Source organism: Cetorhinus maximus, chromosome 3 (genome assembly GCF_964194155.1).
Source record: "Cetorhinus maximus chromosome 3, sCetMax3.hap1.1, whole genome shotgun sequence".
Lineage (NCBI taxonomy): Eukaryota > Metazoa > Chordata > Chondrichthyes > Lamniformes > Cetorhinidae > Cetorhinus > Cetorhinus maximus.
In genome coordinates, this window is record NC_135881.1 from 45,933,160 (window position 1) to 46,005,248 (window position 72,089).

Here is a 72,089-nt window from a genome sequence, read left to right on the forward strand (position 1 = left end):
ACTCTCTCCTCCATCCTCACACCTTTTTTGATCCCCTTTTTTCAAATATTTATTTTTTATATATATATTTCTTTCACACCTATTTCTGTTCATTTTTAAATTTTATTTCCATTCATTGTTTTATCCCCACCTTTTAGCCTATTTGGATCTTTGCTCCCACGCCATCCGCTCCCCCCACCCCACCCCCACAAGGGCCACCTGTCACCAGCTCATCCTGCTTTCTACTCTTAATGTCACCATTAGCACCTCCTTTAGCCAGTATCACCACTATCACCTTCGACCTTTTGTTTATGACATCTTTTGCAATCTCTCCTTGGGAGGAGGCAAACAAAGGTGTTGGGGTGAAGTTGGGAGGGGGGGGAATGAAGGTGTCGGGGGGGTGATGTTGGGAGGGGAGAACAGTGTCGGGTGAGTGAGGTTGGAAGGGGGGAATAAAGGTGTCTGGGACATGAGGTTGGGAGGGGGGAGGGAGTATGGGGAAGGAGGATGTAATAGGAGAATATGGAAACTAGGGAGGTAGGTGTAAGGGGGAGGAAGGTGTAAAGGAAGGAGTTCGGAGCGGGAAAGAATACAGAGGGGGAAAGGACTTCGGGTGGAGGAAAGAGTTTGAAGAGGAAGGAGTTCCGAGGGCAGAAGGAGTAAAAGTGGAGGAAGGAGTAAGGAGGGTAGGAGGAGTAAGGGTGGAGGAAGGAGTATGGAGCGGAGAAGGAGTAAGGGTGAAGGAAGAAATGAGGGGGGAAGGAGTAAGGTTGGAGGAAAGAGTAAGGACGGGAGAAGGAGTAAGGAGGGGGGAAGGAGTAAGGGTGGAGGAAAGAGTGAGGAGGAAAGAAAGAGTAAGGAAGGAAGAAAGAGTAAGGGTGAAGGGGGAGGAGTGAGGGTAGGAAGGAGTAAAGGGGGAGGAAGGAATAGGAAAAGTGGAAAGAGTTCAGGGAGAGAAAGAAGTCCAAAGGGAGGAAGGAGTAAGGGCGGAAGATGTCCAGGTGAACGTGCAAGGGAGGAGTCTAAGGAGTTGATGACTGCCTCCTGGGGAGCGAAATGAGGGTGGGCATGGTAGGAGGGAATAGTGAGAATGAGAGAGGGCAGAGTGAGCCAGTAGGGTGGGAGGGTGTGGGTGCGATGGTATAGGTAGGAAAGACAGCGAAGGTCGTTGGTGGGGACTGGGAGGCAGACACAGACCCTGGGGGTGGGGATGAGGAGGTCGGAGAGGCCAATGGGGGTGGGATTTTCGGGAGGGTAGAGAACATGTACGTTCACCTGTACATCCTAGAAAGAGGAAGGATTCTGATTGGTAGCTGACAGTGGGGAGGTTGAAGGTGATGCCGGGGGGTCGACAGTGATGGGGGAAAGGACATGGGTGATTAGGGGAGTGAAAGGAAATGTGTGTTGGGCAGGAGCAGGTGCTGCATGGGAGTGTGATCAGTGGGTGGGCTGAGATGCAGGTCAGCTCAGATTGACAACTGAAAGAGAACCCCAGCAGGCAGCATTGAAAATGTCCAGGACATTGAGATGAGTGTGATGGAGGATGGATCCGCATGTGCAGGAGATGCTTGCACGAGGCTCCGAAAGACCCTGGCGCGCGCACGCTTCTCCCTTCAGAACCATACATGCAGCTGAACTGCTAGTGGGGGGTAGAGATACAGTGGGAGGACACGCGAAGCCTGTCAATGAAGCGGCAAGACACCATTACACATTATTCAGTGAAAGAGAATATATTTTTCAGATTATAAAGTGACAAAATGTGTTCACCTGTGCAATCAATTGTTATCAGAATTTCTTAACTTTTCCAGGCCTAATACTTCTAGGTGCTGCTCTGACATCCACAGCAAGGGTGTGCAATTATTGGCTCTGATGACTCCAGCATGGGTCCTCTGGAGAGCCAAGGTCTTGGGTGCCCCGGCTTGCTTTAGTTGACCTACTGTGGGCCAGCTGCTCCCTCTGCGGTGACAGAAGGCAAGGTTGAGGGGTCACAGGCAAAGGGGACTTGGAGGGAGAGGACAACCTCTGAGATTCCTGAGGAGATGATCCAGGGCTGTCCAGCTGCCTTTCCTCCTCCCTTCGGTGCCCGAGAGCCTCAGCCTGACTCCTTGAGGGGAAGGAGCACCTGGAGGGACATCCTTCTTGAGTTGCCGCTGCAGGAAATCACCCATGGTTACTTTAGTGGAGCGCAGGTCTTCATGCATCTCCACATTCTGCTGAACCAGGATCACCATGGCGCCCACCATCCTTCCCATTGGGACCTCTATTCACGCACACGTGGGCAACACTTCATCAGAGAGCAGACGGATGCACTCCTCTGACTCACATGCCACTCTGTTGAGGGATTCCAACAGCTCTGCGTGATGTTTCCCCTGCCTTCTGCTGACTCTCCAGGATGAGTTGGAAGGTTGAATCCAGAGGCTCATCATGACTCAGACCTCACACATGCCTCTTCGCCAGCAGCCCTCTGAGTTCCGGGGAGCTTGGCTGAACCTGCCTCCTCCTGCTGTGGACACGTGTCCGTGCAGTGGCCACCAGATTGTGAACCCGAGCCTGCCCTAGACCTAGGTCCCACCAAGGTGTGTGTCTCTGTGCTGTTGGAGGGTGTGGGTAAGCGCTGTAACGGATCTTCCAAGTTGCTTATTTCCAGCTCTTCAATGGAAGAGGTGTCCTCTTGGCTGGAGGTGAGAACATGGATGGAGCTAAGCATCTGTCTGGTTGAGAGTGTCGGTCGCTTGGCCAAACCGAGGTAGAGATAATGAATGGCAGCAGTCAAAAGCAGGAGAGAGAGCATTCACATTTGCATTGAGTAGAATGATGTGGTGCAGGATCCTCACGTGGGTGTTCGCCGCCGACCTCACTGTTGCCGCAGGCACAGTCCATGCCCTCACCAGTCAGCACGATGGCACACTTCTCAAAGTGTGTGAGGGGCCTAATGTGGGTCTGGGATCTCTCCCTGCTACTTTCAGCCAGCTTCTCGTGCATGAAAACAGATGGAGAGGATATGAGCAGGAGACATGACACTGTATGGAATGTTTGTGTGGTGAGTGGAACCAGGGATGAGATGAGGACGCGAGCTCGAGAGGATATGAGTGTGATAGAGATATGAGGGTGTGTGTGAGATTTAGTGGTGTTGTCCCTTGAGGTGTGAGATCCCTGTTGTTGTGTGATGGGTTTCTAAGTCTGTGAGTTGAGAGTGATGAGAAGTGTGACTTAACCTGTTGGAACGGATGAGACCATTCATCCATTTTTGGCACTGGGTGGATGTCCTCTTTTGCAGGGTGTTGGCGCTGACCACCGCTGCCACCCCCTCCCATGCTGCTTTTGTCACCTTGCTTGCTGGCCTTCACCCAGAGCGAGCGTGGAGGACATCACAGCAGGCATCCATGACGTCCAGAAGGTGTTCCAGGGATGTGTCACTGAATTGGAGGGCTGCAATCTTCTTGCTTTTCAGGGCCATGTCTTCCGTGCAACAGTCCTGGGCTGGAAGCACTGAAATGTGTGCACACGGCTGCACTTCAAATATGGCGCCTGGCGTGAGGAAGCAGCGAGGTAATGGTGTGGCAGGCAAATCGGAGGCCACCCACTAGCGAAATGGCGTGTTTCCCTGGAATGCATGATTGATGAGGCGGGATTGGGACGATACTGCTTGAAAACCCGCCACTGCGACCGGTGGGTAAAATGTTCTTTCTCCCGCCCACTACTGTACTTAGTGAAAATCTGGGGTGATTCTGCCCTGCGTCGTGATCTTCTGAATCAAGATCATTTCTCACTATTGTACTGATCTCATCCTTCATTGACAAAGCTATCCCACCTCCTTTTACTTTCTTCCTGCCCTTCCAAAATGTCAAATATCCTTGGATATTCAGGTCCCAGTCTTGGACACGTTTCAACCAAGTTTCTGTAATATAATGCTATTTTACTTCTATTGGTTGCTCATGTTCACCTGTTATCCATGTTGCTCTACTATCTCCTATCCATGAGCTTTAAATTTGCTGACAAGTCTGTTGTGCGGCACATTACCCGATGCCTTCTGGAAATCCATGTATACCACATCAACAACATTACTCTTGTGAACCCTCTCTGTTACCTCTTCAAAAAAAACTCCAGCAAGTTTTAACCATAACAAATCCATGCTGGCTTTTCTTAATTAATCTACATTTGCCCAAGTGACTATTAATTTTATCCTGAATAATTATTTCAAGAAGCTTCACCACCACCGATGTTAAACTGATTGACCTGTGGTTGCTGGGCTTATCTTTACACCCTTTTTTTTAACAGTTATGTAACGCTCACAATTCTACAGTCCTCTGGCACCACCCTGAAGTCTAAGGAAAACTGGAAAATTATGGCCAGTGCCTTCACAATTTCCATTCTCACTCCCCTTGGTATCTTTGCATGCATCTCATCCAGTCCTGGTATCTTATCAACTTTAAGTACAGACAGGATACCTCCTTCTTATGAATTTTAAATCCTTCAAGTGTCCAAATAACCCCGTATTTCACCATAATCTGCACAGCATCTTCTTCCCTGGTGAAGAGAGATGCAAACTATTCATGTAATACCTCAACCATTGCCCTGCCACCATTCTTCTTTCTTGGATCCTAATCAGCCCCACCCCTCCCTTTCGTATCCTTTTACTATTTATGGGCCGGATTTTCGTTCCTGAGGCAGATAGATCAAGTCGGGAAATTTCCCAGCTCGGCACACCGACCTTAGGAAAATGTGCCCTGTCTGGTGCGGCTTTCACTCCTGGGAGGCGGAGCAGAGATAGAATCGGGCCCACCACCCCCGGAAGCAGATAGGAGCCTTGCCACAGGGGCTGCCGAATGTCAAGGTGGGCTGTTTAAAAGGCCAGCCTTAGTTATCCAGGACTTTGGCGTCCATGCTATATCCAAAATGGCGCCAGGGCCCCAAAGCTGGAAGTCCCACCCCAACATCTAGCATGAACCATTTTTACAGGGGGAGTGTTGGGAGGGGGAATGGGGGCAGGACAAATTTTGCACATATGCATTTCATGGAAGCAGCAACACATTTAAAAGTGCAGAAGTGATTTTCATCATTGCCATTTCCTGAACCCAACTCATGTGACTCATGACTTTGTACAATGTCGTAAGGAAGGTGGAAGGTCTTTGGAGAGGTCAGGTACCTTTTTGCAGAGGCCACAGGGAGGAGACAAGGCCAAGAGTTGGAGGCAGCGCAGGAGGACAAGGACAACAAAGTTTTATCCCGAGGTAATGATATAACAGCTGCGGAAGTCATATCTGGGTATGGCAGTAAACCAGTGCAGAAGAAGGCTCAGATCAACCCAGAAATTGGTTACCATGATATGTGTCATGGTGCCATCAGATCTGACACCATAGTCTGCAGATCTGTTTGCCCTGCCAGTGGCACTTAAGGTCACAGGGGCTCTAAATTGTTACCCTGCCAGCCCGTTCCAAGGGTTAGTTGCAGATCTCTGCGGCATATCACAATCAGGTGCATCAAGACAGTTACAGATGACCTCTTTGCTTGGGTGGGAGAACACATAAACTTCCCTGGATGTGGTGTCACGGATACAGAAGGCCAGGGTTTACAGAATTAGCAGTCTTCCCTCAAATACAGGGGCTATCGACTGCTCTCAATATTACCCAAGGGCACCAAGTCATCAACCAGACCCCTTCATAATCAGGAATTCCTTGAATGTGCAGCTGGTGTGTGACCATGCACAGTATCCTGGAAGCTGCCACAAATCCTTTAAACTGAGGAATTCTCAGCTTTCTCAGACACTGACACATGTCCGTGGTTAACTTCTAGGGGACAAGAGGTACCCCTTAAAAAGAGGGCTGATGACCCTCAGCCGCACATGGAGCCCGAAAGACACCGCAGCAACAGCCAGTTGCTGACTAGCAACACAATAAAGCAGCTTTTGACATATTGAAGATGCACTTTAGGTACCGTGATAGTTCTGGAGGAGCACTATTCCCCTGCAACAGTGTCCAGAATAGTTGTTGTGTGCTGTATGCTCCACAATTTGGCACAGCAGAGGGGCCTACAACCAGAAAGGTTATAGTTATGATATCTGAGGAGGAGGATGAAGAGGAGGAGGAGGCCCCTGTCCAGGTTCATGGAGATGACACAGAGGAAAAGGAAGAGGGCAGGCCCATGTCTCCATGACAGATTCTTCACAGGATGGGGTCATTGCCAGAAGCCGGCTAATTCAGAACAGATCCTCCTAGGCTCTTGAAATGTCACCAAGTACATCAGCCTGTTGCCAGTGAGCAGCTTCCACCCATTAAACCTTTAACACGGAAGCCACACTTCTTCAGGGAAATGCCATCCCCAACAAAAGAGAAAGCCAACAGCACATACTGAAAGTCAGTGCCATCAACATGGCTGAAACCATGATTATCATTTTGCACGTATACACCTTGAGAAGTCCTTCTCAACCTGGACCATGCACAGGTTGGTGCTGTTCTTGCATACACTGCTAGTGAAGTTGCATGTTTCTCTCCATGAGATTGGCCATTCCCTCATGTTTGGAGCAGTAGAGCCCCGAGAGAAGGTAGAGCTCATCACACTCATGTACACACAGTGAATGAGCTTGCTTTGCCTCAGGGAACTCTGCCAGATGTTCACACATCTGCTGCTGAAGTTCCAAATACTGTGCTCCATAAGATGGCTTCTGAAGCCCTACCTTCAGCCTCATCATACTCTCTCTTTGCTTTGCTTGTTTGATTTTTCAATTCCCCTCTGAAACTTCTATATTCAGCCTGGTTCTCAGTTGTATTATCCACCTGATATTTGTCATAAGCACATGTTTTCTTCATCTTAGTTCCTTTATTTTTTGTCACTCAGGGAGCTCTGAATTTGTTTGTCTTAGCTTTCCCCTTCATAGGAATATACCTTGACTGTGCCCAAACTATCTCTTCTTTAAAGGCAGTCCATTGTTCAGTTACAGTTTCATTTGTGGTACAAACCTGAAAGCATGTGAGGAAGGAAGTTGCTAGGCTATACAAGTTTATCAAGATAAGCTTGCTAACTTTTAGCATAGTTTTACAATGTTGCCTTATAATGCACCTTCCTTCTATTTCATGCAGAACTTGGTGCACCGTTGCAGAGGAAGAATATACTGCATTTGCTAACTACTCATCTTTTGAAAACATACGAGTTAGGAGCAGAAGTAGGCCACTCAGCCCCTCGAGCCTGCTCTGCCATTCAATAAGGTCATGGCTACCCCTACCCCTGATAACTTTTCACCCCCTTGTTCATCAAGAATCTTTCTATCTTTCCCTTAAGAACACTCAAAGACTTTGCTTCCACTGGCTTTTGTGGAAGGGAGTTCCAAAGACCCACTACCCTCTGAGAGAAAAAAATTCTCCCATTCTCTGTCTCATTTTTAAACAGTGACCCCTAATTCTAGATTCTCCCACAAGAGGAAACATCCTCTCCACATCCACCCTGTCAAGACCCCTCATGATCTTATGTGTTTCAATCAAGTCGCCTCTTACGCTTCTAAACTCCAGCGGATACAAGCCTAGCCTTTCCAATCTTTCCTCATAAGACAACCTGCCCATTCCTGGTATGAGTTTAGTAAACCTCTGAACTGCTTCGAATGCAATTACATTCTTCCTTAAATAAGGAGATCAATACTGTACACACTACTCCAGATGCGGTCTCACCAGTGTTCTGTACAACTGAAGCATAACCTCCCTACTTTTATATTCAATTCCCCTCGCAATAAACAATAACATTCTATTAGCTTTCCTAATTACTTGCTGTACCTTCATACTAGCCTTTTGTGAGAATAGGCTCATCTTATCCCAGGGAAATGGCAACATCTTCTCTGCATCTACCCCATCAAACCCCTTCATATCCTTAATGACTTTCACCAGGTTATCCCTCAGGGGCTTCTTTTTATCTACCAGAGAAAACAGCCCCAAACTTTTCAGTATTTCTGTATGGTTATAATGTCTGATATCATCTTTGTATTTTTTTTTTGGCAGCTTCTCAAGTGCCTTTTATAAATTCTTTCATGAGCAGTGGGCATCATTGGCTGGGCCAGCATTTATTGCCCTTCCCTAATTGCCCTTGAGAAGATGGTAGTGAGCTTCCTCCTTGAACCGCTACAGTCCATGTGGTGTAGGTACACCCACAGTGTTGTTAGGGAGGGAGTTCTAGGATTTTGACCTAGTGACAGCGAAAGACTGACAATGTAATTCTAAATCAGGATGGTGTGTGCTTGGAGAGGAACCTGCAGGAGGTGGTGTTCCCATGCATCTGCTGTCCTTGCCTTTCTAGGTAGTGGAGTCGCGGATTTGGAATTATAGTATGGAGATCAGGATTTTTGTCTTCTAAAGGAGATGGAAATCAACTTGCAAAACACAAAGCTTGTATTTTTTTGTAGGAGAAACAATTTTCCTGTGCCCTCCTGACCCCATACCATATTCGTGGGTCAGAAAAGCCTTGTGTACAAAACATGCGTGCACCCCAGATGAAGTCAGGGTCACCATAATAAAAGGTAGAGGAAAATGGTTTTTCGAACGTATGCCATTTTCCTCTCCTGCGTCTTTTACAAACCTTTAAATAACATGACTCCTCATTTGAGGCGTGACCACTTCAGCCAGGCCACGAAAACTGGAGTGAATTTGATTGAAGCAACTTTCTTATAGCATTTTTCTCAACTTTTAAAACTGCAAAGCCCGCCTACAAGCCAAGGGATTCTCCAGCTGGGAGTGGGTAGTGCTTGGAGGAGACTCTACAGGCCATACCCAGCACAGCTGCAGTTCTGCCATCCACAGATCTCCACTGTAGCCTCAGAGTCCAATGGTCAGGTACCACCTTCCAAATCTTCATTTTGTGATGGCTACAGCACCAGGTCAACTTTAGTGCATAGAGGCACAGGTACAGCAGCAGCAGCCTGAAATGCCTCATTCTCCACATGCACAGGTCCAAGGGCAGGAGAAACCAGGACGACAAGTGCCCCCAAGAAGAAGGTGCCGAATGATGATGTTGTACCCAGCTGAAAAGATGTACAGGAATCTACCCAGCAATGTGGAAAATTGTCTAGGTATGTTCTGTACACAGAAAGCAGGACAAATCCACCCAGCCAATTAGTGCCCCATCAGTATTTTCTTGATCATCAGTAAAGTGACGGAAGGGGCATTCAACAGTGCTATCAAGCAGCACTTGCTTACCAATAACCTGTTGACTGGCGCTCAGTTTGGGTTCCGCCAGGATCACTCAGATCTTGACCTCATAGCCCTGGTTCAAACATGAACAAAAGAGCTGAACTCCAGGGTGAGGTGAGAGTGACTGCCCTTGACATTAAGGCAGCATTTGACCGAGTGTGGCGTCAAGGAACCCTAGCAAAGCTGAAGTCAATGGAAATGGGGAGAAAATTCTCCATTGGTTGGAGTCAAACCTAGCACAAAGGAAGATGGTTGTGGTTGTTGGAGGTCAATCATCTCAGTCCCTGTACATTACTGCAGGAGTTCCTCGGAATAGTGTCCTAGGCCCAACCATCTTCAGCTGCTTCATCAATGACCATCATAAGGTCAGAAGCGAGGATGTTCGCTGATGATTGCACAATGTTCAGCACCATTCATGATTCCTCACATACTGAAGCAGTCCATGTCCAAATGGAGCAAGAACTGGACAATATCCAGGCTTGGGCTGACAAGTAGCAAGTAACATTCGCTCCACACAAGTGCCAGACAATGACCATCTCCAACAAGAGAGAATCTGACCATCACCTCTTGACATTCAATGGCATTGCCATCGCTGAATCCCCAACTATCAACATCCTGGGGAATACCATTGACCAGAAACTGAACTAGCCAAATAAATACAGTGGCTGCAAGAACAGGTCAGACGCTAGGAATCCTGCAGCGAGTAACTCACCTCCTGACTCCCCAAAGCCTGTCCACCATCTAAAAGGCACAAGTCATGAGTGTGAATGGAATACTTTCCACTTGCTTACATGGATGCAGCTCCAACAACACTCACGAAACTTGACACCATCCAGGACAAAGCAGCCCGCTCGATTGGCACGCCATCCATCAACATTCACTCACTCCACCACCAACACATAGTGGCAGGAGTTGTGCAATCATCAGCAGTTGTATCATCTACAAGATGCACCGCAGGGACTCACCAAGGCTCCTTAGACAGCACCTTCCAAACCCATGTCTGCTACCACCTAGAAGTCAAGGGCAGCAGAAACATGGGAACACCACCACATGCAATTTCCCCTCCAAGCTACTCACCATCCTGACTTGGAAATATATCGCCAAACCTTCACTATCACTGGGTCAAAATCCTGGAACTCGCTAACAGCACTGTGGGTGTACCTGCACCACATGGACTACAGCACTTCAAGATTGCAGCTCACCAGCACCTTCTCAATGGCAATTAGGGATGGCAATAAATGCTGCCCTAGTCAGTAATGCCCACAACCCATGAATCAATAAAAAAGTAGGGTAACTTATCTGAACATGACTGAGAGGCAATGTAGGAGGAAACTGTGTCTGTCCCGAGAGGTGGTGGCTGAGTTTTGCATCATTCTGCAAGATGACTTGCAGCCAAGGAGCTACTAAAATCATCAGGGCTGGTGCAACCAATAGGCATTTGGGGCGGGGCGGGAAAAACTATTAAATGAATTACTCATGAAACTACATAAGTAAACAACCAGGCTTCAGAAGAGACAAGGTCTAAATCAACTGATATCCATCCACATATATTGACACACATATAGATTTCCATGGGGTTGAATTTTACATTGATCAGGCGGGCGTGAAATCGTGTGACATGACGTCAGTGAGCGTCCCGACGTTATCCGACGCTCATGTGATATTTCGGTAGGCACACGTGCACAAAAGTCAGAAGCGTACCTGCCGACAATTAAGAGGGCAATTAAGCCAACAGTACAATTGTCTGTCATTTTACGTAGTCCATCCAACCTTATGGTTGGCGGACTGGCGAATCGGCCAGGCGGCCTTTGCATTTTTCAACAAACCTCATCCACAGGCAGAATGAGATTTCCGTGACGAGTTAAATATAAATAAATTTCTGTGGACAGCATTTTCATAAGGTAAATTTTCAGGTGACCAAGACACTTTTTTCCTGTTTTTGAAATCTTTATTTTTGCTGTTTCTGGTCTTCAGCTCCCTGAGGCAGCTTCCTGCCTTCGGAGAATTTTCTGTCAGTGCGGGCCCGTGCCCGCATTGACGTCATTGCCTGCCCTCTTCCCGCCCCCACCCCGGCAGCGCTGAGCTTTTCAGCGTGCATTTCGCACTGGCTGTCTGTTAATTGGCCAGCCAGCATGAAATCGTGGTCGGGAGATGATCGCGATCAGTGGTCTGTTTCCCTGCTGATCCTGAGCCCACCAATAGCACCCGCCTGCCGAGCTGAAAATTCAGGATCGTACATTTATATTGCAGTCTTTCCCAAAATTTCATATTACATTTCTTATTCTGTTTATGCAACAGTTTTGCAAATTTGTTCATCTACATGACTATTCCAAAACTGCAAACCAGTAAATAATATCAACAAACGCAATTTAATCTAGCCCACTGTATTGTAATGATTATTAAATGTGTAAAGTGCACATAAAATCATCTAGTAACTGTTGCAGGAACTCATAATATTACATCATGTGAACCATATTATACATTAAAATGTGCATATCTTCTGGTATATATCCTGTGAAAAGTGTCGTACAATGAGAATCTATAATCGGTATCATATTCTCCTTTTTCACATAAATCTGTAATTTTAAATGCAGAATTTTTTATTCACAATGCACAATATCCATTTTCGAAAGTTAATTGGTGGGATCACAAGGCCGAAGGTTCACCTAGATCACCTAATGCTTTTACACTGGTCCTGAGAGGCATACACTCCTAATGACCTTGAAGGTGACCATGACCCTCAATTTTCTCACTAATGAGTCGTACAAGGCTCCACAGTCGACCTCTGGAATTTCACAGTCAGCAGCATACAGTTGCATCCACCAAGTCACCGATGCCCTTCTTACTAGGTTAAGGCAGTTCATCTCATTCGAGACAGATGCTGCATCACAGACATAAAGGGTGACAAAACTTTCCTCAGCTGCAGGCCTCCCACAGGTGCAGGTTGTGGTCGACTGCACCAACGTGGTGATAAGGGCACACATGCAAAATTTAGAGAGGTGCATTAATTGAAAGGGGTACAACTCTTTAAATGTCTAACTCCTCTGTGACTACCACAAGTGGTTTCTGCATGTGTGTATCCTCTACACTGCTAGTTGCCACGATTTGTTCATCCTAAGGGAATCTGGGCTGCCACAAATGTTCCAACCGATCCCTCAGGTGTATGGATGGATACTTGGAGATAAGGGTAGCCTATGAAAATGTGGCTTCTCGCACCCCCTGGCCAACCACAGACCCAACTGCGGAGATGGTACAAGGTGGGGCACCTTCACACAAGAGCACTAGTGGAACAGGCCGTTGGCCTACCAAAGATGAGGTGCCTCGACACTCATGGAGGACGTTAAAGTATGCATCTCACAAAATATCCAAACTCATTGTAGTCTGCTGCATGTACCACAACTTGGTGCTAAGAAGGGGTTTGCACTGGACCTGGAGGAGGCCAGGGAAAGGAGCCCCTCCTCAGATGAGGAACAGCAGGAGGAGGAGAAAGTATTCCATGCAGAGAGGGGGAGTGAAGATGAAGGTCAAGAAGACGGACCCCAGGAATTAGGGAGGTGACATCACTATGAATGCTAAGAGGTGTCCATGCCAGACACCATCGTGACCAGAGACCTTCTGATAGTAACAGCATTTACATATACGAATTAGGAGCAGGACAAGGCCACTCGGCCCCTCGTGCCTGCTCCACCATTCAATAAGATCATGGCTGATCTGAATGTAACCTCAACCACATATTCCTGCCTGCCCCCAATAACCTTTCACCCCTGAGTTAATCAAGAATCTATCTAGCTCTGCCTTAAAAATATTCAAAGACTCTGCTTCCACCGCCGTTTGAGGAAGAGAGTTCCAAGGACTCACAACCCTCTGAGAGAAAAAATTTCTCCTCATCTCTGTCTTAAATGGGCGACCCCTTATTTTGAAACAGTGACCCCAAATTTTAGATTCTCCCACAAGAGGAAATACTCTTTCCACACTCACACTCTCAAGTCCCCTCAGGATCTTATATGTATCAATCAAGTCGCCTCTTACTCTTCTAAACTCCAGTGGATACAAGCCTAGCCTGTCCAACCTTCCCGCCCATTTCTAATATTAGTCTAGTAATCCTTCTCTGAACTGCTTCTAACGCATTTACATCTTTCTTTAAATAAGGAGGCTAGTACTGTACACAATACTCCAGATGTTTTCTCACCAATTGCCCAGTACAACTGAAGCATAACCTCCCTACTTTTGTATTCAATTCCCCTCACAATAAATGATAAGATTCTATTAGCTTTCCTAATTACCTGCTGTACCTGCATACTAATCTTTTGTGATTCATGCATCAAGACACCTAGATCCCTCTGAATCTTAGAGCTCTGCAATCTCTCACCATTTAAATAATAGGCTTCCTTTTTATTCTTCCTGCAAAAATGAACAATTTTACATTTGCCCACATTGTACTCCATTTGTCAGATCACTTAACCCATCTATGTCACTTTGTAGCCTCCTTACATCCTCTTCACAATTTACTTTCCTACCTTTCTTTATGTCATCAGCAAATTTAGCCACCATTCCTTTGGTCCCTTCATCCAAGTAATTTATATAAATTGTAAAAAGTTGAGGCCCCAGCACTGATCCCTGTGGCACACCGCTCATCACATCCTGCATTCCATGGTCACACACCCTGGTGGGTACCATCAGGATGTTGGCGACATGGGGAACAAGGCATCTTAACCCCCCTCCAGGTGCACCATGTCCTGCAGGAATCAGGGCAGGGCACTTGGACACGCACAGGAAGGATGAGCGTCAGCCAGACACCCCTGGGGCCTCCCCTCAGGACACCAAGGGTGTACAGCCGCTCATAGCCCCCTCTGCCTGTGACCCCATCCACTCCAGCTTTTCAGGCTGTCGAGGACGCATCTGCTCCTGAGCAGGTGACCCTTACCAGGCCAAAGCCCTCCAGGCCTTGGGCCACGAGAAGACATCAGGACGTAGCAGTTAGCAAGCTGCCTCCACCTCTGCTGCAGATGTCGGGGCTACGCCCAGGCGTAGTGCTAGAGTTAGAAAAGTTAAGAGAAACTGATATCACTTTGGGTCTCGGGTGTGCTGGACATGTAAATAAATTGCGCTTATGTGAATACATTTGATGGTTATATAAATGTTCCTGTCAGCTGAGGGCATTGTGATTTTGTACTTTGGAATCCTCTTATTTCGAGGTTTAGCCTTCCTCCCACTCAGTGATAATGTCCCACTGTGTGATTCACATTCCTGTGATGTCAACCTCAGTTGAACTAGTATCCGCACCCCTTGTGTGACGTCAGGGAAATGTGTTTAAATCTTTACTGGAAGCATGTGATGTAAGCATTTCTAACCCTTCTTCCCCAAAGAACACCATTAAGCAAGGGCAGCTCATTACTTTGATACTCTAGCAGCAATTGTGTCTCTTCAGTTATAGTGGCAGAAGAAACAACATGCATGGGAGGAAGAGATCCCTAGGCATGTCCACATCTCAGTCACAGCAGTGTTTGCTTCATTAGATTGTGGCAAAGGCTTCAAGTCTTCTTTCGCATCACTCTTGTTCCTAAGTGGGTTCTCAGTTCCCAGAGTGACATGTTCCCACCAACCAAAGCAAAGATCATGGCCTGGCGATTCATGAGGCAAGTGTGAATGCGGGACTCATTCTCGTTGCAAGTGAGTGGACATCCCCTGAATTGAAAGAAAATGGCATTAAGGGCTAGGAGAGATGTGGCCAGACTCCCTCACTTGACTTTACTCTTCCTAGAACCTGTCAGCAATTAACGTATCACTGGCACATCTCCCACGTATTCCTTGCTCCATGGCGTGATCGTGCTCATACTGACCCTCAGCAGCCTCCTCAGATTCTTGGGCTTCCGGATCTTCATCCTCTCATCCTCCTCCAGGTCATCCTCTGACAGGGGGTCACCTCATTGCATAGCCAGACTGAGAAGGGTGCAACACACTGCGATATTGCAGGAAACCCTGACGGGAGTATATTGGAGTGAGCCACCTGAGCAGTCCAAGCATCTGAAACGCGTCTTCAGAAGCCCTATGGTCTGGCCTATAAGGAAGCATGTGGAGCTATGAGCAACATTGTACCTCTCCTCGGAACAACTCAGAGGGCAACGCACTGATGTCATCAGCCAGCATTTCAGTGGGCACCCCTTATCCCCAAGCAGCCATCCCTGCTCCCCTCGAAAATCTCAGGCACCTGGGAGCAACTCAGGATATAGGAGTCATGGCAACTCCCAGGGTACCGTGCAAAAACATGCAGTATGGGCTTCCGGTAATCACACACTAGTTGTACGTTGATGAAATGATAGCACTTGCGGTTTCTAAACATTAGCGCCTGCTGCCGTGGAGCCCATACAGTCGATTGCATCCTGCACTCTTGGGAAGCCTGAGATGGCGATGAAGCTGGTGAAGATCGCAGCCTGGCTATTTTTGTCCAAAGCAAACCTGGCATAATGATGGGCCTTCCTGTAAAGGGCATCTGCGACCTCCTTTATGCATTGATGTGTTGCGGACCGAGGGATGCCATACAGGTTGCCTGTTGATCCTTGGAAAGAACCAGAGGCCAAGAAATTGATTGCAACAGTCACCTTCAAACCCACTGGCAGGGGGAACCCTCCAACTCCATGTGGTGTCAAGTCTTCACAAAGAATATGGCATATGTGATGTACCAGATCTCAGGACAAGCGCAGAGATGCATGGCATTGCCTCTCACTCATTTGTAAATAGGAGACTCTTAGACAATAAACCATAGATCTGGTGAGTCACCCCCATTGTCTGGGTCTCTCCTCCTGACCCTCCTGTTCATCCTCTGGTTCTGCCTGACCATGTTCCTCCTCCTGGAGCTGTGCATGGAGTCACCTCTCCCTCCTTCGCCTCCTCCATTGCATTAGGACCCTGACAAAGGCAGCATTGAGCCCTGGATCCATATCTGCTTTTGCCATCTCTCTGAAAGGAAACATTGAAGACATTAACGATTCAAGAGGCTCAGAAGATGACATATTTGGAGACTGTAAGGGTCCATAGTTTTTCCTGCCCTACTTGCATGGTGGCTGATGCTGCCTTGTCCCTGAGACACTAGCACAACATCGAGGTGACCAAGATGGCATCATGGATGTAACATCTTGAGCCCTGCATGGGATGCTAAAGTTTAAATGAGACTAGTGACTCAACCTAGCTCTGTGCTCCAGTCTCTGATATGGCATATTAATGACCAATCAGTTGCTCATGTTCAATGAGTGGATGCCCTTTGGCCTTCATTGATGGAATGCCATATATGATACAGTTGTACCTCCTTCACTACTGCCTGCATTCCCAAATTCTACATTCCTATGTGTTATCCTTGAGGTGCAGTGACTGTGATATGTAGCCGCTGAGTTCTGATAGCCCTTTAACAGTGCTAATGAAACCATTGGCTTAAGTGGCTTTCATCGCAAGGAGGTATTCCTCCTTTCTTTCTAAGCAGATTCCTGCGGCAACAAGGGGTTAGAGGGTGACCCCGGAAAGGCCCCTATCGTGTTCATCCTTCCGCCTGACTGCCATTCCACAGCCTTCCCTCCCCATTGCCCCCATCGTGTTTGCCCTTCCCTGTCACTGCCATTCCACCGCCTTCCCTCTCCATTGCCCCGTCATGTTTGTCAACCTGACCCACGCCTCACAGCCCGCCCCCGGTTGAAGTGCTAGTCTCTGAAAGTGGAGGCCTGCATGAGTACCACAGCACAGTGGTGTGCCTCGGGACAATGAAAGCAAAGAGAAGGAACAGTCCAGCCCTACAGTCCCAGGAGGGTCGTGTTCATTGCAACAAGATGGGCACAGCGCACTGGCAGGTATGTTCCACTCACCTCGAAGTTACCAGCAAACTAAGTTCTGACTTGTGCATGCCACCCTTTTTCAAATGAATTTGAGGCCGACGTAATTTCCTGCTGGCGTGACAGAAGATTGGAAGGCATGGCAAGATATCTGGCAAGCAGCTGTTTTAATGAGCATTCATGACATGCTAATGAATGCGTTCAAGCCACTAGTTGGCAGGATAACCGACCCACCATCAACACACCGTCCGAAGAAATGCGACTTGTTTTACGACGGCAGATTTGCGACTTTTTGCCTGCCACTGGATTCTCCACTCCGGCCCGCCACAAAATCCACCGTGGGCAGGATGGGAAAATTCCAGCCAATTGGTCAAATGGCCTCCTTCTGCACTGTAACAATTCTGTGATTCTTTACACATGTCTATTATCTTACTCTACACAACTTATCCAAACACCACAGTGATCCAATTAGTGTTCCAACCCACGAGGTGTCCTCTGCTCTCAGACACATCTTAGTGCTCCCCTCATTACCTCGGAAGAGGTAAAGGCAGGCTGCACACTTCCCTGGCTATATGGGTGTGGGGATCATGGCAGTCGGCCTCGTTGTGTAGGAACCCGTTGGAGTCCTCCCTGCAACTGCAGTACCTGCATCTCTGCAGGAGCAGCCCTATTTGCTTGGGCCCAGCTAGCAGATGGTGCATCTGGCTGAGGGGCCAGGGAATCTAAGGACAGTGAGATTCCCTCAAAACGCATGAATCCGTTCAACCCCTGTTCTGATGCTCAGCCATTGGTGTGCTGTCCCGTTGGTTGGATAGGGTGTGGTGCCAGGCCACATCTGCCATCCCCAATATGCTACACTTAAGGTAGTTCTGTTCAGTGTCTGTTGCTCCTCTCCCACCTCTTGCATGCACTGCACGTGCTGCCGCACGGAGCTCACCACGTGGTTGGCCATTTTCTCATGGCTGCTCATCATACGCTCCCCAACCCGAGTCATAGCCAAGACAGACTCCTCCATTCAGAATGCATGAGCTCACAATGCCTCAGGGAACTCAGCTGGATAGTCACATATCTGCTACTGCGGGTCCAATTATTCAGTCCCAAAGGGAGAGTCCTGAGGGTCTGCCTCACTGCCCCACAGAGCATCCCAACGATTGCCCTCCCCTTGCTGTATGAACTGTGCAAAGGCATCTCTGCCTCTGACATCTCTTTCTGCACACTGGTGCTGTACTCTTCACTCTATTTCCACTCTTAAACCTACCAGAATGTTCCTTTGTTCTAGTCCCTTCTGCCTCAGAAGGTGATGACGGTGCACCCTGAGACTCATGTGCCTCATCCTCATGACCAAGGTCAGACTCCTCTCTGGGGTGTGGACTGGGATCTGTGAGAGAAACACAAGACAGCTATGAGATGGTCATGTACAGCACCCCCAATCTCATTGACCTTCCAAAGTAATGCTTAAACTATGTTTTTGCTGCCTTTCTATAGCAAATCTGGCTGAGATAGACAGATTTTTAATCAGTAAGGGAATCAAGGACTATGGGGAAAAGGCAGGAAAGTGAAGTTGAGGATTATCAGATCAGCCATTCTCATTGAATGGCAGAGCAGACCCAATGGGCCGAATGGCCTACTTCTGCTCCTACGTCTTATGGTCTCCCAGGCTGCAAACCTTCACAACTTGGAGTAACCAATCACCATTAGTGCAGAAGATGCCATCTCGAAGGCCCATCCCTCCCCTCCCCCATCAGCCCTCACTGCCACCTGTGCTATTCCATCAGCTCCGGGGCAGGCTTTTTATGTTGGCGTGCGGTCGCACGCCCAAACCAATTGGACACAAAATCGTGCGAGATGACGTTGGGCGAGCGTCCCAACATCATCACGCACTCACGCGATATTTCGGTCGGCGGGCACGCACAAATTTCAGAAGCGTGTCCACCAACAATTAAGAATACATTTAAAGTTGTTAAAGCTCCAATTGTCCTCGATTTTTCAGGGTCCGTCCAACCTTACAGTTGGCAGATGGACAAATTTGCCAGGCGGAGTTTGCATTTTTGAAACCTCATGCAAGGGTGGGATGAGGTTTCTGTTATTAAATGACAGAAAAATAAAATTCAATGGACAGATTTTTTAACACATAGATGTTCAGGTGACTGATTGTGATGCTTGGACATTTTTTACTAATTTTTAAAGCTTTATTTAATTGTTTTGAAAGTTTTCAGCTTACATCAGCACCAGCCCTCCTCCCGCCCCCCCCCCCACCCACCCCGGCAGTGCTGAACATTTCAGTGCACGCTTAACGCTGGCTGGCATTTAATAAGCCAGCCAGCGTGAAATCCATGTCAGGGGCCGATCACGGTTGGCGGTCTGTTCCCCGGCTGATCCTGGACCCGCTGATTGTGCCCGTCTGCCGACCTAAAAGTTCAGGCCCAGGCCATACACACCTGGGAAAGGGAACTCACCGACATCCACACGCTCAGATGATGGCATCCACGCAGTGGCCATTGCCCGCTCCTCCACAGCTTTGATCTCTTTCAGATTTTGGGTCCACCCCCCCACCCCCACATCCCCTTGGTGTTGCGGACCCTCTGAAAGGAGAAGAGAGAAAGGGTGATATGTTGGCTCATCCAGGGTTGGAACTTGGAAATGCCTCTGAGATGTCTCAAATGTCTCTTCCTCAATGGTCTGCATTCACATGTACATTACACCCTTCACCCTGGCCATGGACACATGAATCTACAGCACTGCTGAGCATCCCGAGGTCCCGAGGCCAGCAATGATGCATACACCAAGGACAGCATGCACAACAGGAACATCTCACACATCTGACCGTAGCGCAGAAAGTCACTGAAGCGCTTATGGCACTGGAACTAGCTTTGCTGATGATGGCCAGAGGCACTGATCACCTCAGCTATCTTGAACCAGGCTGCTTTAGTGGTACTGGGAGGTAGCCTGGCCCCTTGGGGAACAAGACATCCTTGTGGGCCTCCAGCTGCAGCAGCAGTATCTGGAGAACCTGGACGCAGCTCCCTCCCAGGACTTTTGGCTACTCTGGGCGTCGGTCATACTGAAATAAGGGAAGAGGAGGCACATGACTCAGCATGTGTGGTTGTCATGCCTTTCCTTGACTTGAACTTCATGCAATTAAATGGTCAGGGGAAGGTGCTGACCTGTGTGTGGCATGGGAGGAAATGGCTGGCACAGATTTGGTGGCCTAAGCATTGCGTTACAAGTGACAAGGGTGGCAAGCCAAGTCCCAGGTCACAAATGCAGTGAGGGCCTGAGGAGTTCAAGGAGTATCCATGGCTTGCTTTGTGGTTCTTCTAAGGATAGGCCTGTAAGTGCTCAGTTTACTGCGTCCTCCAAAGGGGAATGCATTGAGATGGGTGTTGTGGGCGTAAGAGGGTCTGAGTTGGTTGGGGTGAACTGTGCTGCTGTAGCAACTTGTAGAGTTGTGTGAACTGCTGCATTATGTTTCTTAAAAAGTCAGAGACTTTCAGGAATGAGCATCAAAAGACTGGTGCAGCAGGGTTCTCAAAGGTAGAGTGACAACATAGGCTTAGAACAGTGAACACATCCATATGTATTGGTTTAACTAAGCGTATGCAATTAATGGGCCAGCTCACAGAGGGAAACAATGTTTCAGCTAACATCAAACTACACGGTACTTAAAGTGCAAGAACACGGATCACCTTCATTGGTGTGACAGGGCTGTCTCCAGACAGAATTTTGATTTTGGCGTTGTTTGCTCCCCTTTTATTTGGTAGAGGACAGGAAGAAACCTGCCTCCACCCCCAACCTTTTCCATCCCTGAACACAAGCGTTAACCCAATCACAACTTGAAAACTGCACATAAAGCCCACCCCTTGCTTGAAAACACGAAAACCCAGTCATGAGTCAGGTGTGCATTTTGGAAGCCAGAAAAATGCCCGACTCGCATTTCGTGAGCCCAAGAGGAACATCTGGTCCTAGAGCTGTGCACAATACTCCAAGTGCGGTCTACCCAAGGTTCTATACAAGTTCAGCATAACCTACCAGCTTTTCAAGTCCATCCCTCTGGAAGTGAAGCACAGTGCTTTGTTTGCTTTTTTATTGGCATTATTAACCTTTGTCACTAATTCTAATGATTTATAGATTCATACTTTAGATCTCTTTGCTCTTTTATCCAATTCAGACACTTATTTCCCAAGGAATATGTGGCCTCCTTATTTTTCCTCCTAAAATACACCACCAAACACATGTATATTGAAATTCATTGCCAATCACGTGACATTCTGCAAGTTGATTTATGTCTTGCTTTTTTGTCGCAGTCTCCCTCAGTATTCATCATATCCCTCAATTTTGTATCATCCACAAATTTTGATATAGTACTTCTGATTCCCGAGTCCAGATCATTTATGTAAATTGTGAACAACAGTGGCCTTGACATCAGTTTGGGGAACACTACTTCTCACCTTTTGCCAGTCTGAGTGACTACCTTTAACCCCTACTCTCTATTTGCTGCTTTGTTACCAACCTGCTCTCGATTTTGCTGCTTCACACCTAATTCCCTGCAATGAGTATGCTATGTAGCAATTTATTGAAGATCTTTTAAAAACCTGGATATGGTACATCCACTGCATACCCCTTATCTTCTCTTCCTGTTACTTCTTCAAATAATTCAATAAGATCACTCAATCATGAGCTTCTATTTTGACATCCATGCTACTACTCTTTATTGTATTTTCTTTTTTTTCCGGATACTTAACCTGTACAAACAGCAGCATAAGAATGGATCCTGATGAACTGTCAAAAATGCTAAAATACATCTGGCCTGCCTCCCCAATTCTTACTCCCAAAACATGCCACACATAGAGAGTTCTATCTTGTTGTGCAGTGTCCCTTGGGGAAGAGCGACCATAAAATGATAGAATTGTTCATTAAGATGGAGAGTGAAGAAGATGAATCCGAAACTAGGGTCCTGAATCTAAATAAATGTAACTACGAGGATATAAGGTGTGAGTTGGCAATGATGGATTGGGGAATCTTACTAAAAGGGTTGACAAGGGATAGGCAATGGCTAATATTTAAGGAATGTATGCATAAATTACAACAATTCCTGTCTGGCATAAAAATAAAACAGGAAAGGTAGCTCAACCATGGATTACAAAAGAAATTAGGGATAGTATTAGATCCAAAGAAGAGACGTATAAAATTGCTAGAAAAAGCAGCAAGCCTGAGGATTGGGAGCAGTTTAGAATTCAGCAAAAGTGGACAAAAAGATTGATCAAGAAGGGGAAAGTGGAGTATGAGAGTAAATTTCCAGGGAACATAAAAACTGAATGTAAAAACTTCTATAAATATGTGAAGAGAAAAAGATTAGCAAAGACAAATGTAGGTCCCTTACAGTCAGAAACGGGGAAAATTTTAATGGGGAACAAAGAACTGACAGAAGAATTGAACACATATTTTGGTTCTGTCTTCATAAAAGAGGACATAAATAATTTCCCAGAAATGCTAGGGAACCAAGTGAGAGGGAGGAATTGAAGAAAATCACTATTAGTTAAAAAAATGGTGCTAGAGAAATTAATGGGGTTAAAGGCTGAAAAATCATAAGGGCCTGATAATCTACACCCCAGACTACTAAAGGAAGTGGCCCTGCATTGGTGGTCATCCTCCAAAATTCTATAGACTCTGGAGCAGTTCCTACAGATTGGAGGGTGGCAAATGTAACCCCACTATTTAAAAAAGGAGGGAGAGAAAAAAACAGAGAATTATAGACCAGTTAGCCTAACACCCGTAGTGGAGAAAATGCTAGAGTCTATTATAAAAGACATGGTAACAGAACATTTGGAAAGCATTAACGGGATTAGACAAAGTCAGCATGGGTTTATGAAAGGGAAATAATGCTTAACTAATCTACTGCAGTTTTTTGAGGATATAACTGTAGAATAGATAAAGGAGAACCAGTGGATGTGGTGTATTTGGAGTTCAAGAAGGCTTTTGATAAGGTCCCACATAAGGAGCTAGTGGGCAAAATTAAAGCACATGGGATTGAGGTAATATACTGGCATGGATTGAGAATTGGTTGACAAGCCGGAAACAGAGACTGGGAATAAATGGGTCTTTTTCTGGGTTGCAGGCGGTACCTGGTGGTGTACCGCAGGGATCAGTGCTTGGGCCCCAGCTATTCACGATATATATAAATGATTTGGATGAGGAAACCAAAGGCAGTATTTCCAAGTTTGCTGACGACACAAAACTGTGAGTTGTGAGGGGGATGCAAGGAGGCTTCAAGGCAATTTAGACAAGTGTGTGTGGGGGCAAACACTTGGCAGATGCTGTATAACATGGATAAATGTGAAGTTATATGCTTCGGTGTGAAAAATAGAAAGGCAGAGTATTGTTTAAATGGTGATATATTGGGAAATGTGGATGTACAAAGGGATCTGGGTGTCCATGTACACCAGCCAATGAAATTAAACAGGCAGGTGCAGCATGCAATTAGGAAGGCAAATAGTATGTTGGCCTTCATTGCAAGAGGATTTGAGTTCAGAAGTAGGGATGTCTTATTGCAGTTATACAAGGCCTTGGTGAGACCGCTCCTGGAGTATTGCGTGTAGTTTTGGTCTCCCTACCTAAGAAAGGATATACTTGCCATAGAGGGGTTGCAGCGAAGGTTCAGTAGGCTGATACCTGGGATGTCAGGACCGTCGTATGAGGAGAGATTGGTTCAACTGGGCCTGTGTTCACTAGAGTTAGTAGAATGGGAGGGGATCTGATTGAAACATGTAAAATTCTAACACGGCTAGACAGACTGGATGCAGGAAGGATGTTTCCCCTGTCTGGGGAGTCTAGAACCAAAGGCCACAGTCTCAGGATACAGGGCAGGCCATTTAGGACTGAGATAAGGAAAACTTTCTTCACTCAGAAGATGGTCAACCTGTGGAATTCTCTACCACAGAAGGCTGTGGAGACCGGGTCACTGAGTATATTCAAGAAAGAAATTGATAACGTTTTGGATATTAGGGGCATCAAGGGGTATGGAGAGAAAGCGGGAATATGGCATTGAGGTAGAGGATCAGCCATGGAGCATATTGAATGGCAGTGCTGGCTCAAAGGGTTGAATGGCCTACTCCAGCTCCTAGTTTCTACGTTTCTATGTAAAACAACCCTGACGTACCAGGGGTTAGTCTGGCGAACCTCTGTTGCACTCCCTCTATGGCAAATATATCTTTCTTTGATAAGAAGACCAAAACTGTACAGAATATTCCAGGTGCGATCTCACCAGAGCGCTATACAATTGCAGCAAGGCATCTTTACTCTTCTAATCAAATTCCCTTGAGGTGAAGGGCAAAATACCATTTGCCTTCCTAATTGCTTGCTGCACCTGCATGCTAACTTTTAGTGACTCATGAGCAAGGACACCCAGATCCCTTTGGACATCAACACTTCCCAACACCTCACCATTTAAGAAATTCTCTGCCTTTCTGTTTTTTTTTACCAAAGTGGATAACTTCACATTTATTCTCATTACGTCCCATATGCGATGTTCTTGCTGATTCACTTAGCCTGTCCAAGACCCCTTGATGTTTCTTTATATCTGCCTCACAACTTACATTCCCACCGAGTTTTGTGTCATATGCAATTTGGAACTATTACATTTGGTCCCCACAGCCAAATCATTTATATAGATTGTGAACAACTGTGGCCCCAGCACTGATCCTTGTGGTACCCCATTAGTCACAGCCTGAGAATGACTCGCTTATTCCTACTCTGTTTTCTGTCCATTCCATGCCACCATATTACCCCCAATCCCATGTGCTCTAATTTTGCTTACTAACCTGCTGTATGGGACTTTATCAAAAGCCTTCTGAAAATCCAGAGTAGATGTGGAGAAGGGGGTTACTCTTGTGAGCAAGACCAGAACTAGGGGCCATAAATATGAGATTTTTTTTATTATTCGTTCATGGGATGTGGGTGTCACTGGCGAGACCAGCATTTATTGTAGGTATTCCAGGATTTTGACCCATGACAATGAAAGAACAACATGGTGCTGAAGATGAGGAAGATGTGAAGAAAACATGTCAAAAATATTGGGCTGGGCTTTATGTGGGGCGGGCAGGGTTCGCAAAATCCAGCACATGTCCTTCCCATCACCTATCCACTCATCCCCAACCTGTATGAAATTTCACAGGGGGGCAGCGGAGGCACTGGGCAGCCTGCCTGCCCTTGGGCCTACTGAGGCCTTAAATAGCTCTCATCCTGCCCTCACCAGTATTTTACCCGAGATAGGGGGATGCCCACACCAAGTGAGTAGCCTAGCAGTTTTAGCTACATGGGCTGGTGTCAGGCAAGGGGGTAGGACCACCTTTGCGGGTCCCCTATGCCCATCGGAGGTACCCCCTCCAAAGGTCATGGTCATACCCCCCTTTAAACTTCCCTCCGCATTCTACCCCCCCAACCACATCCCACCCCCCCACCAGCCTCTCAAACCTGACCTCCACTCCCCTCCACCAGGGCCTGTGAACCTGAGCTTAGCAAAATTCTCCCCATTTAGCTTGGTATCCATTAATTGATGATCTCCTTTGCGGACTGCCTGTTTTCCCAGATGTGTCCACTGTTCCCAACTGGCGCTGCTGGTACTACAGAGCTGTTGGTCTTTCGATTGGCCAAGAGCTCCATGAGGGGCGTATTTCCTGCCTCCAGCCTCTTAATGGCCAGTTGACCATTAAATGACAGCGGGGCTGTTTTTTTCTCTCCCTCCTTTTTTAAATAGCGCGGTTACATTTGCCACCCTCCAATCTGTAGGAACTGCTCCAGAGCCTATAGAATTTTGGAGGATGACCACCAATGCAGGGCCACTTCCTTTAGTAGTCTGGGGTGTAGATTATCAGGCCCTTATGATTTTTCAGCCTTTAACCCCATTAATTTCTCTAGCACCATTTTTTTTACTAATAGTGATTTTCTTCAATTCCTCCCTCTCACTTGGTTCCCTAGCATTTCTGGGAAATTATTTATGTCCTCTTTTATGAAGACAGAACCAAAATATGTGTTCAATTCTTCTGTCAGTTCTTTGTTCCCCATTAAAATTTTCCCCGTTTCTGACTGTAAGGGACTTACATTTGTCTTTGCTAATCTTTTTCTCTTCACATATTTATACCCCTGGGCGGGCTCCCCACCAACTTCTCAGCTGGGGCATGGAGGCCAGAGCGCACTGTAAAATCCAGCCCATTGTGCTTTCCAGTCCGTTAAATTGTGTTTTAGAAGAAAACAAGCAACAAATGCATAATTAAACATAGATATGCTATAGTAATCAATAATGGTACTCCAACAGTAATATGCTTTTCTACATGTGCCATAAGAGTAAAAATTTGCATTACCATGTTTTTCCACTGTTAAACCAATGGTAACTGTAGTTTGCTGTTCACTGAGAAACTGTGATCTTAATGATCACGATGTAAGATAATAAGATGAAATTCGGAATGGACAGGATCAGTAGATAATTCAGATATAATTACTTCACACAGAAGGTGGTAAATATTAGGAATAGACTCAATCCTGAAAATAATCAGTCATATTAAGAGAGAGTTAGATGGGTGAGAAAAGTAATTGAGATAAAAACAGAAAATGCTGGGAAAACTCAGCAAGTCTAGCAGCATCTGTGGAGAGAGAAACAGAGTTAACGTTTCGAGTCCGTATGACCCTTGTTCAGAGCTGAAGAGAAGTGGAAATGTGATGAAATTTATACTGTTAAAGGGGGACGGGGCAGGTGGAGCTGGGATTGACAAAGATGTCATGAACTAAAGGACAAAGGAGAGTTAATGGTAGTGGTTAGTGCTAAAAAAAGGTGCTTAAAGTGGCATAAAGGTAAGAAAGCAGAGTGTGATAATAGCAGAACAAGGTAGCATTGTGTGAAAGAACATCATGGAACAAGTAACAATGACCCTGTAAGGAATGGGGTAGGGGGAGGGAGTAGTTGTGGGGGAAAAAAAGGATAGAAAATGGGGTAGAAGAGGGGATAGAAAATGGGATAAAACCATGGATTAATGAATAAAAATTAAAATTAAAATGGATAAAAAATGAATGTAGAAAAAAGGGGATTAAAAAAAGGGGGTGAGGATGGAGGAGAGAGTTCATGGTCTGAAGTTGTTGAACTCAATGTTCAGGAGGCTGTAAAGTGCCTAATCGGAAGATGAGGTGTTGTTCCTCCAGTTTGTGTTGGTCTTCACTGGAACATTGCAGCAGGCCAAGGACGGACATGTGGGCATGACAGCAGGATGGTGTGTTGAAATGGCAAGCGACCGGAAGGTCTGGGTCATGCTTGCGGACAGACCGGAGGTGTTCCGCAAAGCAGTCACCTAGTCTGTGTTTGGTCTCCCCGATATAGAGGAGACCACATTGGGAGCGGCGGATGCAGTAGACTAAATTGAAGGAGGTGCAAGTGAAGTGCTGCTTCACCTCAAAGGAGTGTTTGGGCCCTTGGACAGTGAGGAGGGAAGAGGTAAAGGGGCAGGTGCTGGAGCTGATGGAGGAGTGGACCTGGGTGTTTAGGAGGGAACGGTCCCTATGGAATGCTGACAGGGGCGTGAGGGGAAGATGTGTTTGGTGGTGGCATCATGCTGGAGTTGGCAGAAATAGCGGAGGATGATCCTTTGAATGCGGAGGCTGGTAGGATGAAAAGTGAGGACAAGGGGAACCCTATCATGGTTCTGGGAGGGAGGAGAAGATGTGAGGGCAGTGGCACGGGAGATGGGTCAGACACAGCTGAGGGTCCTGTCAACCACAGTGGGTGGGAAACCTCAGTTAAGGGAGAAGGAAGACATGTTAGAAGCCCCGTTTTGGAAGGTGGCATCATCGGAACAGAAGCAACAGAGGCGAAGGAAATGAGAGAAAAGTATTTAGCTCTTACAGGAAGCAGGATGTGAGGAGCTGTAGCCGAGGTAGCTGTGGGAGTTGGTGGGCTTGTAATGAACATTGGTGGACAGTCTATCACCAGAACTGGAGGCAGAGAGGTCAAGGAAGGGGAGGGAAGTGTCAGAGATGGACCATGTGAAGGTGATACAGGGGTGGAAATTGGAAGTAAAATTGATAAATTTTTCCAGGTCCAGACAAGAGCATGAAGCAGCACATGAAGCAGTCATCGATGTACCGAAAAAGAGTTGTTTAGGGGGCCTGAGTAGGACTGGAACAAGGAATGTTCCACATACCCCATGAACAGACAGGCATAACTGGGACCCATGCGGGTACCCATAGCCGCACCTTTTATTTGGAGGAAGTGAGACAAGTTTAAGGGGAAATTGTTCAAGGAAGGCAATACCCAAACCAACCACAAGTGGGTGGGCGACCATATCAATGCTGTGGAGCCAAACAACCTCACAGGCCAGAGCAATGTCCAGCAATCTCAGCGCAGTGCTTCAACTGCAACCACCTGGGTCACTTTGGAAAGATATACAAAGCTAAGAAGGGCAGAGGATCCCAAGACAATCCATGAGATTGAGGTGCAATGCCAACCATGCTTCTTGAGTGACATTAAGGATCCATTTTGAATTGCAGACATCTCAATAAACAGTCACCTCACCAACTTCAAATTGGGCAAGGGAGCCAGTGTTATGGTCCTCTCGGATAAGGAACCGTGGCTGAGAGACTTCTGGCTATGAGTGACAGACAGACCACTCTATGGTCAATCAGATTTCTGGTCATAGGCATGATCCTAGAACCACTAAGGTATGGCGACAAGCAGATATTTCAAGTCATGTACATCAACCAAAACCAATCTTATTCTCTCTTGAGCAGAGAAGCCTATGTTGTCCTTAACCTTCTTAAAGCAGCAGAACACGTCAAAACAGACTCTTGACTGGGATTTAATCTCGGAATTGTCTTCACTCGTCGCAGAGTCGATTTGTCTAATTTCTTAGCAGGTGGCAGAAGCTCCTCTTTGGTCAGATCAGCCAAACCTTCAGATAATTACCATTGTACTTCAAATGGAAGACACAGAGGAAAATGAGCAGCAATGGAAAAATGAGCCACAACGCCAGGCTCCAACAGTTGCTGTCACACTACCTGTAAACACCACTGCACAGACACTGCACCCTCCACCCAATGTGCAAAGCTGCAAGTCAATGCTGGAGCAAGGAACTAACAACCATCGACTCGCCAGAGCACACCTCAGTGAGGCACAGAGACACACGGAAGAACTCAGTGTCCCAATAAAAGCCAAACTGCATGGTGAGCCCACTGATGAGGAACATTCAAACGACAGGGAGAGACACCTTCAACTCTCACAAAGATCAAGGTGGACCACAAGGAAAAAGAAAGACTGAGTTTGTACCACGAATGAACAGAGTGAACACTTTCTCCGGAAAAGACATGACAAGCTGGTAGTCCTCAAGCAGAGCAGATGGGGTGTTCAAAAAGAAAAGCTAAACTCCAAGGAGCAGAAAAAGCAGACACCTGTATAGAAGGAAGCGTGGAGTAAGTTCATAGATTGGGCTATACTCTGCATATGTGTACATAGTTATGTGTTACCAACAAACACTTAGTATTCAACCGTACAATACTCAGAACCTCCTGGTGAGACCTACTGAACATACAACATGATGCCAGCGAATGGAAAAATCCAGAACCTCAGAGAAGTGGGAGCAGAAATTCAAATGCAAGAAAATTAAAGGAATAGCCTTCTAACCTGACTGAAAGTACCTGAAGTAAAGACACAGAGGGAGATCGCCTGAAAGAAGCTCCATTGCAGAACTGGAAGCAGAAAGGCAGGAGAAAAAACTCCACTGTGCTGCTAAGGACCCCGCAAGAGCTTGTGGAGGTCCATTGTGAATGCCCACAGAGTGCAGTCAAAGGACCTAGTATGGGTGAGCAAAAAAAAAATTTGGTTTTGAACCAGGACTAGTTTAAAAAGCTTCAGTGTTATAAAAAAAAATCAGAGCAGCTGATTTCTGAAAGCACTGAGGCCAGCCCAGGTTCAGAATTGGTGCCATACCACGCAGTGGCCGTGCCCGTTGTAAGAACATGAACCGGAAGACTTAAAACCCTCAGCCAAAGCCAGGAATGCACAGCATTTAAAGATGTTCTCACCTGAACTTCAAAACAACCATGGAAATCAACATTACCACACCAATTATGAACATATGAACAAGGAACAGGAGTTGGCTTTTCAAGCCTGCTCTACTATTTAATAAGATCATGGCTGATCTGAATGTAACCTCAAATCTGCATCCCGCCTACCTCCGATAACGTATCACCCCCTTGCTTACCAAGAGCCTATCCACCTCTACCTTAAAAATATTCAGACTCTAATTCCGCCGCCTTTTCAGGAAGAGAGTTCCAAAGACTCACAGCCCTCTGAGAGAAAAAATTTCGCCTCTGTGAACTGCTTCCAACACATTTACATCCTTCCTTAAATAAGGTGACCAACACTGTACACAGTACTCCAGATGTGGTCTCACTAGTGCTCTGTATAACTGAAGCATAACCTCCCTACTTTTGTATTCAATTCCCTTTGCAATAAATGATGGCATTCTATTAGCTTTCCTAATTACTTGGTGTAGCTGCATGCTAGCCTTTTGCAGTTCATGCACTAAGACACCCAGATCCCGCTGCATCTCAGAGCGCTGCAATCTCTCGCCAATATGCTTCTCTTTTATTCTTCCTGCCAAAATGGACAATTTCACATTTTCCCACATTATACTCCATTTGCCAGATCTTTGCCCACTCACTTAACCTATCTATATCTGTTTGTAGCCTCTTTATGTCCTCTTTACAACTTACCTATCTTTGTGTCATCAGCAAATTTGTCAACCATCCCATCCATCCCTACATCCAAGTCACTTATATAAATTGTAAACAGTTGAGATCCTAGCACTGATCTCTGTGGCACACCACTTGTTACATCTTGCCAACCTGAAAAAGAACCATTTATGCCTACCCTCTGCTTCCTGTTAGCCAGCCAATCTTTTACCCATGCCAATATGTTACCCCCAATATCATGAGCTTTTATTTTCCACAATTTGGACTGAATCAGGGGCTAGACCAAACACAAAATTGGGAACTTTAGCAGAAAAGATTCTTGAGAAACATGATAACTTCAGAATTAGATAAGACAGAAGCTGAACAAGTGAATACACTTTATTATTCAGTAGGTCCAGTAGCAATGAAAGACAAACAAATCCTCAGATAAATTTGATGAAGTTCTAAAATTGTTCAATACATATTTTAACCTAGGAAGCAGCCAAATTTTAGATTGAGTGACATTCAGCAAACATGTCCAACAGCCTGGAGAACAAGTTTACTCTTTTATAAATGAATTATACAGATTGGCTGAAGGCTGGGATTATGGTGACCATAAATCACAACTCATAAAGCACAGAATTGTTGTCAGAGTGGCTGGCAATGCTCTTTCAGAGATCCTACAGGCCAAGGAAGATCTGACTCTAGAAAAGGACATTCAATTAGCCAGAGGCTGAGATTTTCCGTGTCCGCTGGCATCGGGCATATTCGGTGGCATGAGCAGACAATATGGCGACATGAGTTTCGAAGCTGCGTGAAGCCAGTTTGCCATCGTCTGCTCAGCCTGCCGATGGCGGGCTATGTTTCCCACCATCAGGTGTCGGGAGCCTCATTGTAATACATCTGCATGTCATTATTCGGCCAGCCCACCGGAATCATCGCCCCATTGGATCGTCCACCCACATCAGCGGGAAAACACGCCGACGTGTTTCACAACAGCATATATAAGGCATGCACTTGGCAGGCTGCACTTCGCTCAGGCCATCAAGGTTTGTCTGCCTACCTTGCTTCGGTCAGCACTCAGTCATCAGCACCAGGCTTCACAGACAGCACGACATCACTTCTAGGGGGGCTCACAGGCAGATCTCTACATACCAGATCAGACATATGTGAGTGGCTTTTCAATGGCTGCAGGGCTAGGGCTTGCTTGGGGAAGGGGGAGAAGTGGAATCAGGCAAGGGAAGAGGCTGCAGGACAAGGGCTGTACTGCAGGAGAGTATCCTTGGGTGTGTGTGGGGGCATGTGATGATCTGTGCAAGTGGCCTCAAGATGGTGAGGGCTGAGGAGGCAGTCTCCAGAGGAGATAAGGCCAGATGGATATGTGAAGGCTTGTGTGTGAAAATGGTGGTGATGTACTTATAGACTCATAGACATTTACAGCACAGAAGGAGGCCATTCGGCCTGTCATGTCCATGCCAGTCAACAAAGATCTGACCACACTAATCCCATTTTTCAGCACTTCGCCCATAGCCCTGGAGGCTATAGCAACGCAAGTGAATATCTAAATACTTCTTAAATGTTACGAGAGTTTCTGACTCAACCACCCTTTCAGGCAGTGAGTTCCAGACTCCCATCATCCTCTGGGTGAAAAAATTTCTCCTCAAGTCCCCTCTTAGCCTTCTACCTCTTCCCGTAAATCTATGCCCCCTGGTTATTGACCCTTCTGCTAATGGAAAAATTGCCTTCCTATCCACCCTATCTATGCTCCACATAATCTTATACACCTCTATCATGTCCCCTCTCAACCTTGGCTGCTTCAAGAAAAACAAACCCAGCCTATCCAATCTTTCCCCATAGCTTAGACCCTGCAGCCCAGGCAGCATTCTGTTAAATCTCCTCTGCACCCTCTCCAGTGCAATCACATCCTTCCTATAATGTGGAGACCACAACTGCACACAGTACTCCAGTTGTGACCTAACCAACGTTTTATACAGTTTCAGCATAACCTCCCTGCTGTAGTATTCTATGCCTCAGCTAATAAAGTCAATATCCCATATCCCTTCTTTACCACCTTAACTACCTGCCCTGCTACCTTCAGGGATCTGTGGATATGCACACCAAGGTCACTCTGATCTTCAGTACTTTCCAGAGTCCTAACATTCATAGTGTAATCCCTTGCCTTGTTAGCCCTCCCCAAGTGCATTACCTCACATTTTTCTGAGCTGAATTCCATTTGCCACTGCTCTGCCCACCTGACCAGTCCATTGATATCCTCCTGCAGTTTATGGCTATCCTCCTCACTATTTACCACCCTACCAATTTTCGTGTCATCCGCAAACTTCTTGATCATACCCCCTACATTTAAGTCCAAATCATTTATGTACACCACAAACAGCAAGGGCCTCAGCACCGAGGCCTGTGGAGCCCCACTGGAAGCAGACTTCCAGTCACAGAAACATCCCTCTACCATCACCCTCTGCTTCCTGCCTCTCAACCAATTTTGGAGTCAGTGAATCCGCAGGCTTTGCTGAGATGTATCCCAGGCTGTTGAGGGAGACAAGGGAAGAGATATCAGGGGCCCTGGCAGTAATTTTCAAATCCTCTCTGGCCACTGGTGAGGTGCCAGAGGACTGGAGGACTGCTAACATTGTCCCATTATTAAAAGAGGGAGGAAGGGATAGACCAGGAAATTACAGGCCAGTCAGTCTAACCTCAGTGGTGGGAAAGTCACTAGAAAGAATTCTGATGGACAGAATATATCTGCACTTGGAGAGCCATGGATTAATCAGGGATAATCAGCATGGATTTGTTAAGGGAATGTTGTGTTTGACAAATTTGATTAAATTTTTTGAGCAGGTAACCAGGAGTGTTGATGAAGGTATTGCATTTGATGTGGTCTACATGGACTTTAGCAGGGTTTTTGATAAGGTCCCTCATGGCAGACTGGTCAAGACGTAAGAGCCCATGGGATCCAAGGCAAAGTGGCACGCTGGATCCAAAATTGGTTGAGAGGCAGGAAGCAGAGGGTGATGGTAGAGGGATGTTTCTGTGACTGGAAGTCTGTTTCCAGTGGGGTTCTTCAGGGCTCAGTGCTGGGGCCCTTGCTGTTTGTGGTGTACATAAATGATTTAGACTTAAATACAGGGGGTATGATAAGTTCACGGATGACACGAAAATTGGTAGGGTGGTAAATAGTGAGGATAGCCATAAACTACAGGAGGATATCAATGGACTGGTCAGGAGTGCAGAGCAGTGGCAAATGGAATTCAACTCGGAAAAGCGTGAGGTAATGCACTTGGGGAGGGCTAACAAGGCAAGGGATTATACTATGAATGTTAGGACCCTGGGAAGTACTGAAGATCAGAGTGACCTTGGTGTGCATCTCCACAGATCCCTGAAGGTAGCAGGGCAGGTAGATAAGATGGTTAAGAAGGGCTATGGAATATTGCCTTTATTAGCCGAGGCATAAAATACAACAGCAGGGAGGTTATGCTGAAACTGTATAAAATGCTGGTTAGACCACAACTGGAGTACTGTGTGCAGTTCTGGTCACCACATTAAAGGAAGGGTATGATTGCACTGGAGAGGGTGCAGAGGAAGTTTAACCTCTCTGTTCCAAAGTCATGCTCACCTCTCCCTCCCGAAGTCTTGAGGTTTTTAACCTCTATGGCCCGAAGTCTCGCTGTTTTAACTTCTCTCTCCCGAAGTCTCGCTGTTTTACCCTCTCTCTCTCCTGGTCTCAAATGTTTTAAACTGTCTGTCCCGAAGTCTTACTGCTTTAACCTCACTTTCCCGAAGTCTCGCTCGCCTCTCTCTCACGAAGTCTGGCTGTTTTAACCTCTCTCTCTCTCCTGGTATTGACTTCTCTCTCCCAAAGTCTGGCTGTTTCAACCTCTCTGCTGTTCTCGCTGTTTTAACCTCTCCCTCCTGAAGTCTCGCTGTTTTAATCTCTCTCTCCTGATGTCTTGCTGTTTTAACCTCTCTGCCCCAAAGTCTCGCTCGTCTCTCTCTCCCGAAGTCTCACTGTTTTAACCTCTCTCTCCCGAAGTCTCGCTGTTTTAATCTCTTTCCCTCTCCTGGTCTCACTGTTTTAACCTCTCTCTCCCAAAGTCTGGCTGTTTTAACCTCTCTCTCTCCTGGTCTCGCTGTTTTAACCTTGCTCTCCCGAAGTCTCGTTGTTTTAATCTCTCTCTCCTGAAGTCTTGCTGTTTTAACCTCTCTCTCCTGAATTCTCACTGTTTTAACCTCTGTCCTGAAGTCTTGCTGTTTTAACCTCTCTGTCCCAAAGTCTCGCTCACCTCTCTCTCCCGTAGACTCGAAGTTTTAACCTCCTTGTCCTGAAGTCTCTCTGTTTTAACCTATCTCTCCCAAGTCTCACTGTTTTAACCTCTCTGTTCCAAAGTCTCGCCTTATAAACTCTCTCTCTCCTGTTGTTGCTGTTTTAATCTCTCCCTCTCCTGGTCATGCTGTGTTAACCTCTCTCTCCCAAAGTCTCGCTGTTTTAACCTCTCTCCCGGAGTCTCGTTGTTTTAACCTCTCTCTCCCGAAGTCTCGCTATTTTAACCTCTCTCTCTCGAAGTCTCGCTCTTTTAACCTCTCTCTCCCGAAGCCTCACTGTTTTAACCTCTCCCTCCCGATATCTTACTGTTTTAAAGTCTCTCTCTCGAAGTCTCGCTCACCTGTCTCACCCAAAATCTCACTGTTTTAACCTCTCTCTCCCAATGTCTCGCTGTTTTAACCTCTCTGTACCAAAGTCTTGCTGTTTTAATCTCTCTGTCCTGAAGTCTCACTGTTTTAATCTCTCTCCCTCCTGGTTTAGCTGTTTTAATCTCTCTCTCCCGAAGTCCCACTGTTTTAACCTCCCTCTCCTGAAGATTCAGTCTTTTAATTTCTCTGTCCTGAAGTTTCGCTGTTTTAACCTCTGTGTCCCGAAGTCTCGCTCACCTCTCCCTCCTGAAGTCTTGAGGTTTTAACCTCTCTGTCCCGAAGTCTTGGTGTTTTAACCTCTCTGCCCCAAAGTCTCGCTGTTTTAGCCCCTCTCTCTCTCCTGGTCTCACTGTTTTAAACTGTCTGTCCCGAAGTCTTGCTGTTTTAACCTCTCTCTCCTGAAGTCTCACTATTTTAACCTCTCTCTCCTGAATTCTCGCTGTTTTAACCTCTCCCCTGAAGTCTCGCTCACCTCCCTCTCATGAAGTCTCGCTGTTTTAACCTCACTGCCCCAAAGTCTGGCTGTTTTAACCTCTCTCTCCTGTTCTCGCTGTTTTCACCTCTCCCCGCCGAAGTCTCACTGTTGTAATGCCTCTCTCCTGAAGTCTTGCTGTTTTAACCTCTCTGTCCCAAAGTCTCGCTCGCCTCTCTCTCCTGAAGTCTCACTGTTTTAACCTCACTGTCCCTAAATCACACTCACCTCTCCCTCATGAGGTCTCGAGGTTTTAACCCCTATGTCCCGAAGTCTCACTCTTTTAATTTCTCTCTCCTGCACTCTTGCTGTTTTAAACTCTCTCTCCTGCACTCTTGCTGTTTTAACCTCTCTCTCCCCCATTGTCATGCTGTTTAAACCTCTTTCACCTGAAATCTCACTTACCTCTCTCTCCCAAAGTCTTGCTGTTTTAAGTTCTCTGTCCCAAAGTGTCACTCACCTCTCTCTCCCGAAGTCTCAAGGTTTTAATCTCTCTCTCCTGAAGTCTTGCTGTTTTAAACTCTCTGTCCCGAAGTGTCACTCATCTCTCTCTCTCGAAATCTCGAGGTTTTAACCTCTCTCTTCCGAAGTCTCGTTGTTTTAATCTCTCTCTCTCCTGAAGTCTCACTGTTTTAACCTCTCTCTCCCGAATTCTCACTGTTTTAACACCTCTGTCCTGAAGTCTCTCTGTTTTAACCTCTCTCTCCCGAATTCTCACTGTTTTAACCCCTTTGTCGTGAAATCTTGCTGTTTTAACCTCTCTGTCCCAAAGTCTCGCTCACCTCTCTCTCCCATAGACTCGTAGTTTTAACCTCCCTGTCCCGAAGTCTCTCTGTTTTAACCTCTCTCTCCCAAAGCCTCACTGTTTTAACCGCTCTGTTCCAAAGTCTCACTTTTTAAACTCTCTCCCCTGGTGTCGCTGTTTTAATCTCTCCCTCTCCTGGTCACGCTGTGTTAACCTCTCTGTCCCAAAGTCTCGCTGTTTTAACCTCTCTGTCCCAAAGTCTCGCTGTTTTAACCTCTCTGTCCCAAAGTTTCGCCTTACTGTTTTAACCTCTCTCTCCTGAAGTCTCGCTGTTCTAACCTCTCTCTCCTGATATTTCACTGTTTTAATGTCTCTCTTTCGAAGTCTCGCTCACCTGTCTCACCCAAAATCTCACTGTTTTAACCTCCATCTCCCGAAGTATCGCTGTTTTAACCTCTCTGTCCCAAAGTCTCACTGTTTTAATCTCCCTGTCCTGAAGTCTCATTGTTTTGATCGCTCCCCCTCCTGGTCTAACTGTTTTAATCAATCTCTCCCGAAGTCTCACTGTTTTAACTTCTCTCTCCCGAAGTCTCGCTGTTTTAGCCTCCCTGTCCCAAAGTCTCGCTGTTTTACCCTCTCTCTCTCCTGGTCACACTGTTTTAAACTGTCTGTCCCGAAGTCTTGCTGTATTAACCTCACTCTCCCGAAGTCCCACTCACCTCTCTCTCATGAAGTCTGGCTGTTTTAACCTCTCTCCTGGTCTCGCTGTTTTAACCTCTCCCTCTCCTGGTCTCGCTGTTTTCACCTCTCCCCACCCCGAAGTCTCAATGTTTTAACCTCTCTGTCCCTAAATCACACTCACCTCTCCCTCAAGAGGTCTCGATGTTTTAACCTCTATGTCCCGAAGTTTCGCTGTTTTAACTTCTCTCTCCCGAATTCTCGCTGTTTTAGCCTCCCTGTCCCAAAGTCTCGCTGTTTTACCCTCTCTCTCTCCTAGTCTCACTGTTTTAAACTGTCTGTCCCGAAGTCTTGCTGTATTAACCTCACTCTCCCGAAGTCCCACTCACCTCTCTCTCATGAAGTCTGGCTGTTTTAACCTCTCTCCTGGTCTCGCTGTTTTAACCTCTCCCTCTCCTGATCTCGCTGTTTTCACCTCTCCCCACCCCGAAGTCTCACTGTTTTAACCTCTCTGTCCCTAAATCACACTCACCTCTCCCTCAAGAGGTCTCGATGATTTAACCTCTATGTCCCGAAGTTTCGCTGTTTTAACTTCTCTCTCCCGAATTCTCGCTGTTTTAGCCTCCCTGTCCCAAAGTCTCGCTGTTTTGCCCTCTCTCTCTCCTAGTCTCACTGTTTTAAACTGTCTGTCCCGAAGTCTTGCTGTATTAACCTCACTCTTCTGAAGTCCCATTCACCTCTCTCTCACAAAGTCTGGCTGTTTTAACCTCTTTCCTAGTCTTGCTGTTTTAAACTGTCTGCCCCGAAGTCTTGCTGTATTAACCTCACTCTCCCAAAGTCCCGCTCACCTCTCTCTCATAAAGTCTGGCTGTTTTAACCTCTCTCCTGGTCTCGCTGTTTTAACCTCTCCCTCTCCTGGTCTCGCTGTTTTAACCTCTATCTCCCAAAGTCTTGCTGTTTTAAGCTCTCTGTCCCGAAGTGTCACTCACCTCTCTCTCCCGTAGACTCGAGGTTTTAACCTCCCTGTCCCGAAGTCTCGCTCTTTCAACCTCTCTCTCTCGAAGTCTCACTATTTTAACCTCTCTCTCCCAAAGTCTCACTGTTTTAAACTCTCTCCTGAAGTCTCACTGTTTTAACCCTTCTCTCCTGAATTCTTGCTCTTTTAACCTCTCTCTCCCCCGTTGTCTTGCTGTTTAAACCTCTTTCACCTGAAATCTCACTTACCTCTCTCTCCCGAAGTCTCACTGTTTTAAGTTCTCTGTCCCAAAGTCTCACTGTTTTAACCTTTCACTCTCCTGGTCTCGCTGTTTAAACCGCTCCCTCCTGTCTTGCCGGTTTATCTCTCTCTCCTGAAATCTTGCTGTTTTAACCTCTCTGCTTGAAGTCTCACTCACCTCTGTGTCCTACCATTCATTGTGTATTCCCTTGCTGTGTTAGTCCTCCTAAAATGCATCACCTCACACTTCTCAGGATTAAATTCCATTTGCCACTGCTCTGCCCATCTTACTAGCCCATTTATATCATCCTGTAATCTAAGGCTTTCCTCCTCACTGTTTACAACACCACCAATTTTCCTGTCATCTGCAAACTTACTGATCATCCCTCCTACATTCATATCTAAATCATTAATGTACACGACAAACAGCAAGGGTCCCATCACTGATCCCCGCGGTACACCACTCGTCACAGGCCTCCAATCGCAAAAACAGCCTTCGACCATCACCCTCTGCCAGGGGAGAGGAACATCAGAACGAGATATCAAAACCCTTGTGGAAGGCGTCTGAGATAAAGCATTGTTTGAGAGAAGATTCTAAAACCATTCTTCTAGAGTGGGGATTGGAAACCCTAGTGTGAAGGACAGAGTTCAGTGAGACCAGTTGGCTCGCGGTGTGACTAGTGTCTGGGGGGAATTGATGAGGGACCCATAGCATCTGTTTGGGGTGGCATCTGCCACTTGGTTTCAGAGTGTGGTGTGCCTGACCACAGGTCACCTATTGGTTTATATGGACTGTACTTACTTTGAGCTTGAGAGTATAAGATAGCTTTTGTAACTTGTGTTATCTTTACGAATCTGTATATATCTGTAAAGGTATAGGCGTGGGTGAAGGAGTATTGTAATATAGTTAATCTTTTCTTGTTTAATAAATGTTTTATTCTTTTGTTAAAAGTTCATTAGCTGACTCCTGTGACTCTGTTCAGTAGCTGCCTTCCACCTTTCTAAACAAAAAAGTTAGGATCTATCAAGCCAGATTTCACCCTGGGATCCAATTTGTCCAGTAGCAACATCAGCTGGGTTCATAACAACCTTAGTAAATGGTCACCTCACCAACTACCAATTGGACACGGGAGCCAGTGTTATGGTCCTCTTGGATAAGGAACAGTGACTGAGACACCTCTGACTATGAACAGAAACACCACTCTATGGACCTGAAGAAATCTGACTTCTGATCATAGGTATGGTTCTAGACTCACTGTATGGTGACAAGCAGATATTCAAAGTCATGTACCTCATTCGAAATCAATCTTTTGCTCCCTTGAGCAGAGATGTCTGTGTCGCCCTTAACCTTCTTAAAATGGCAGAAGACCTCAAAACAGCTTCTGTCGCCAACTGCATGGAACTTCAAGTTCCCAAGAGACCCATCAGTACACAGAGGGCTGAATTTTCTGTTCAGTGTGCGGGGGCGGGCCCCACACGCCAACGCGTTAATTGACATGCGGTGATGTTGGGCATGCGTCCCAATCTCACTGCACGTCATTCCGATTCTCCGTTTGGAAGGCGCGCACCGGAGTCAGCTGCATGCTCCAAACTGTCAAAGGCCTGTTGAGGCCATTAATTAACTAATTTACCCAATTGACAGGGCTGCCCGTTCAACCTTAAGGTGGGCGGGCAGGCGAAGAGCCCAGGCGGCCTTCGCATTTTTCATGAAACCTCAGCCACGGGCGGGATGAGGTTTCACGAAGGGTTTATTAAATTAATAAATATTTTTCAAGCATTTGATAAACATGTCCCAGCTCATGTGATGCTGTCATATGAGGGGACATGTGTAAATGATTTTTACCTTTTTTTAATTCTGAACTTTGAAACTGAACTTAATCTCCCTGAGGCAGTTCCATGCCTCAGAGATTTCTGCGCTCTTTCGCGCGCATGTGCATAAGAGCGCAGGCCCCGACTCTCCCTCCTTCCCCCGCCCGCACAGGTAGCGCTGAGCGCTACCAGGTGCACGTCACGCTGGGTCGGCCTTAATTGGCCTGCCCATGTAAAATGGTGGCGTGCAGCCGATCGCAGGTGGTAATCAGCTCCACGCCCACCCATGCCCGCTCCTGACCACCGGGGAGAAAAGTCTCCCCAGAGTCTTGGCTGGGGCTTCTGTTTGTCTATATGCCTGTAACTCGATAATTGGAGCGATTGATACTCTTATCAAGAAGATGAATAATGTGCTTGATTCATGAACAGCAATTTCATTCCTATCAGCGATGCTCATAAAATAATTTGTAAACTCACAATGGGTAATTGCATTAGCTTCATAAAACTATCCTATCTAGCAAGGACTTTGAATCTCTAAATCACTTATTTTAGTATCAAACCTACTTGCAGGTTCAATTTTCTTTCCCAGCTTCTGTCTATGGCCTTCTGCCTCCCTATAGCTATTCCAGGCTCTGTTTACTTATGGCTAACACTTCCAGCCCTAACCTACCAGTTTATCTTTCATCTGCACACATAGGTTTTCAGACAACTTCCCTCTTCTGGAGTTGACGTTTCGAGTCAGTATGACCCTTCTTCAGCTCTGAAGAAAAGTCATATGGACTGGAAACATCAACTCTATTTTTCTCTCCACAGATGCTGTCAGACTTGCTGAGTTTTTCCAGCACTTTCTGCTTTTCTTTCAGATTTCCAGCATCCACAGTATTTTGCTTTTATTTCCCTCTTCTGGAACCTGACACCCACCTGCAACCCTGAACGTATTGGCTGACAAATTGCTGTGTACTCATTGCTTCAAAAAGGTTACAAAATAGGAGTGATTATGTCTGGAAATAGAGCTGCATGGAATGATTTGGAGACAGGAAGGGCAGAGACTTACAGTAATATAGATACAGAGAGAGTCAGAAAAAACTTGCATACAGAAAGATGTACTGCCACATACGGTAAGATACTAACATAAGAAAAGTATACTAGAACCCCATGCAGAAAAAAACAGAAGGGTGCAGCTAGTGGCGTCTAAAGCTGGAGAAGAAAGATTTATTTTCTCTGAGCAACATCAACTAGTGTTTGTGTGGTTATTATGCATTATGTGTGTTTGACATTTATTTAATTATGAAAAGTTCACACTTAATGCTGTGAAGTCTTAATACAATTAAGATTGATTTGATGTAGCTCCCAGTTTTAATTTGCAGGTATCGGTGTAGATGATATGTTCATTATGCTCTCAAGTTGGCAGAAAACAGATGTTGAAGACGATATTGAAGACCGCCTGGGGGACACATATGCTGAAGCAGCCACCTCCATTACAATCACCACTCTGACTGATGTTTTAGCCTTTTATACTGGCTGCTGGACATCTTTTCGATCTGTGCAGTCATTTTGTGTTTACACAGGTACGACTGTTCTGCTGTGCTTCGTTCTCAACGTTACATTTTTTGGAGCTGTGCTCGCATTGAATGGAAGAAGAGAAAGAGCTAATAGACATTGGCTGACATTTAAGAAAGTTGAAAGTGATCATGAACCAGGAGAATCTAAATGCTATGCAATGTGCTGTGTAGGTGGGGCTTATGATAAGGAAACTGGTACAGAACTAGAACACCCAATGTCTAGTTTTATCAACAATTATTATGGTCCATTTCTTACAAATCGTTGGACCAAGGGAGTTGTGGTGGTCCTGTATATGGGATATTTGGCCATCAGTATTTATGGCTGTTACAACATCAAAGAAGGAATTGATGTCAGAAATCTGGCCAATGATTATTCATATGTGATTAAATTCTATGACGATGAAAGTGATTTTTTCACGAAGTATGGACCACGAGTCATGGTTTCTGTCACTGAATCTGTGGAATATTGGAATTCCACCGTTCAGGATGAAATTGAAATCTGTATGGTTAAATTTGAACAGGTCCCTTATGTAGATCGCGAGCTGTCAGAGTCATGGCTTCGTACATACATTAACATTTCCAAACAGATGCGGATGGATATAAAGGAGAAAAATGCATTCATAGGAAATTTATCTAAATTGTTTCAATTTGTTCCTTTATTTAAACAAGACATTAAATTTTCAGACAGTAACCAAAGGATTTTAGCTTCACGTTTTTTCATTCAGACCATTAATATCGATAATTCAGTTGCTGAGAAAAACATGCTGATTGAACTAAGAAAGCTGGCAAAGGAATGTAAAATCCCTTTGCAAGTGTATCATCCTGCATTCATCTATTTTGATCAATATCTTGTTATCGTATCCAACACAATACAGAATGTTGCCATGGCTGCTGGTGCAATGCTGATCGTTGCCTTATTGTTAATACCTAATCCAATCTGCTCTCTGTGGGTAACATTTGCTATTGCATCAGTTTTAGTGGGTGTGGCTGGTTTCATGACTTTCTGGAGTGTCAATTTAGATTCTATATCTATGATTAATCTGGTCATTTGCATTGGTTTTTCAGTAGATTTTACAGCTCATATTTCATATGCTTTTGTTTCAAGTGACAGAGAAAGTGCCAATGACCGATGTATTGATGCATTGTATAAGCTAGGATATCCTATTTTGCAGGGTGCTCTTTCAACTATAATAGGTGTCATTGCATTGGCTAGTGCAGCAAGTTACATATTCAGGACATTTTTCAAAATCATATTTCTTGTCATATCTTTTGGTGCAATTCATGGAGTTATGTTAATGCCAATATTTATGACATTTTTTCAGATCTGTTAAAAGTCAAAGGTGTGGTGTGACAAACAACGAAACATAATAGGGAATAGGGGAGGACCAGAAAGGCATGCCTTCAAATCAGAAATATTAAACCAGCTATATTTCATCTACAACCAAAATGGTTCAGATTAATATGGGCATGGTGGTCTGATGTTAGTGCTTCAGCACCAAAAAAGTTATAAAATCAAATCCCACCATGCCAAGTTTTGAAATTGAATTCAATAAACTGGTAATTGGTAGGCTACCAACAGACAATGGTCATGAACTGTGTTTGATTGGCATGACTATGTGTATCTCCTCTGCTACCCCAACAATCAAGATTGAGTTGATAGAAAGAAAATTGTTGGATGGGTGACATGCAGATTGTCGAATCTTTCTGGATTCAAAAAAGTTGTAGAAGACCTATGGAATTGTACAAGAACATTGGCTTTGGGTAATATGTAGTTACATTTTTGTTTCCTGACTTATTCTCCCACATGCAAAAGAAAAAAACTGTTATATAACTAATAAAAAACATTGCTAGAAGCAATTTGGGTTAGGTTTTACTTTTTAACAGTTTGGTTCTTAGAATCATCCAGGTCACTCTGGATTTATTTATTCTACCTTTCCCCTTCAAGGGAATAGACCTTAACATTGGCTGCAATACTTTTTCTTTGAAGATGGCCCATTGTTCAGCCACCATCTTTTCTGCCAACATTTGATTCCAACTCATTCAACTCAGATTCATTCCCATCACATCGAAGTTGGCTTTCCCCCAGTTAATTATCTTTGCTCTGGATTGTTCCCTGTCCTTTTCCATCACTAACCTAAACCTTATAATACAATGGTTACTATCCCCTGGAGGATCTCCCACTGATATTTGATCCACTCGGGCCAACTCATTCACCAGAACCAGGTCCAAAAGTGCCTGCCCTCTCGTTGGACCGGAAACATACTGCTGCAGAAAATTATCTTGAACACATCCCAGGAACTGTCGTCCCTCTTGTCCCTTTATACTATTCCTATCCCAGTCTATATTTGGATAATTGAAGTCCCCCATTATGATTACTCTATAATTCTTGCCCCTCTCCATAATTTCTTTCTCCACATCTTTTCCGCTAGTTGGCGGTCTATATATTACACCAATCAATGTTGTTGCACCTTTTTCATTCCTTACCTCTAGCCAGAGAGATTCCATCCTTGACCCCTATGGAGCATCCTCTCTCTCCAGTACTGTAATGCCATATTTAATCAATATTGCCACTTCCCCACCTCTTTTGTTCCTTTCCTGTCTCTTGTACCCAGGAATATTTAATGCCCAGTCCTGCACTTCTTTGGTCTCTGTTATAGCAATAATATCATAGTTCCATTTGTCAGCCTGTGCCTGCAGTTCACCAATCTTATTAGCCACTCTGTGCATTCACATACATGCACATTAGCCCTGATTTAGGCTTTTTTACTTTCCCCCTTATTCTGACCCCATCTAATTATTTACTATTGCCTACTCTAATTCTATCAAACTCTCCAAGTATTCTACCTACCTTGATGTTGCTCTCTGATATATACTCGTTATTAGTTGATACTTCACCACTTCCCACTGCCAGTTTTTCTCTCCTGCACTCTCAATTTCCTCTCTGGCTCCCACCCCCCTGCTAACTTAGTTTAAACCCTCCCCAACAGCACTAGCAAACCTCCCTGTGAGGACAATAGTCCCCATCCTGTTTAGGTGCAACCTGACCTTCTTGTACAGTTCCCATCTGCTGCAGAACCGATCTCAATGTCTCAGAAATCTAAAGCTGCCCCCCCAATTTTTCCAGCCATGTGTTGAATTGCTCGATCTGAGATTACTGCTCTTCAGGTTTTTAAATTCCCTACCTAACTCCCTAAAATCTGCTTTCAGGACCTCATCCCTTTTGCTACCAATGTCATTGGACCCAAGGTGGGATCTCCCCAAAAGAATGTCCTGCAGCCGCTATGTGACATCCTTGACCCTGGCACCAGGGAGGCAACATACCATCCTGGAGTCACGTCGACAGCCGCAGAAACACCTGTCTGCTCCTCGGACTATGGAATCCCCTACCACTGTAACACTTCCATTCTTCCTCCTCCCCTCCTGTGTAGCTGAGCCATCTGTGGTGCCACGGACTTGGCTTTTGCTACAGTCCTCTGAGGAACCATCTTGTTCAGCAGCATCTAAAAGGGAAAAGCAGTTAGAGAGCGAAGACAAGGGGATTCCTGCACTACCTGCCTGTTTCTCTTAAATACTCTGGCGGTCACCCATTCCCTCTCTTCCTGTGTACTTCTTAGCTGCGGTGTGACCACCTCCCTAAATGTGCTATCCACGTAATACTCAGCTTTGCCGATGCGCCATAGTGACTCCAGCTGCTGCTCAAGCTCCGCAATTCGGAGCTCAACTTTCTGCAGATGGTGACGCTTCCTGCAGATGTAGTCATCGAGGGCATTTTGTGCCTGCGCAATTCCCATATCCTGCTAGATGTACATTCCATATGGCTGAGCTGCACTGATATACCTTAAACTTTATATAAAGCAGTTACTACAGTATTTATTTACTAATTTGTTTTAATTTACTCATTTATTTCAATTGTTTTCTTAATTAATTTAGAATCATTCCTATGTATGCTACAATGTGATGTATTTATTAAATGCTAGTACCACCCACAAATACAACTAAAAGTCTTGTGTTTCTTAATTATACAGCTATGTATATTAGGTATTTATTTTAACTATTTTATTTTAACTATTTTATTTTAGCTATTTTATTTTAAAGTTTTACTTCTTATTATTTATAGATCTGCCTTAACTGCTGTGTCCTAAACTGGTTTTTAACACACTGTCCCTTACACCAAGCACTTACCGGCCATTCAACTGACTAGTTTCCTGTGATGTCATAGTTGTTTTTTTCCACTCAGTTTCTTCAGAAGCTGAAATGCTCCCGGCTCCCAACTTCCTCTGCTCTGGTCCCAAGTAGGAAAGGCTGCACTCTAATCCCCGGGCTCTATTTATGTTGCTCCCAGCTCCCGACTGCCTCTGCTCCAGTCCCAGGTAGGAAAAAAGGAACAACTTTATATTGTATGAGAAGAGAGTGTTGATTGGTTGGCAAGTGGACTCTGATTAGTAAAGGTGTTGCCATGGAGAATGCACCAGTTAACTGACTGAAAGTTAACTGCCAAGAATTGTTTGAAATTTAAACCAGGCAGCTTGACTCTGATTGGTCAAGGCATTACCCTGAGGAATGAACTAGTGAATGGCTATCGCTAATTTTGTTTAGCTGAAACAGGCACGATGTATGTACATGTTCTTTCCTTCTGCAAAGAACAGAGCCCTATGTATTAATATATGTAGCTTCCAGTGCACTCAAATGCATCACACTGTGAGCCCAACTGACAATCTTAAATTGGTTGTCAGTGTAATTTTTAGCACACTGAGGATTATTTAGCAAATGTTGTCCAGTCACGAAATCACATCTAATGTTGGACATTGTGTTTTGAGTTTTGTGAGCACAGGTTGGTTGGGTATGGTCTGTACCTTGCCTGTTGCAAACAATCAGTCACCATTAACTGGTGCATTCTCCATAACAACACCTCTACCAATCAGAATCTCTTTTCATACAATACAAAGTTGTTGCTTTCTTTGACATTAGTATACTTGTGGTTGTCCTGATGAGTGGAAGATGAAAAGTTTCAAAAGAATGTCCTTTTTCAGCAATACTCAAGTCTGTACGACCAAACAACTATTTGTATTCCTGAGAATGATTTGACAAAGACAAAATTCGGGATATCAACAACATAGTTCGACTTTCATGTAAGCTAAGAACAGGTAAGTTATCTATCGAATTTCTCCAAGCATCTTTTAACCCAAGATTGTACCAGTTTTCATTTCCAAACGTATCAATAATGCTAAAGTGAGACATTGTCCCACGATCAAGTGAGCATTTATGTGAGATTGAACAGATTGGTAATAGGGTTACTAATTTACGTCATGCCCTACGCTTTTCTTGGTCTGAAGTGTGCAAATTTATTTCATTTTTTGATTTGACCTGTTTACACCACTATATTGCTTCAATAGATGACTGCACCATAAACAGGACCCATTTGAAACATGTTCGCGCCCTAAACCCACTTAAGCGGATGCAGTTTGTCAACACAATTAACAACATCACTAAACATGTAGCAAATCTCTCTGACCATGTACTCTCAGAAAGCGAGGAGTTTGTTTCAATTTTGGCGTACCTTCATCCTAAATCAAACAGGAAGAGGTATTTGCTGAGTTCGAACTCCTCTACCCACAGCTATCCTGCAACAACCAGCATCCACTGAAGATGCTGAATCCTTGAGAATGCACCTAACTGATCTAGTGCACGCATATTTTAGGATTCTGAATGGCCTGTCTGATTTTCACATGCCCCACAACATTGCAAGGCCTTATGACCAACCCAGACATACACATCAATAAACCTGACAAAGTGACGGGAATAGTCATTCTTAACAAGTGTGACTATATCAACAAAATGCATGCCATTCTTAATGACGGCTATAAATTCATATCCATTGGACATGCTGCTAAGCATGACTGGACAGTCTTGCTCAAAAGTAGGCTAAAAAACGTTTGCTGAACTTGTGTAAGAGCAAAGAGCTGCCGCAGGATGATGGTTCGTCCTCACGGATCGCTGCATCTGCGTATGTATGGGCTGCCCAAGACAACAAAAGCGATGCCCTTTTACACCCTATCTTATTCTACACAGCATGAGTTGGCCGAACAGTTGGGCGAATTTTTACAACCAGTTTTAAACAAGTTTTCCAGATACACGGTGAAGAATCCTTCACGTTTGCAAAGATCATACAGGAGTTGCATTTCAATAGCAATGCTGCATCCATGTGCTCAATGACATTGTTAGCCTATTCACCAATGTTTCACTAAAGGAAGCCATAGATATTTGCGCTGCAGCATTCTATCGTGGCGATATAAAGCTGCCACTATTGCATGAATCAGTTTTCATTGAGCTTATGAACTCAGCAACTCGCACAGTTGAGTTCAGCTTTAATGACACCATGTATGCCCAAATAGATGGTGTGGCCGTGGGATCTCTTCTAGGCCCAGCTCTCACAAACATCTTTGTTAGGTTCCATTAGAAACGTGCCTTCGATGGAACGACACCTAACCTCCTATCACTTGCATATTTCCGATACGTAGATGATACATTTGTTACATTTAACTCCGTAGCAGCATGTAATAATTCCCTTGCCTGTCTTAATGGTCTCCATCCTGCACTCAAATTCACCTTTGAAATGGAGCAGTCAAAAGAATTCCCTTTCCTTGATGTACTAGTTGATAAATCTGCCAGGGGCTCTCTACTATGGTCTACCGCAAGCCTGCCTTTGCTGGTCAATACATGTGTTGGGATTCTTACAGTTCCACGCGCTATAAGATTGGCCTTATCCACAACCTCATAATTAAAACTCAAGACATTTGTTCATCATGCAAGCTTGATGCTGAAATAGGGTTCATCAAAGACATCCTGCAGGATAATAGCTGCCCTGATCAGATCATTTCACGCTGTATATATACTGTTCACAACAGACAAGGTAAAGAATGTATCCAACCAACCTGTGCTCGCAAAACTCAAAACACAGTGTCCAACATTAGATGTGATTCCATGATTGGATAACATTTGCTAAATAATCCTCAGTGTGCTAGAAATTACGCTGACAATCAATTTAAGTTTGTCAGTTGGGTTCACAGTGTGGTGCCTTTGAGTGTACTGGAAGCTACATATATTAATACACAGGGCTCAGTTCTTTGCAGACAGAAAGAACATGTACATACATCACGCCTGTTTCAGCTAAACAAAATTAGCGATAGCCATTCGCTGGCTCATCCCTCAGGGCAATGCCTTGACCAATCAGAGTCCACTTGCCAAGTAATCAGCACTCTCTTCTCATACAGTATAAATATGTTGTTTCCCCTGACATTGGTATTCTTGCAATTGTCCTGATGAGTGCAAGACAAAAAGATTCGACACAAATTATTTTTTCAACAATACTCAAGTTCTGTACCAAACAACTATTAAAATACTAATGGTAAAATTGTTAATATTTTCATTTGAGTACTGGCAAAAATGGGCGATACTGAGAGGTATAATACCTTTTATTTCTTCTTTCAGCTGAGAAAGTAGGGTTAACAGAGCATAATAAATTTTAGCATCCATTCTAATATTGTATTGGTTTTCAGGGAACAAAATGTTTCCTTTTATGCCCTACTTCTTCCTTTGACAAATTTGAATTTACTATTGAAAAACCTAGTTTAACTCCTGGGATAACTACAGAACTGACCCTCCAACCACTCATACTGACCCCCTGACTCTCCTCTTGACTCTCCCATCTATCCCCTCCTGACTACCCTCCAATCCCCTGACCAGAACTGAATACCCCCCACACCTGATTGGTCCCCTGACCCGACCTGACTAGCCCTGAACTGACTACCCCTTCTGATCCACCTCCCAACTCACCCACCTACCACCCGACCCACGTGCCACCTCAGCCACCTGCCATCCTACCCATTTACCTCACCTATCTACCTACCCTACCACCCTACCAATTAACTTATTCATCCACTCACCCATTCATGAACATTCTTCCATTCACTAACACTCACACTGGACCTTTAAACTTACCATACAGCAGCTAGTGCCATAAAAAGGGGCTGTGTCCTGTCTCCATGCCCCCCACCCCAGCAAGCTACAGTGCTGCCATGGAGTTATCCAATGCGCTCCGCATCTCTGGAGAAGTAGGGCTCAGAAAACCCAGCAAGAAATCCAGACCAGCATCAAGGCATGGAAAAGTTCAAGTGGAGTGGCAATCCAATGATTGCCAGTTTGTGGAAGATCTGGGCCATAATTTCACAATGTCATTTCTATTCTATTTTCTGAGCTACCTTTTAGTTTCCCAGCTGTAGCTCTCCAAAGCTATTGTTTTCAACTTCCCTGCTGCCTCTCTGCCTCTTCCTTTATTCTAAATTCCATCAGATGTACAAGAGGTAATGTGGAGCATGGTATTAATCAGGAGATGAGAGAAGCATGTAGCATGGGCAATACAGTAATCATGGGTGACTTTAATCTGCATGTAGACTGTGTAAACCAATTGAGCACTAATGCTGTGGAAGACGAGTTTCTGGAGTATGTTATGGGTGGTCTTCTAGAGCAGTATGTTGAGGAACTGACTAGAGGAAAAGCTATTTTAGATCTAGTATTATGTAATGGAAAAGGGCTAATTAATAATCTTGTTGTAAAAGAACCTTTAGGGATAGTGACCACAATATGATGGAATTTCACATTATGTTTGAAAGTGAGGTAGTTCACTCTGAAGCAAGGGTGTTAAAGTTGAATAAAGGAAATTATGAAGGCATGAGGGACAAATTGGCTGAAGTGGATTGGGAAAATACATTAAAAGGTATCACTGTAAATAGACAATGGATAGTTTTCAAAGAGCTATTACACAGTTTACAGCACCTATACATTCCTTCAAGGTGCAAAAACCCAAAAAAAGCCAATCAACCATGGCTGACAAAGGAAGTTAAGGATTGTATAAGATTAAAAGAAAAGGCTTATAAAGTTGCCAGAAGTAGTAGTAAACCTGAGGATTGGGAGGTTTTTATAATACAGCAAAGGAAGACCAAGAAACTGGTAAAGAAAGGGAGAATGGAATATGAATGCAATCTAACCAAAAAACATAAAAATGGACTGCAAATGCTTCTATAGGTATGTAAAAAGGAAGTGTTTGGCTAAGACAAATGTGGTCTATTACAGGCAGAGTCAGGAAAATTCATAATGGGGAGTAGAGACATGGCAGAGAAGCTAAATGATTACTTTGTGTCTGTTTTCACTGAAGAAGATACAGGAAATCTCCCAGATTTAGAGATCCAAGGGACTAGGGAGAATGAGGAGTTGAAGGAAATTAATATAAGTAAGAAGGTTGTATTGGAGAAATTAATGGGACTGACAGTTGTAAGTCCCCGGGACCTGATATTCTGCATCCCAGAGTGTTGAAAGAGGTTATATAGAGATCGTGGATGCATTGGTGATCACTTTCCAAAACTCTCTAGATTGTGGAATGGTTCTTGAAGATTGGAAGGTAGTAAATGTCATCCCACTATTTAAGAAGGGAGGGAGAAAGAAAACAGGGAACTACAGACCTGTTAGCCTGACATCAGCAGTAGGGAAAATGCTAGAATCTGTTATAAAGTATGTGATAAATGGATACTTGGATAATCATGATCTGATTGGGCATAGTCAGCATGGATTTGCGAATGGGAAATCATGTTTGAGGAACCTGTTGGAGTTTTTTAAGCTTGTTACTAACAAAATTGTTGAAAGAGAGTTGATGGACACTGAATTTTCAGAAGGCTTTTGATAAAGTCCCCCTACAGGAGACTGATTAGCAAAATAAAAGCACGTGGGATACGAGGCAATATATTGGCATGGATTTAAAGATTGGCTAACAGGCAGAAAGCAGAGAGTAGGAATAAACGGGTCATTCTCACATTGGCAGGCTGTGACTAGTGGGGTACAGCAAGGACCAGTACTTGGGCCCCAGCTGTTCACTATATATATCAATGATTTGGATGTGGGGACCAAATGTAATATTTCCAAGTTCATAGGTGATACAAAGCTAAGCGGGAATGTGTGTTGTGAGGAAGATGTAAAGTGGCTACAGGAGGATTTGGACAGACTAAATGAATGGGCAAGAACGTAGCAGATGGAATATAATGTGGAAAAATGTGAGGTTATCCACTTTGTTAGAAGGAACAGATGTGCGGAGTATTTCCTAAATGGTAAGAGATTAGAAAGTGTAGATGTACAAAGGGACCAGGGTGTCCTTGTCCATAAGTCACTGAAGGCTAATGTGCACGTGCAGCAAGCTATTAGGAAGGCTAATGGAATGTTAGCCTTTGTCGCAAGAGGATTTGAGTACAGGAGTCGTGAAGTCTTACTTCAATTGTATAGAAGCTTGGTTAGACCATACCTGGCGTACTGTGTGCAGTTTTGGTCTCCTTACCTCAGAAAGGATATTATTGCCACAGAGGGAATGCAATGAAGGTTCACCAGACTTGTTCCAGGGATGGCGGGACTGTCTTATGAAGAGAGATTGGGGAAACTGGGCCTGTATTCTCTAGTTTCGAAGAATGAGAGGTGATCTCACTGAAACCTACAAAATACTTAAAGGAATAGGCAGGTAGATGCAGATAAGATGTTTCTGGTGGTTGGGGAGTCTAGAACCAGGGGACACAACTTCAAAATAAGGGGGAAGCAACTTAGGACCGAGATGAGAAGCAAGTTCTTTACTCAGATGATTGTGAATCTTTGGAATTCTCTACCCCGGAGGGCCATGGAAGCTCAGTCATTGAGTATGTTTAAGGTAGAGATTGATAAATTTCTGATTAGCAATAACGTAAAGAGTTATGGGGATAGTGTGAGTAAAAGGCATTCAAGTGTTCGATCAGCCATGATCATATTGAATGGTGGAGAAGGATCAATGAGCTGAATGGCATTCTCCTGTTCCTATGTTCCTAATACTACATTTCTAGCCTCACACGGCAGTCTGCTGATTTAAATCCAACCTGCAAATATCAAAAAGGACTCTAGGCTGACTAAGCAGCATGCTACAAGTTTGAACCTCTTCAAAGCCTGTTTCCCTGGAAGTTTTTGTTCATCATCTGCCTAGCAGACCAAATCTCTGAATATCAACCTCAACTCACTGTGTCACCATCATCTTTAAAGGAATTCTGCACTGCTGCCTTCAGCCAGAAACCCACCTGAACTGTAGCTTCTCCAAAAGGGAAACCCCTCTGGATTTGGATTTTCTGGACTCTGGCAATCATGTGAACTGATATCCATTTCCTTTGTTCTATGGTTTGAATATATGAATAAACTAAGCTTCTGATTTAATCCTGAGAGTTTGCTGTGACTCACTTTAAAAGTTGACGATACAAACAAAGGGTTTTTGGAATAAGCAGCACAGCCTATTTTTAAAACAACTAAAAAACCTCTGCTTATGGACAGACAGCAAGAGGATAAAGAAGTTCAGTTTTGCCTCTCTCTCCTGTCCATAACAGAAACCGGGGTCTCAGGTCCAGGATTGGACACATTACAGAATCTGATCAAGAATTTGACCAAAGTCGAAGTTTAAGAAATGAGCTGAACCTGATACTAAAGGAACCAATTGGTAGTCAAGAGGGAAAGTTCAGTGGCGGAAATTATCTTTAAAACACAATTAACCTAGCACAGCAAATTCCCTTCCCATAACACTGGGAAAATGGCAAATTTCGATGCACAGATATTGGTAAACAAGGAGGCTAAAACAGCAAAATACTAGCATCCCTAAGCACAGAACAATTGAAAGCTGTAACTAGGAAGGTGCAATAAGGTGAAATCAAGTGAGCTACTCCAGATGCTGGTCAAGCATTTGGACCCCACTCATCAACCAGAACAGGTAGAAGAAGAGTTAAAACCTAACACCGAGCCAAATTTGAGCTGGAAAAGCTCAGAATCCGGCTAGAGTTTGAGGAGAGAGAAAAGGAGAGAGAAAGAGAAGCTTAGCAGAGAGAAAGGAAAAGAGAGAGAGAAAGGCAAAGAGAATTCCAGCTCCGAAAATTGGAAATGGAGATAGAGGCTCAAAGGGAGAGAGAAATCAGGCAGGCGGGATCTGTGAGGGAAAAACTCTCTCTACCTGGTAACTGTACAAATGTCCCTACCCTAGACACAAGCTCTGAAGCCCTTAAATAGGCTAGGTTCATTCCCAAATTTGAAGAGCGATGTAGGATCCTTTTTTGCTACTATTGGGAAAGTAGCAGGGCAGCTAAAATGGCCACCAGATTTGTGGTCCTTTATGGTACAGGGGCAGTTGACAGGGAAGGCCTAAGAGGTCTATTCAATTCTGTCCCCTGACATGTCCACTAGCTATGAACAGACCAAGGCTGCCATCCTTAGTGCCTACGAGTTAGTCCCAGAGGCATATCACCAACAATTCCAGAACGCACATAAGAAACCCATGCAGACCTTCCTAGTCCGAACAGCTGAAACAAATTGTGTTTGACCAGTGGGCCTGCTCTTTAAAAATACATTGCGTGAATTGATGTTCAAACCATAGAAAAATTACAGCACAGAAAGAGGACATTCAGCCCATCATGTCTGCTCTGGCCAAAAAAGGGAAAGAAAATAATAGAAAAATAATTTAAATTCCTCCAGCCTCAGAATGTACTTGGAGGAGCAGAAAGTCCTCACAGCCCGGGATGCAGCAGTCACAGCGGAGAGCTTCGACCTTACCCGTAGGCCTGGCAACTTAGGCAGAACCTTTCCAAATCACCCCCATAAACACTGGAAAGATAAAAAGGGTGACATGGATAAGAAGGTGGCTACAGCCAGAAAAGAAAGTACAAATGAGGGTGCAAGAAGTCCTCCACAATCCCAAAAGGAGAACACCCAGAGAACAGTGTGCTCCCACTATAACAAAATAGGACACTCCAAAACTGATTGCTGGAAGCTAAAAGGAAAGCCTGTGGGTCTCATAAGGCTCCACAAGAGTAGCCCCCTGAAGGATAAACTAGTAGGTAGTGCAATAACGCAGGCAGGTATCCTCATGGCAGAAACTAGCCCACCTGAGGGTATTGCCTTATGTGTGGCTGAGCTGGACAAAATTCCTGAGAGCTTTCTTGTAGAAACCTTCTTTCCAGATTTAAATAGGGACAAGAGAAGTTCCCAAACAGACAACAGAGGAAGATGCCTCACCCAGTTGAAAAGCCACAAGGAGGAGCTGAATATCCAAGACACAGGAGAAGTCAGCTGAGCAGAAGGGATGGAGTGTTCCCAAGTTGAACTCCCGGCTACCAGGCTGCCAAACACCGGAGTCTTGAAGAACTTAAATGTCCAATTAACACACCTGGCCATACAGCAGAGGGAGAATGAGGGAGTAGGGACCAACCAGTGCATACAGTCCTTACAGTCCACAGTGGAGATGGGAAACACCCCATCAATAAAACAAAACCCCTATCGGCTGAGCCCCAACAAGCTGGCCCAGGCCAGACAGGAAATCCAATACATGCTGAATAATGATATAATTGAGCCCAGCCAGAATAGTTGAAGCTCTGCCATTCTACTGGTCCCAAAGCCAAATGGATCAAAATGGCTTGCATTGACTACCAGAAAGTAAATGCAGTAACCAGGGCTGACTCCTATCCAATCCCACACCTTGAAGATTGTATAGACAAGGTGGGCCACTCGGCCGACCTCAGCAAACTTGACCTTTTTAAAGGGTATTGGCAAGTCCCTGACCTCCATGGTGAGAGAAATCTCAGCCTTGTCGCCCCAGATGGCCTATTCCAATGTAAGTTCATGCCCTCTGGCCTTAAAAATGCCCCAGCAACCTTTCAGAGGTTGACAAACCAGGTAGTACATGGACTCAGCAATTGTGCAGTGTACCTGGATGTCTCGATCATTTACAGTTACACCTGGAGTGATCACTTAGACCACCTGGAGTCAGTGTACCAGAGCCTGGGAAGGGAAAACTTGGTGGTGAACTTGGAAAAAAGCAAGTTAGCAAAGGCCAAGGTGGCTTACCTGGGACATGTAGTGGGACAGGGAAACATGCCATCCTGTGAAGCCAAAGTACATGCCCTAATCAATTTCCCTCTTCCCAAAAAACAGAGGGAAATCAAGCGCCTTCTAGGAATATGCGGGTTCTATAGAACGTTTGTGCAAACTTTAGAATCCTAGCCACCCCCTTAACAGATGCACTAAAAAAAACACTCAAAGATGGTGTGGACAGAGATGTGCCAAGAGACGTTTGCAAAATTGAAAGCCATCTGGTAATTTTTTTTATTAATTCATGGGATATGGGCTTCGCTGATTGGGCCAGCATTTATTGCCCATCCCTAATTGGCCTTGAGAAGGTGGTGGTGAGCTGCCTTCTTGAATCATGTGGTGTAGGTACATTCACAGTGCTGTTAGGAAGGGAGTTCCAGGATATTGAGCCAGCGACAGTGAAGGAACGGCGATATATTTCCAAGTCAGGATGGTGAGTGACTTGGAGGGGAACCTCCAGGTCGTGGTGTTCCCATATATCTGTTGCCCTTGTCCTTCTAGATGGTAGTGTTTGTGGGCTTGGAAGGTGATGTCAAAGGAACCTTGGTGAATTCCTGCAATGCATCTTGTAGATGGTACACGCTGCTGCTACTGTGCATCGGAGGTGGAGGGAGTGAATGTTTGTGGATGTGGTGCCAATCAAGTGGGCTGCTTTGTCCTGGACAGTTTCAAGCTTCTTGAGTGTTGTTGGAGCTGCACTCATCCAGGCAAGTGGGGGATATTCCGTCACACTCCTGACTTATGTCTTGTAGATGGTGGATAGTCTTTGGGGACTCAGGAGGTGAGTTACACATCGCACGATTCCTAGCCTCTGACCTGCTCTTGTAGCCATAGTATTTATATGGCTAGTCCAGTTCAGGTTCTGCTCAATGGTATCCACCAGGATGTTGATAGTGGGGCATTCAGTGATGGTAATGCCATTGAACATCAAGGGGTGATGGTTGGATTCTCTCTTGTTGGAGATGGTCATTGCCTGACACTTGTGTGGCGTGAATGTTACTTGCCATTTATCAGCCCAAGCCTGGCTAATGCTGCATTTGGACATGGATTGCTTCAGTATCTGAGAAGTCGCGAGTGGTGCTGAACATTGTGCAATCATCAACAAATATCTCCACTTCTGACCTTATGATGGAAGGAAGGTCATTGATGAAGCAGCTGAAGATGGTTGGGCTGAGGACACTACTCTGAGGAACTCCTGCAGTAATGTCCTGGAGCTGAGATGACTGACCTCCAACCACCACAAACATCTTCCTTTGTGCTAGGTATGGCTCCAACCAGGGGAGAGTTTTCGTCCTGATTCCCATTGGCTCCAGTTTTGCTAGGGCTCCTTGATGCCACACACTGTCAAAAGCTGCCTTGATGTCAAGGGCAGTCACTCTCACCCCACCTTGGGAGTTCAGCTCTTTTGTCCATGTTTGAACCAGAGCTGTAATGAGATCAGGAGCTGAGTGGCCCTGGCAGAATCCGAACTGGGCGTCAGTGAGCAGGTTATTGCTAAGCAAATGCCGCTTGATAGCACTGTTGATGATCCCCTCTATCACTTTACTGATGATGGAGAATAGACTGATGGGGCGGTAATTGGCCAGGTTGGATTTGTCCTGCTTTTTGTGTACAGGACATACCTGTACAATTTTCCACATAGCCAGGTAGAGGCCTGCGTTGTAGATGTACTGGAACAGTTTGGCTAGGGGTGCAGCAAGTTCTGGAGCACAAGTCTTCAGTACTATTGCCGGAATGTTGTCAGGACCCATAGCCTTTGCAGTATCCAGTACCTTCAGCTGTTGCTTGATATCACGTGGAATGAATCGAGTTGGCTGAAGAATGGCATCTGTGATGCTGGGGACCTCTGGAGGAGGCTGAGATGGATCATCCACTTGGCACTTTGGGCTGAAGATTGTAGTTAATGCTTCAGCCTTATCTTTTGCACTGATGTGCTGGGCTCCTCCATCATTGAGGATGGGGATATTTGTGGAGCCTCCTCCTCCAGTGAATTTAATTGTCCACCACCATTCACGACTGGATGTGGCAGGGCTGCAGAGTTTAGATCTGATTCATTGATTGTGGAATCGCCTAGCTCTGTATATCACTTGCTGCTTATGCTGTTTGTCACGCAAGTAGTCCTGTGTTATAGCTTCACCAGGTTGACACCCCATTTTTAGGTATGCCTGGTGCTGCTCCTGGTATGCCCTCCTGCACTCTTCATTGAACCAGGGTTGATCCCCTTGCTTGATGGTAATGGGAGAGTAGACGATATGCCAGGTCATGAGGTTACAGATTGTGGCTGTATACAATTCTGGTGCTGCTGATGGCCCACAGCGCTTTGTGGATGCCCAGTCCTGAGTTGCTAGATCTGTTCGAAATCTATCCCATTTAGCATAGTGGTAGTACCACACATGATGGAGGGTATCCTCAATGTGAAGACGGAACTTCATCTCCAGTGGCCACTCCTCCCGATACCGTCATGGGCAGATGCATCTACGGCAGGCAGGTTGGTGAGGATGAGGTCAAGTATGTTTTTCCCTCTTGTTAGTTCCCTCACCACCTGCCGCAGTCCCAGCCTAGCAGCTATGGTCATTTAGGACTCAGCCAACTCGGTCAGTAGAGGTACTTTAAAGCCATTCTTGGTGATGGACTTTGAAGTCCCCCACCCAGAGTACATTCTGCACCCATGCTATGCTCAGTGCTTCCTCCAAGTGGTGTTCAAAATGGAGAAGCACTGATTCATCAGCTGAGGGAGGGCAGTACGTGGTAATCAGCAGGAAGTTTCCTTGCCCACGTTTGACCTGATGTCAGGAGATCTCAAGGGGTCTGGAGTTGATGTTGAGAACTCCCAGGGCAACTCCTTCCCGACTGTATACCACTGTGTCGCCACCTTGCTGGGACAGGACATACCCAGGGATGGTGATGGTGGTGTCTGGGGAATTATTTGTAAGGTATGATTCCGTGAGAATGACTATTTCAGGCTGTTGCTTGAATAGCCTGTGAGGCAGTTCTCACAATTTGACACTAGCCCCCAGAGGTTAGCAAGGAGGACTTTGCAAGGTCGACAGGGCTGCAATTGCCGTTGTCGTTTCCAGTGCCTAGGTCACTGCCAGGTGGTCCGTCTGATGTCATTCCTTTCTTGTGACTTTGTAGTGGTTTGATACAACTGAGTGGCTTGCTAGGCTATCTCACAGGGCACTAAGAGTCAACCGCATTGCTGTGGGTCTGGAGTCACATGTAGGTCAGGTAAGGACAGTGGATTTCCTTCCCTAAAGGACATTAATGAACTAGATAGATTTTTACAACAGTTGGCAATGGTTTCATGGTCATCATCAGACTTTTAATTCCAGATTTCTATTGAATTCAAATTTCACCATCTGCCATAGTGGGATTTAAACCCAGGTCCCCAGAGCATTACCCTTCATCTCTAGAATACTAGCCCAGTGACAATACCACTATGCCACTGCCACCCCAGCAATCTAAGGGTGATACCTGTCCTACTCCAGGAACATAATTCCGGGATTGAGATCCAAAAGGCTATTTTTCCATAAAGCTCAATCAACACCTGAAAAGGTACTCCGTGGTCGAGAAAGAAACCTTGGATCTCCTTCTAGCTCTCCAGCATTTTGAAATCTATGTTCACCATGGGCACTGAGAGACCCTAGTATACACCGGCCATAATCATCTGATATTTCTGGAAAAGTTCAAAAGTGACTAATGCCAGGTTGTTCTGTTGGAATCTGCTCTTATAGCCCTTTAACCTAAAAATTACCCACATCACAGGAAAGGGGATTGCCATCACTGATGACCTATCCCAAGTTTAAAGAAAAACCCTCAAAAAATGCAACAGGCAAGTAACATTGTACCTGCTGGCTGTGTGTTTGACTTTAAAGTGTGAATGAGAGAGTGAATGTAAACCTCTTTACTTTATCTTTTGCAAGGCCACATGAAAAAAATGCAATATAATTCCTTTTTCCCCAGAGGGTGGAAAGACTGATGTGTCCCTAAGACATGAAAAAGATCATAAGCCGTGTAAATCAAACTTTATATATTTATTTGCTTATTTAAAAATGCACCTTGCTGAACCAAAATATGGCTGCTACGGGTCACATGATTCCCTAGTTTGGCCACAGTTTCTAGAAGTTTCCAACAGTTTGTTACAAGGAGAAAGGAGTTCCACCCTCATCCTTGTGGAATTTTGCACCTCAATCTAAGAACAGATTATAATCCATGAAACCAGAGGACTAACAAACGATATGGCTCCCACAGCAGGGACTATAACAAAGAGAGAGACATTGAAACTCGTTACACATGCAGAGGTGCTAACACCATCTTGCCCCTAAAGTGACCAATGGATTTTAGCCAGAAGAACAGAAACTGCTTTTTAAGCTGCAATTAACCTACTAATGGGCAACATCACATGACCCACGCTGCTAGCCTTAATATTACATTTCTCACCTCACAAGGAACCAACCTGCAGACATTGAAAAGCAAAAAGCAGACCAAATTTCTGAACATCAACCTCATCTCATTGCGTTGACATCATCTTTAAAAAAATTCTGCACTGCTGCCCTTAGCCAGGATTCTACCTGAGCCAGAACTTCTCTGTAAGGAAACATCCTCTGGATTTGGACTTTCTGGACTCTGGCAATCACATGAACTGATATTCATTTCTGTGGGGTTTTTTACTGTAAAGTTATTAATAGTTGTAAAATCCCCTCTTTCCTATACCCTTGCTGTATACTGTGTGTGTGTGTGTGTGTGTGTGTGAAGCTGTGATCATCTCCCCAGTTTTGAATGTGTGAATAAACTAAAATTCCAATTTAATCCTAAGAGAGTTTGCTGAGAGTCACTTTAAAAATTGACTACACAAACAAAGGTTTGAAGTAAGTGCCACAGTCTATTTTTAAAATGATAAAAAAACCTCTGATTACAGACAAACAGCAAGCAGATAAAGGAGTTCAGTTTTGCCTCTCTCCTATCTGTAACAATCATTCATGTACAAAACCAAAGGAGATTAACTGCATATTTTAAAAACAGCGGTATTCTACGTGAGGGTAACATTATTTGATACACATGGCAGAATTTAATGTCAACGTCACGTGTCCCAGTGGCCAACCCAGAAGTGGGCAGCATTGTCGTTTGGGGTGGAGGAGGCAAGCAAACACAATCACACAACACCTGGGCAATTAACAAGGTAGAGGCACAGGGCCCGGTAAATCAATTGATGGGAGCAGGCAGTAAGGTGGAAATCCCAGCATCAGCTGATGGCAGCACAAGGGTAGGTCCCACTTTTAAAGGCCAGACAGACCTGCCTGCAGTGGTCCCAGGGCCTCTGACTGTTTCTGTGACTGTAGCTGAGCTTGCAGCTCAGAACATCAGCCTTCAGGTCCAAACCAGAAATAAATGAAAAAAGATATTTGGATTCATCAGTGGCCACAACAGCATCTGCATCATCAGTGACTGCAGCATTCAGTAAAAGAATAGAGGCATGAGGCTTGTAAGATCCGCTGACCTTAACTGAATTCTTGGAACAAGAGAAAAAGATAACAGATTTAGACGCAAGCGGTTAACAGGATTTATTAAGTAAATGATAGAACAAAATTAATTAACAATAGGCGATACTAGACAAGCTGCTTTTGATCCTTCTTCCTCAAAGCTACCTGGACACAGGTAATGCTGTTCTCAATTCTCTCCATTGTCTGAAAACTCAATTTCCCTGTCTACCTGCAAGAGAAAAGGGCCCATAACAACAGGGAAAAATCAAAGACGTGAGAGGGTGCACCAGCCCTGAGAATCCTGACAGCTGCTAAGGTGGGGGCTGTCAACCTGAATGGAGATTAATGTTGCTGGGCCATTGCTTATGGGGAGATTGGAGTGATGGGTGATGAGGGTGAGGAGGTCTAGAACATGGTGTCCACCTCTCTGAGAAGGGGAGCACACAGCAGATTGATAGAAGGAGTGAATGGGGAGGCATCCACCAGACAGGATGGTGTGTTGTAGGGTGAAGATCAGGAGAGATTGAATGACAGAAGAGTTAGTTTTCCAGGACCAAAGGAAATGGTGATGGGGCAAGAATCGAAACAAAGAAACAAAAGATGTGCCTAGAGCAGGTGTGCTGCTGACTGAAAAGTGATACAAAACAAGCAAAGGAAAGGAAACAAAGTGGAGCAAAGTTTATGGTCTGAAATTGTTGAACTCAATGTTTAGTCCAGAAAGCTATAAAGTGCCTAAACAAAAGATGAAGTGCTGCTCCTCAGGTTCGTTGCGCCTCACTGGAACAGTACCGCATTAGAAATGTCCCCACTTCTTAATTGTCTTGCCTCACAATTGTCTCTACTGGTCCTTCCCTCCTTCCCCCATTGTTTCCCAAGCCTCTAATTTTGCTTTAGCTGGGTCTTGACTAACTATGTGCAATACCACAGAAGATCAGGCTCATTTGAAGCTTAGCCTATTTTCTCTTGAAATTTAAGAAACAGGAATGCGCAAGACCAGAAAAGGCCAACGTAGGTCACTTTGACATTGCTTTCTTCTATGATTGTGTTTATTGTAATAAAATAAATATACGATTGAAAGGATTTGCGGAATGCCAGGAAAACTTCAATGTATTGGTCACAGGTGTTTACGCTGCTGCATGTTTGAGTGCACGATACATACTGATTAAGACTACAGTCTGTTACCTGAGGTCTACATTTTCTCTTTAAATAAACATTATAGTTAATATGTACAAAGAAAATTTCAAAACAAATTAAATGAAAAACCTTTATATTCTGTACAAAGCATCACATTGCAAGAGGCCCCCTCCTCTAGGGTTCCCAACAGTTTCTTCGTACAAGCATTTATTTTTATAAAACAATCAAAACAGTTGATGACTTGCATTCACCTATTTAATTTTAGAGGTTTCCTTTCTCACATTTGTTTAAAGCCAGCAAGATCAATTCATAATCTTCCCTTACACATTTGGTCATCACTCTAATGAAACAAAACAAGCAAAGTAAAGGAAACAAAATGGAGCACAGGTTATGGTCTGAAATTGTTGAATTCAATGTCCGAAAGGCTGCAAAGTGCCTAAACGAAGGATGAGATGCTAACGTTGAGCCTCACTGGAACAGTGCAACAGGGTAATTATCTTTGTAACATTTAATGGATATATTATTTTCAGTACAACCCTTGAACGGAATCTTACTTAAAATATTTGACAAATAGAATCCCATATCCATTGTCTCCACTTTAACAATCTTTTTTTATTTTCTTAGCTTTCCAAGATAAAAAACATTTTACATTTTCATTCATAAGAAATATTATGAAACCAGCTGCACTGGAATACCCATCAGGAAGATTAGCATGTGAAACATCGTCAAAAATTACAAGTTTCATGTTCTTTGGATCACCTAAAGACGGAAACTTAAGTATACATTTCTCCAGCAAAATTTCCAGCATCCACAGTATTTTGCTTTTACATTTCTCCAGGTTTGATTTATCAATATTTGGTTTTCCTTTAAAACATTTTCAACTTTAGATTGCTTCATTGTAGTATTTAACTCCAATAGATAAAAACTAGCATCTGGCCTAGTCTGAGTGCCAAGATAGTTCAACTGACCTATTAAACTTCCCAATTGCTCTGCCTCTTTATATAAAACATTATCTTTCGGTGATGACCTAGTATGATTAACCAGTAGGGGAGTAATCTTCCCTAAACAGGATTGTTGATTGAAAGTTACTCCAGACCTATTCTGCTTAAACTCAAAACCAGTATATATCACAAGGCACAAGTCAGTAGTGTGGATTCCATTCTCCTACTGAAGCCTGGAATTGTTGCTGCTTCACTGGTGCTGTTTGTTGCTTCAGGTCTGTGCTCACTGCTGCCTGGACTCAGGAACTCTCTCTTTGCTTTCACCAGTTGCACCTTTTGAAGGTGCATCTTGAATCTGTTCTTTTTATCCTTCTTTCATGGATTTCTTGACTTGATATGAGTGTAACTGCTTCTTGAAGCTTTATGCATCTTTGACTCACGGTCCATTACCACCATGTTTTGTTGTGCGTTAGGCATCTAAACGGGGTTCTTTGGGGCTCGTCAATTCTCTCAAAGTAAGCTGCTCAAAACTTGAGTTGGTTAAAACCTTTACACTTTATCACAGCTACTATTGCATATTGGAAACTCTGCATGAGTTTGGAACCTCTCCTTCCTCTAGATCTCTGTTACTCAATCATCTGATGTTACATCATCATTACATCAGCATCATGTGCTTCTGATGTCAAACCTTTACTCTACACAAATCATCTTTTAACCTTCTAAATTCCAGGGAAGGTAACCCTAGTTTGCTTAATCTCTCCTTGTAATTTAACCTTAGAGTTCAGGTATCATTCTGGTAAACTTGCCCTGCACTCCCTCCAAGGCCAATATATCCGTCTTAAGTTATAGTGCCCAGAACTGCTGATAATACTGCAGTTGTGGTATGACCAGTGCTTTGTAAGCTGAAGCCTTACCTCTACTTCCTTGTATTCCAATCCTCTGGATATGAAGACCAGTATTCCATTTGAATGTTTCATTATTTTCAGTACCTGTTGAAGACATTTTAATGATCTATGTACCTGGACCTCCAAGTCTCATTGGATCTCCACTGTTTCTAGCTTTTTATCATTTAGAAATCATTGTGTGACCCAACTTGCATCCAAAATAGATGAATTTAGTGACCTACACTGAAATTCATTTCTACATTTTTCCCATTCCTTTAATTTTTATGCTTCCATCTAAACTGCTTCCAATTCCATCTATTTTTGTGTCATTGGCAGATTTGGATATGTGGCTTTCTCCCCCATCAACACAGTTGTGGATAAACATGGTCAATAGTTGAGACCCCAAAACAGATTGCTGTGCATCACCACTAGTCATATCCTACCAATTAGGTACTTGTTGTTATGAATGCTGAACTTTAAGACAGTAATGTTTTTAACCATCTCTTTTAGTTTAGGTTAAAACATTAAACCCTGGAATGAGGGAGGGTTTGAAGTCTCATCAACTCACTGCCTTGCTCTGGCATCATCATCAATAGATCCAACTGCATGAAGTAGTGTACTGACCAGGGCTTTTTGATCTTTTTTATGTAAGCCAGAAGCCTATATCTCATGAACCTCTTTCTCCAGTTGCCCCAGTTTTGGGCCTATTGCAAGCCTTCAGCACTGCAAAACTGTTCTGGGGGTTGAACCTTTGGACTGACTGAATTTAGAGTCTGTAAGTCTGTACAGTGGTAAGGCCAGCAGCATCCTTCTTTGTGTTCAGGTGTTAAAGTTCACGCCTATCTTTCAATAGGGCTTGATCTGGGCCCCTAACTCATGGCAACCAGTTCATGTCTAAATCCACCTGTAATTTAAGGCTATCCTCCTCACTATTTACCACCCCATAAATTTTCATGTCACCCGCGAACTTACTAATCAACCCTCCTACATTCAAGTCTAAATTGTTTATATATACCACAAACAGCAAGGGACCCAACCCCAATCCCTATGGAACCCCACAGGACACACGCATCCAGTCACAAAAACACCCCTCAACCATCACCCTCTGCTTCCTGTCACTCAGCCAATTCTGGATCCAATTTGCCAAATTGCCTTGGATTCCATGGGCTCTTACCTTCGTTATCAGTCTCCCATGCGGGAACTTATCAAAAGCCTTGCTGAAGTCCAAGTGGACTATGTCAAATGCATTGCCCTCAACTACACACCTGCCTTCGAAAAATTCAATCAAATTGGTCAGACATGACCTCCCCTTAACAAAACCATGCTGACTGTCCTTGATTAATCCCTGCCTCTCCAAGTGTAGATTAATTCTGTCCCTCAGAATTGCTTCCAATAATTTCCCCACCACTGAGGATAGACTGATTGGCCTGCAGTTCCCTGGTTTATCCCTTCCTCTCTTCTTGAATAACGGTACCACATTGGTTGTCCTCCAGACCTCTGGCACCTCTCCTGTGGCCAGAGAGGAATTGAAAAGTATTGGCAGCACCCCTGCTATCTCCTCCCTTGCCTCAATCAACATCCTGGGATTCATTTCATCTGGGCCTGGAGATTTATCTACTTTTAAGCTGCCAGACCACTTAGAACCTCCTTCCTTTCTATGCTAATTTATTTAATTATATCACAGTTCTTCTGCCTGATTTCCATACTCACATCATCCCTCTCACTTGTGAACACCGACACAAAGTATTCATTTAGATCCCTACCTATGTCTTCTGGCTCCAAACACAAATTATCGCTATGGTCCTTAACGGGCCCTACTCTTTCCCTAGTTATCCTCTTACTCTTAATGTACTTGTAAAATAACTTTGGATTTACCTTTATTTTACCTGCCAATGTTTTCCATGCCCCCTTTTTGCTCTCCTAATTTCCTTTTTAAGTTCCCCCCTACACATTCTATACTCCTCTTGGGCTTCCACTGTTTTGAGCCCTCGGTATCTGCCATAAGCCTCCCTTTTACTCTTTATTCAACCCTGTATATCCCTTGACATCCAGGATTCCCTGGATTTGTTGGTCCCACCCTTTATCTTTACTGGAATATGTTGGCCCTGTACTCTCCCTTTTTCCTTCTTGAATGAGTCCCACTGCTCTGATGCAGATTTACCTAAAGGTAGCTGCTCCCAGCCCACTCTGGCCAAATCATACCTGATCTTATTAAAATCGGCCTTCGCCCAATTTAGAATTCTGATTTCTGGCCCATCCTTGTCCTTTTCCACAACAACCTTGAATCTAACAGAGTTATGATCACTATCTGCAAAAAGCTCCCTCACTGATACCTCTACCACTTGCCCGGCTTTATTCTCTAAAATTAAGCCCAGGACCACCCCTTCTCTTGTAGGACCTTCTACGTACTGGCTTAAAAAGCTCTCCTGGATGCATTTTAACAATTCTGCTCCCTCTAAACCTATCACACTATGACTAACCCAGTTAATGTTGGGGAAGTTGAAATCCCCCACTATTACGACGCTATTATTTTTATACTTCTCTGAAATTTACCTACATACCTGCTCTTCTATTCCTCTCTGACTGTTTGGGGGGCCTATAGTACACTCCCAGCAATGTGATTGCTCCTTTTTTGTTTTTAAGTTTTACCCATATGGCTTCATTTGAGGAGCCATCTAAGATGTCATCCCTCCTTACTGCTATAGTTGATTCCTTGATCAATATTGTGATACCCCCTCCCCTTTTATCTCCTTCCCTGCCTCGCCCTATATCCTGGAATATTAAGCCACCAATCCTGCCTCTCTCTCAACCATGTCTCTGTGACAGCAATGACATCATACTTCCATGTGTTAATTTGTGCCCTCAACTCATCTGCCTCATTCGTCAGACTCGTTGCATTAAAATAAATACCATCCAAACTTGCCAAACTCCCTTGTGCCTTAACTAGCCTATAATTTCTATGCCTTCCAGACTCAGTTGCTCTCTCTTCAAAATTTGGCTGTGCATCTTTCCCTGATGAACCTCCTCTCAGGATCCCATCCCCCTGCCAAGTTAGTTTAAACTTTCCCCAACATCACTTGCAAACTTCCCTGCAAGGATGTTGGTCCTATTCCGGTTCAGGTGCCACCCGTCTGCCTTGTACAGGTCCCACTACCCCCAGAAATGGTCCCAATGTCCCAGAAATCTAAAGCCCTCCCTCCTGCACTATCTCGCCAGCTACGCATTCATTTGGACTAACCTCCTATTTCTATACTCACTAGCGTGCGGGACCAGAAGTAATCCAGAGATTACTACCTTTGAGGTCCTATTTTTTAATCTGCTTCCTAGCTCCCTAAATTCTGACTGCAGGACCTCATCCCTCTTTCTACCTATGTCGTTGGTACCAATATGTACCATGATCTCTGTCTGTTTGCCTTCCCCCTTTAGAATGACCTGCAGCTGTTCAGTGACAACCTTGACACTGGCACCAGGGAGGCAACATACCATTCTGGAGTCACGTCTATGGTCACAGAAATGCCTGTGTTCCCCTTACTATCAAGTCTCCTACCACTATTGCTCTTACCCTCTTTTTCCTCCCCCCCACCCCTCATGCAGCTGAGACATTCTCAGTGCCATTAGCGGGGCTGCACTCCCCAGGGGAACTGTCACGCTCACCGTTTTCCAACACAGAAAAATGGTTCTCCAGCGAGATGCACCCTGGGGATTCCCTGACTATCTGCCTGATGCCTTTCTTCTGACTTATGGTCACCCATTCCCTCTCTGTCTGCACTTCTGTAAGCTGTGGGTTGACCACGTCTAAAGACATGTTATCCACGAAACTCTCAGCCTTGCGGATGCACCTCAGTGCCTCCAGCTGCTGCTCAAGCTCCGAAACTCAGAGCTCAAGTAGCTGCAGCTGGTGGCACTTCCTGCACACGTGGTTGGTCAGAGCACAAGGAGCGTCTAGGACTTCCCACATGTTGCAGGCGGTACATAACATGGTACTGAGCTGCCCTGCCATGCCTCTAGTTGAAAAAAACCCTTACTTTAAGTTAAATACAGTAAAAAAAGTTAAATTATTTATGTACTTTAAATAAAAACCAGAACTCTTACCTTTCCTTAGCTTAATCTATTTTAAACTGAAGAAACACTGGAGAAAAACACTTACCCAGTACTCACCAATCAGCTCTCACCTTTGTGCTGATGTCACTTCTTGAAGCTTAGCTTCAAAGCCAATAGACACTTGGGATTACTACTCAGATTCTGAAAAGAAAGAAAAAGTAAGACAAAGCTCTACAGCCACCCAGGAGAAAAACACTCACATTGAAAGTGCGAATATCCTCGACCTCAAAAATAGTTCAGAACAAGATCGGTGAGATTGTTCAAGGCACCTCAGAGACTAACCCTGTGAAGTCTGAGACTTTGAGGGCAGATGTAGAAGGATGCAAATATGATAGGGGTAAAGACTTGGGTGGGGGGGTGTTATGTAGAGTAAAGGGTTAACATCAGAAGCACATCATGACTTATGATGTAACATCACATGATTGAGTAACAGAGATTTGGAGGGAGGAGAAGTCCAATCTCAGGCAGAGTTCCCAATTTATTAGCTGAAAATAAAGAGTAATGGTTTTAACAAGCCGACAGTCTCGAGCAGCTTCTTTGGGAGAATAGACAAGCCCCAAAGGACCCTGCCTAGATCCCAAACACACGACAAAACAATTTGATTTGAAGATTTGATTTAAAGTAAGGGTTTTTTTCAAGATATAAGGGAAACAGGTAGGGTATCCACAAGATCAGAAGTCTAAAACGAAGGGACATAATCTAAACATTAGAGCCAGACTTTTTCAGAGTGAAATTAGGAAAGATTTCCACATGCAAAGGATGGTAGCAGTTTGGAACTTTCCTTTGCAAATGACAATTGATGCTAGATCAATTGTAAGTTTTAAATCTCAGTTTGATAGATCTTTGTTATTCAATGGTGTTAAAAGATTTGGGGCAAAAGCAAGTATATGATGTTAGGTCACAGATCTGCCATGATCTCACTGAATGCTTAAGGGTCTTACTCTTGTTCCTATATTCCTGTTATCTGCTCTCTTTTTCCACCCTTCCCAAAAGCTACTTCTTGCTTCAGCCATGATTGTGACCCTTGCTCTCAATATAACCACTTAAGAACGTAAGAAATGGGAGCAGGAATAGGCCATCCAGCCCTTCGAGCCCGCTCCACCATTCAATGAGATCATGGCTGATCTTGTACTTCAATACCATTTTCCCACACCATCCCTATACCCCTGATGCTTTTAATATGTAGAAATATATTGGTCGAAGTCTTGAACATACTCAATGACTGAGTCTCCCATTCTTCTAATCTCCAGAGAATAAAGACCCAGCCTATTTAATCTTTCCTCATAGAACAATCCCTCCATCCCAGGAATTAGTTTGGTGACCTTCGTGCACTTCTGCTATGGCAATTTCATTAGGTAAAGGGACCAACACTGTACACAATACTCCAGGTGAGGTCTCACAAAGGCTCTATATAATTGCAGTCAGACAACTTTACTTCTGTACTTAAATCCTCTTGTAATAAAGGCCAACATACCAACTGCCTCAATTTCTTGTTGCACCTGCATGTTAGCTTTCAGTGATTCATGAACAAGGACACCCAAGTCAATTTGAAGTTCAACACTTCCCAGCCTCTCCGCCATTTACTCTGTATTTCTCACATTTCTCCACATTGTATTCCATCTGCAAAATTTTTTCCCACTCACTTAGCCTCTCCAAATCCCATTGAAACGTCTTTGCATCCTCCTCACAACTTACACTTCGACCTAGTTTTGTGTCTTCTGCAAACTTGAAAATATTATTTTCAATCCCTACATCCAAATCATTGATATATATTGTGAATAGCTGGGGCCCAAGCCTTGATCTTTGCAGTACCTCACTAGTCACAGCCTGCCAACCTGAAAATGACCCATTTATCTCTCTGTTTTCTGGCCATTAACCAGTTCTCAATGCATGCCAGTTTATTATCCCCAATCCATGTGCTCTAATTTTGTTTACTCACCTCTTGTGTGGGGCCTTCTTTTATTATAGATTCTAGCATTTTCCCAACTATTGATGTCAGGCTAACAGTCTGTAGTTCCCTGTTTTCTTTCTCCCTCCTTTCTTAAATACTTGGATTACATTTGCTACCTTCCAATCTGCAGTAAACATTCCCAGTATTTAGAATTTTGAAAGATGACCACCAATGCAACTACAATCTCTACAGCCAGTTTTTTTCATCACACTGGGATGTAGATTATTAGGTCCAGGGGATATATTTACTTTAAGTCCCATTTCCCCTAATTCCAGGAGCCACCCTCCTGCCCTGCTAATCCCAACTCTGGGTGTTGGGACCCCTTTCACAGCTAATTCTTAGAAATGGATAAAGTACATACATAGATAAAATTGAATTATTTTAAGTAACATAGCTATGTATATATAGTTTATGTGCCCAGGTGCTCAATCATCCATTCTGGAAGAATTCTGGATATTTGTGAGGGTTTTAAACTCTGTTTAAAGCAGGAATATTGGTATATATTACATGCTTGTGGATAATAGAACATTAAGCATGTACCAATTAAATAAAACATGTGCAAACCTGTGCATCTTAAAATGTATATGTGCATCTATGCTCATGTTTAATCTAGGAAGCATTTGCAGAAATGGAGTAATTTACATTTTGGGAAATCAAGTGACTAAGAAAACGCAATAACATTTTCAGAATGTTGTGAATGTCATGTGACTGGATGTCACATGATCAGATGTTATTTGACCCTACCTCTGGGAATTCTAGAGTTACCAACAAAGCAACAACAAGAACTTGCATTGGTATAATACCTTTAACGTAATAAAATGTCCCAAGGTGCTTCACAGGAGCATCATCAAACAAAATTTGACACCGAGCTCGTAAGGAGATATTAGAAGAGGCAACCAAAAACTCAGTCAACGAGAAAAGTTTTAAGGAGCATCTTAAAGTAGGAGAGAGGCTAAAGAGGTGGAGGTATTTGGGGAGGAAATTCCAGAGCACTGGGCCCAGGCAGCTGAAGGTACAGTTGTCAATGGTGAAATGATTAAAAGGAAAATTGAGTGCTTGGTATTTGGTGTGAGTTAGGGTATGCCAGCAGAGTTTTGGATCAGCTGAAGTTTACGAAGACAGAAAATAGGACCGTGGTGATGAAAGCATTGGAATAGTCAAATCTGGAGATAATAGAGTGAAAAAAATAAGCTGCAGTATGGTTGGAGACAGGCGATGTAACAGAGATGGAAGTAAGCAGTTTTGATAATGAAGCAGATATATGACTGGAAAACTACCCTTAATCCTTCCCTGTCACTGGGTCAAAATCCTGGAACTACCTCCCTAACAGCATTATGGATGTACCTACACCATGTGGACAGTAGCGGTGTAAGAAGTGGCTCACCACCACCTTCTCAAGAGCAATTAGGGATGGGCAATAAATGCTGCCGTGCCAGCAATGTTCACATCCCATAAATGAAAAAATGTCTTGGAAACAACTGAAATAGGCACAAGTGACGCCCTGTATTTCCAATGGGGTATGTTCAGGCTGTCTCTGACCAGAATTAAGCCAGGAGACCTGGAGACCCTCAAGGAATTTCATAGACATTGACTGAAGCCAAAAATTGCAAAGTATAGCTAATTTTATTTTACCAACAGCTTATTCATTTTTCAAGAGCTCTCCAATCACAGGATTAAACATTTCAGGTTGGTTCAGGATCAACTATATATATAATATCAATCAGGCTCATATTGACATCAGCTCAGTTTACTAGTTAATAAAATTGACCCAGTAAAT

General features: G+C 44.6%; 1 protein-coding gene across 1 annotated transcript; it reads left to right on the top strand.

The window, feature by feature from the left end:
- The first annotated feature begins 28,920 nt into the window (after window positions 1-28,920).
- On the top strand, window positions 28,921-43,284 carry LOC144674008 (patched domain-containing protein 3-like). Its single transcript, XM_078535584.1, has 2 exons — window positions 28,921-29,164; window positions 41,668-43,284. The coding sequence occupies exons 1-2, from the start codon at window positions 28,921-28,923 to the stop codon at window positions 43,191-43,193; spliced, it is 1,770 nt and encodes a 589-aa protein (XP_078391710.1). The 3' UTR covers window positions 43,194-43,284.
- The last annotated feature ends 28,805 nt before the right edge of the window (window positions 43,285-72,089 follow it).

Excerpts from the sequence above, each read along its gene's own strand:
- LOC144674008 (XM_078535584.1), top strand. The coding sequence starts at position 28,921 with ATGGAAGACACAGAGGAAAATGAGCAGCAATGGAAAAATGAGCCACAA. Across the intron at positions 29,165-41,667 it reads AATAAAAGCCAAACTGCATG|GTATCGGTGTAGATGATATG; the intron begins GTGAGCCCACTG and ends TTTAATTTGCAG.